The sequence below is a fragment of the Epargyreus clarus genome, unplaced genomic scaffold (genome assembly GCF_041222505.1).
Source record: "Epargyreus clarus isolate Ecla_fem2 unplaced genomic scaffold, WU_Ecla_fem_2.2 ptg000005l, whole genome shotgun sequence".
NCBI classification, from domain to species: Eukaryota; Metazoa; Arthropoda; class Insecta; order Lepidoptera; family Hesperiidae; genus Epargyreus; species Epargyreus clarus.
The window spans coordinates 7,920,183-7,981,130 of NW_027332213.1; the positions used below are offsets into that span (position 1 = coordinate 7,920,183).

The window sequence follows — 60,948 nt, forward strand, 5'->3', positions numbered from 1 at the left end:
CTGAGATAATAATTGGTTGAAATCCACGTAACTTTCCTCTCGTTTACATTCAGAATATGAACAACAGATCGCAAGTAAACAAAACGTGAAATGTTATACAAATTAAATAAAGGTTTGCTCTGGTTACCTGGCACTGTTTTTTTGTTTTTATTCTCCCGATTGCGAATTTTTATTTTGCGTATTGTTATTGTGTTTCGACGACGAGTTGCTAAATAATAAAATGTGTAACGAAATATTTCGAGATCTGTACAGTAGATACTTACAATTTGAAGAACTATAGTACTATTTTTATTTTATTTAAATAGTGGTATGAATTCAACAAGAATTCTTCACAATATTTATGAAAAAAATGTGCATTATTTTCGGTAAACCCGTTTATTTGACACCCATATCATGATGGTGCATAAGACATAATTGGTCTGCCATCTTGGGGTGACGGCCATATTGGATTTAGAATGACGTCACATATTTAATCATATATTGTCATACGAACCAAATGTGTATGCAAATTTCGGCTCAATAGTTAAATCAGTTGCAAGATTAAATCCTAATAATACGAACTAACTGAATAAGTTAAATAAATATTACGATCATTTTATTTAAAAGATTGGTACATATATACATCTTTATCAACAAGAAAATAAGATTAAAACTATCTTTATTAAACTAATTTTTTAGACTGATTTCTTTATTTTACGTAAATTATTATTCAGTGACCCAGACACTATTTTGTGAACCAAGTACATTATAAACGTGTTCTTACTTTATATCTCCGTACTTCCCATAGGCAACAGGTGAATCGTAAATTTGTAGCCCCGGAGGAATCTCAATCAGATACAGGAAAGAGTTGATACGATAGGGGTCGTAATATAACTTGATGTTTACCGGGAAAATATATTGCAGGTGGATTTTATTTATATTTCATCATAACAAAGACATCAAATAAAAAAGAAATAAAATATCATAGGTAATGACGTTTTATTTCTTCCCATCATAAGCTGAGGATTAGATTATTATATTAGTATAGGTATAAGGTAGGGGTTATAAGTATAGGTACAAAGCTTAAAACATTAATATTCTTAATATTTACATATTCATATTTACTAACCTAATTGTTCTTTTTAATTTCCGAGATTAGAGTCTCAGGCACGTACCCACCTATGATTTTTCAAACTTAAGTGCACATATGAAATTAATTATCACTGTATCGGTGAAAAAAAATATTGCGAGGAACTCTTAACACTTACGATTAAAAATAAGTTATTAAAAGTGTGTGAAGTGCACCATTTCGCATTTGGAAAGCGGGCTGGACTACGGTCTAATACTTCTTGGAGAAGAGACCCGTGCCCAAACTAATGGGCTGAAGAATATACTCTGCGATACATACCTACTTGACTTGGCAACATTTCTGCAATTCCACCTTTTCATTTTATTCTGGTTATTTGACAGCACTAACAATGCCATAGGTTATCGCAATGTTTGAATATTTTAATTTCACACATGTCGACATTACAACGAAATCATTTTAATTACAAAATTACGCGCATTTTTTTAATAATATATATAGGAGTAGCATACGAGCATACAGTCCACCTGATGGTAAGTGGCTACTGCCGCCCATGGACATCTGTAATCAACCCCAGATAGGATAAGATATTCCTACCTGAGGTCCGCCACAGATGCGCCGCTACCCCTGAGGACTAAGCTGGAACGCCTCGGAAAAGTATGTCTCCCTTACCACACCCTTTCAAACGGGACACAGCAGCGTCTAACACTGCTATTATTAGGCAGAAATAGGTGTGGCGGTGGTGCCGCCGGAGTCGAACCACAAAGGGTTCTTCCACATTCTAATTCAAAAGCCATTACATGTATTCGTACCAACTAAGACACATTCAACAAACTTGTACTATAGATAACAGGCACGATAAATTACTCCTACAATGGTCTATTCATTAAACAAATTAAATGAAGTTGACTAATACTCGTTAGTTGTGGTGACATCAAAACACACTCGATTTGGCAAACGAGAGCGCTCTAAGGGCCGTAGCAGACATGCTACTTTTAGCATCGACGATTTTATCTGCTCTTCGAAAGCTAGATGCAACACACGTGTTAATGCCGGCTGTAGCTACTTTTGAATACTTGATGCAGCTACTGTACGCAAAAAAAAGAAAACGCCATGCAGCATTAATGCTGTCGATTGCGTTACCGCGACCAAACGTAGCAAATCTCCAAAACGTATAGTATCGGCGCAATCGTCAAAACGCAAATAGCCATATAAAATAGCATGTCTGCTAGGACCGTAATTTATGTACAAGCGCTGTTCAAGCGGTAACGTGGATGAATAAAAAAACGCCATGCAGTATTAATATTGTAGATTGCGTTACCGCGACCAAACGCAGCAAATCTCCAAAACGTACAGTATCGAATCAATCGCCAAAACGCAAATAGCCGTATAAAGTAGCGTGTCTATTAGGACCGTAATTTATGTACAAGCGCTGTTCAAGCGGTAACGTGGATGAATAAAAAAACGCCATGCAGTATTAATATTGTAGATTGCGTTACCGCGACCAAACGCAGCAAATCTCCAAAACGTACAGTATCGAATCAATCGCCAAAACGCAAATAGCCGTATAAAGTAGCGTGTCTATTAGGACCGTAATTTATGTACAAGCGCTGTTCAAGCGGTGACGTGGATGAATGTTAAAGTGCGGTAATTTGGCTGTGATTCCGCATTTTAAGGTACCTACTCGAATCCACTTAATTATCGACGCAAATAGGTTTTCACCACATACATGTCAAGAGATTTAGTACAAACCTCATTATTAACGTATTATCCCACTGCTGGGATCTTCTGTCAAAATTAGCTCGGTTTACGGTATGGTCAATTGTGGTTGATATCACATACCTTTGCCAAAACTATACACTCTAATTCATTCATTGACATGCAATTCTAAAAAGAAATTATTATAAAAACAAAAACCAGGCTGTTTAAAAATATAGCCTATGGTCACATTTGCAATTTAGTCGAATCCAACGACACCTCACATATTAAATTTTAAAGAATGATATATAAATACTTGCCCTCCACAATCTAAATATATATAAATTAAAGGTGACTGACTGACATAGTGATCTATCAACGCACAGCCCAAACCACTGGACGGATCGGGCTGAAATTTGGCATGCAGGTAGATGTTATGACGTAGGTATCCGCTAAAGGATTTTGATCAATTCTACCACCAAGGGGATAAAATAGGGGATGCAAATATTACTTCGTAACGCGAGCGAAGCCGCGGACAAAAGCTCGTCGGGTATAAAGACTTATTTTTCTTTACTTTAGAACTTTCAAAGTGCGTAATATGTTTCGTAATTTATGCTTAAAAAATAATATTTCAACGTTGTATGGGGCATATATTATCTGCTGAGCTAAATAATTATGTTTCAAAAAGATAAATGCTATTCAGTGAAATAAGACCGAGCGTCATTTTATACAAGGCTTAAATATAGCTAATTTTGCTATTTTTACTGAAAAATTAATGTACCTCAGCTTATAAATCAAAATAAAAGGTAAAAATATTTTATATGTAAGCGTACACGTAGTTCAAATGTTAAAACTTGTGCTGTATATTTGTGACCGACTTTGGGTGGGACTCCAGTCCTATTTGGGATAGATTACAGATAACCATGAGCGGTAGTTACAGATAAAATTGACTGAAATCATTTGTGCCACCAAAAAATAAGTACATAAATAAACAGCTCTCAAATAGTTAACAATACCAGGATTAGTAATATAAAATTAGAATTAAAATTACTTCGTAGCAGTCCGCTCATCAGAAAATTATCAGTGTAAGTTAACTTTACGACGTTTGATCTTTAAGTTACTCCTAAAAACTAACAAGTCCTAATATAAATAATACGATGTTTATTAAAACCAATAAAATGTGTGTATTGCTATACTAGCCGGGATATACAGACTACAGAGGACTCTACCTAGAATATATTTATATTAGCAAGGTACTCTTAATCATCAAAGTATATCGAGAATAGTAAAAAATAGTTTAAAAAATCCAAAATGCTAGCATATATTTTGCGCAGTAGGGTAAATACTGCATGTTTCGTAAAAGCAATAGGCCTTAAAAACGAATCGTGGCGTTTACTAAAAGATTAAAAGCGAGACATTCATTAGCAGCAATCAGTCAAGCAGCTAAGCACGGTTGCTACTTATCTAAATAAGATCGGTGACATGCGTGATGGATACTGAGACCCTCGTCCGGCGAGATTATACTTCCACTTCAAATTAAATAGCGCCCTTGTAACGCAATCTGCTCGGTCTAGTTTATTAAATTAAAGGTCAAGGTGTACGGTTTAAATTAAAACAAAGCTTCAGTTATAGAGACAATATAGGGTAACAGCACAAGTTTTGTTTCATATCCACTAATATAATCAATATTGGTTACAAAATACAAGTAAGTATTACGGTAAGTTTTTTTTAATACATAATACAAATAATAATTACAATACCTCTCGTAGTAATAGGAAGTCATCAAATTAGAGGAAGTCTGCATTTGTGAGATCAGTGTAATAGTCATATAATACAAATAAAATAAAAAGACCCAAAAAAAGATTACAATAAGGTAACAACAATGATTTGGTTCCACAACGACTTTAATCCAAAATGACGATGATGTTTTTGTATGTGTTTCTTGCTTACACATTATAAATAAAGAGCGAAAAGCAAATGAAAATTACACCTTTTTATTCTACAACCTTTATTTAACAAAATTATATCTTATGCAAATAAAGTCCTCTACATTCCCTTTTCAAGGCTCAGAATATTGCAATTGCATACGAGAATCGTTTCAATTTCGTGAAATGTCGTGTAAAATATCAAGGTAAAGGTAAATATTAAGATTAAGATTAAGATTAAAGGTGACGGTGTCGCGACACCGCGTCACGGAAATTCGCAACAACATTGCTTTAATGACCCGCAATTCACGGGTCGTTCAGTAATAGTCGCATTTACCCTACTTATTACATGCTTTATTTAACCTACCTTGTTAGGTCATATGTAAGGATCAAATTTAGCAACTGAATAGTAACCAGTAAACCCCAACTGATTGAGTTGAGATTTTGTATACGCTTTTGGTTTAGATATTGTCATCTATCATCAACATTCATTTATTCTAAGTCCAAGATGGTGGAAGCTTCAAGATGGGGAACCAATTATTTTTATGTGCTCATACCTTATTGGTAATATTTTAACTTGCCTACGTAAATACGAAATTAAATATTTATTTTTCGTCTGTTTACGAAGCAATTTTGGAAACTGTCAAACTGATTAAGACGCGGGTTTCATACAAGTATAGAGTACTTTACAGGGACTTTACCTTACAAAAACGACATTTTAATTTAAATATTTACGTACATATAAAATATTCACTGCGGTTCTTTTACATATATTGAAAACCCTACATAACCTAGCCACTTGAGCTATCTTACTTATTAATTAACCGTTACTACCGATTCTAAATATAACGTGAAACTGTTAGCGAATATATCATTAATTTGTAAATTATGAGAAGGGCATGTGAAACTAATAACACACTCGTGAAAGCATAATTTATTTTAGAAAGCTAATAACAAAGCCAGTCCCTCCCTGTTAAATTATAAAACAAATTGCCTTCATGAAGACTATTTATAAACGTACAATAACGTAGATTATAATCACATTTGTTGTTTGTTTGGTTAGCAAAGGTAGTTTGTAAAAAATATGTGTTACAAAGAGATAAAAAATATGTTTGTTAATTTTATTAGTCACCCAAATTCTAGACTATTATTGTGTGAATAATATCCATGAACAGGCTGTAGTTATATTGGCAAAGGTAAAGTAAAAAAAATCTAATAAAATAAAAAATATGTAATAAACTTACTACGACTATAGTCATAATAATTTCAGTAAATTGAAGTAACAAACACGAATACTATATTTTATTTTACACATATTATGACTTTTTTTGTAGTTTAATACTTGTCATGAGTTTTAATATTATTTTCATCCTGACAATCTTCACACACATTCATAATAATTATGTATATATTCGGTCCCCTACAATAAGTCAGCTAGCGCCGCCACCCCTGAGGACTAAGCAGGAACGCTTCGGAAAAGTATGTCTCCCTTACCACACCTTTCAAACCAGAAAACAACAGCGCTCAACACTGCTGTTATGAGGCAGAAATAGGTGTGACGGTGGCGCCGCCGGAGTCGAACCACAAAGGGTTCTACCACCATCACACCACCGAACATTCCATCTATAGAACCATGCTAGTTCCACCAACCTTACTTCAACGGTTTGTAGACAACTTTAGAATTAAACTTATATCTATTATGATATGAATGCCTATTATTTTCTAGATGGCGTTGTAAGGTAAAAGCTCATGCGCTAAATACGTATAAAGCCGCCGTGGATTCAATTAGCGCGGAGGTGCGCGGCGTCGTGCCCGAGCTGCGGCTTGCAGCTCCGTACCACTTAGTTCCCTAGCTCATTGTTAACGGAACATCTCATGAGCGATAGCGGGTTTAATCCTATCATTTTTATATCTTCCATGTCTACTACTAATATGTAGCCAGCCATAAAGTAGTATCGTAGGATTTATACGATGTTAACTTGGACTAGGTACATAGTAATTTTATTATAAGCTTATTTCCGAGAAATGCATGCATTGCTATGCATGGAGGAGTCTCTAAAGTAATTCCAAAACTTTTTTTTTTCTAGTAATTAACAAGATTTAAGAAGGCAATTAAGAATAACCTTTAGCTCATAATAAGTAAATTAAACTAGAGACAATATTGAGATTATTAATAACGTGGTATTGTTATTAGTATTATTATGCTTTAATTTTAATACAACTTTTAAAGGGTTAACTTTACGAGTGACGAGATTGCTTTGGGTAATTCAATATCAGTATTCCCTAATAAATCTGACACAGATAATCTCACGCTATAACAACGCTACCAAATTATCTAAATTTACATTGAAATTTAGTCGTCCATTCGCAAAACTAAAATAGGCGTGGAAAATTTTAGATTGGCCTATTTCCACAAGTTTTGTACACTAATTAAAGCGATCGAAATATCAAAATATGCTGTATTGTTCTTTGAGTAATTAGACTCTAGATTCTTTCGTTTATCGTGGGTGTTTTAGTGTTGAATCAAAATTTTCGCATGGAGGTAACACACGAGCGACAGTTTATGTCGACGATCTTTGAACTGACGACATTAGACGACTTTTTAAGCTGCTACATTATTAAACTTAAAATTGTCTTCAGTGGAAGTAACACCTATTTTGTACGTGAATAAAAATTGATTCTATTTCATAGATTTATAATTTAAAAATCTTAAAAATATTTAAGCGTATTTTAATAAATGCCGTTATTACTATTGTGATGCCGACGACGAACCTGTACGAAATATGTTACAGTGACTTTTTTATTAAAATGTCTCGTCTCCTAAGTTGTCTTACATTTTGTCACAAAGAAATTCATACGCATAATACTCGTAGACATTTTTATCTCTGAGGAGCAGGGTCGTACTAAATAAAGGTTTTTATACCGTCCAAAGTATAATAGACCGCTACTGAAACTGAAATAGTTAAGGTATAAAGAAGGACAGAATAATTTAAATACACGGAATAATAATAATAATAATATAAATATTTATTTCTGTCAGTAATTATTAATCTTAACCAATTTGATATTTGTTATTTTTTCTAGGCGATAATAATTGTCAAATGTAGATTCGAATCCCAGACACACGCCTCTGATTTTTCAAAATTATGTGCCTGTTAGGTAAATTGCATACTAATAATTTATAACTTATGCTCGTTACTTAAGTCGGTAAAATGAAGCTAAATTTTGGACTCGTAAAGAACTGATATCTTGAAGCAGGGGCCTAAGTTACGATGCTAAGATAAAACTTGGAAATTCTCGATCAACTTAAAGTTACTTCCTAACTGTCTCAATTATTACTCGTCCCTACTTCGCAATAAACTAATATTTTTATTATACACATTTTATCACGAAGTTCCGAAAAAGTTAAACTTTCTACTGATTAATATTTTAAGTTATGCATCGACGTCTACTCTGATGAGCATAAAAAATGTACGGAATCATGACGTAGTACCCACCAAGTGGCTCATCCCTATTTTTGATAAGTTTAATATTAGAAGGGAATAAAATTAGAATATATAGCATCTATATACTTTTTTTGTTTGTTTGTCACTCGAAATAGGTTTAGGATGAGCGAAGAGATAACTATTGTAGGTACTATATTAGTGTCATTTGATTTGTCTATCTGTCATTGTAAAAATAATAATTCCAAAGTATGAAAATATATAAGAGGGAAAATATGTATATAATCTCATATATAATATCTAATCAGTGCATAAATCCGCTTCAGCTTGTCTTTTAACACGTTACCCGTCACCAAATTACCTGACTGACACGCCACGAGCTTCCATTCTGTTAATAGTTGGCACTTACCACTAGAATTATATTTGACTACATATTCGTTCTAAAAAGCATAATTACCTTTGATGGAACTTTACAATATTCGTAATGAATATGACATTCATATCGATTTGATTAAACTCCAAGGACGATCCACTTCGAATGATATTGACGCTACCAGTTGGCACACAAAAATTGTTTCTAAAATTGAATTTAGTAAATAAACATGATATTCAAGCTTATTATGTGTAACCTTATTTTTAGATTTAATAATTTCATTTATCAATATATTATATATCATGCCGAAGCTTCTATGTTACCTAATAATGGCAATGTGACGCTAAGGCAATGAATTAATTTATAGTGTTGTAATGAACATTATCCGTAATAACTTATTATCTAACGCGCTTGTGTTTTTTGTTTGTGTACTTAATGTGACAATGGACAGTTATCACTTAGATTTTTTTTATATTTTGTTGTTGAATATAATACGTGGCCGCACGCATGCACACATGCAAGTAAGTATAATAATAATTATAAACGCTTTCAACACTCACAGCCCCACACTAAGATTCCCTGTGTCGTGGGTGCCATGGACAAATACATAGACAAATACACAAACACCCAGACCCAGAAACAGAAATCTAAATTAATCATTTAGACGTCTGTCTGGCCGGGGATGGAACCCGGACCCTTTGCGCGTCAGACCGGTATGGTGGCTCTCCGCCACGCGGGTCGTCAAGTATATATTTAGTGCAACTGGACCACATAAAAAATTTAAACACCTGTATTTGCTTCCATCACATTAAAATACCAGCTTAAACAAGGAGCAGGTATTTTCCGTTCCTATTCGGTATGTGGAAGTTTATCCTTTCACAAACGTTCCACGCTGCAATGTATAGTCACAACTCGTAAAGCGAAATACGAAACTCGCAACGTTTCAACGTTTCTAAATTGGAACACGTTTACGCTTTTGATTAACCTGGTCATGGTGATAGCGATCTTGAAACGACCTAGGAGTTCCCATTTATCACTCGGTCAAGTGTTTTTAGCCTAACTAATTTAACGGATTGAATTAGAATGCCCTGGAATTTGGTTAATATTTTGAGATTTCTGATAAAGTTTTGGTGTTGCTTAATAATAAAGCGCACGAATGCAACCACGCGTTCATGTTTTGAAGGTGGTAGAACCCTTTGTGGTTCGACTCCGGCGGCACCACCGCCATACCTATTTCTGCCTTAGAACAGCAGTGTTAAGCGCTGTTGTGTTCTGGTTTGAAGAGTGTGGTAAGGGAGACATACTTTTCCGACGCGTTCCAGGTTAGTCCTCATGGGTAGCGGCGCATCTGTGGACGACCTCCGGTACGAATATCTTATCACATCTGGAGTCGAATACAGATGTCCATGGGCGGCAGTAGCCACTTACCATCAGGTGGACTGCATGCTCGTCTGCTACACCATATTATAAAAAAATAAATGTACACATGCTCTTACATTCGCGTGCACACACGTGCCTACTCAAGTACACATATAAATGTATTTATGTACCTAATATAAAATGTATATCATTAAAATATTAAAAACATGAGCTTAACCTCAAAATTCGCCAGGAATTTCTCAAACAGTGTGAAGTGTAGCGATTTTATCTGAATAAACTTAGTTTCTCTTATAATAATGTCACATCAAGTTTTTAAAATCTATTTCAATAAATGCTTATATGCTGTATCATAACTGCATATTATACCAAGACATGAAGTTTTAGAAGTAGGAGAACAGACAACTAAATTATCATCGATATTTCCACCTGGCCGGTATATGAACCAAGAATAACTCATACAGTTCCTAACTCGTTCTAATTTAATACTCATATATGTAGGTCGTAGTGAATAAATAACAAATTTCAGTTTGAACTTTACATTTGGAAATAATTCGCTTTGTTATAAGTGACTAATTATAGAAACACATTAACCCAAACACAGGGTAGATAACTAAACTCATTATTTACATTTCCTGGCCGGGATATGAACCTGGCACCCGCAAGACGAACCCCCAGACCAATTTGTGCGATTGCGCCACGCGTCGTCTATTACACTAAAATTGTGTTTCCATGCAAGTTTGTTACTTTGAGGGCGCACAGGTGGCGCTAACAGGCGTCGTTGGGCGGAAATTGCCGTCGGTCTCGTGGGGCGCGAACTTGGTGCCCGCACCGCATCAGCTCCACGGTAATTGTTGAAAACTATTAACAACATCCGTTGGCACGAATGGATAGAAAACATTCACTTTGTATTTTTACTCCAAAGAATAATGTTTTTTGAACATGTGCATATGCATGTCTCATTCTTTGGCAAAGTCGGCAGCCCAAATAGCTCGATAGCCCAAATAATTATGAGCTGTCATTTGATTTTTGTTTTTGTAATAATTGATAGTTCAAGATCGGTTCTACTGCAGTTCTTATAGGAGTATTCAAGGATTTTGCACTAATGAGTTTGTTTTAGTATGAATTATTATATTAATAAATTTATTGTTCGTGAACCGTTCTCATTTTACTCGTCGGAGTAAACGAGCAAGCCTTACTAGGAAATAATCCACTACGTCTTAATGATAAATCCACAGTGACCACGATTACGTGGTAATCTCAATATTACCAATATTATGATGCAAAGATAAAGGTACTAATTAGTATCAAAAAGTATTAAATTTCCGCCCAGGTACTTTGACGATGTACTTTAGAGCAGAATTTGTAGCCACTGTTTTATCAACGCTGTAAGGAATTGTTTCTCCTGTAATATAGTAATGTAGAGTAGTATCATCGAGTGTAGATGTAGAAGGTATATTTTAATTTAGAAACAGTCACAATCAAAATTTATAATTACCGAGCGCAAATAAATCGATAAACTATTTCAATGAAATCAACGTCGACAGTTTCTTTAATGTTTTTAAAGTAAATTTTAATACTACGTGCATTGTGCATGGTCAATACTTTAAATATGAAAATCGTAAATCGGAAATATTAAAGCAAAACCTCTTAACACGAATGAACGATAATGAAGTGTCCAGATAATATTTTCGATGCGGAATTACAGATGCAGCGGGAAAATTCGTTCAAGTATCCTTTTGTGTAAAATATTATTTGGACAGTAAATGTTGGTGCTTTAAGGCACAAATGACAGGACAATTTTGTGAAAATCTTTTGTGATACATTTTCCGACGCTACCCACTGATAAACATATAATATGAATCGGAGGGTTAATTGTTATATATACATAACGATACGAATTACATATTTTTATTTAATAAAATTTTAAATAAAGTTGAATGAAGCATGTTCGTATACAGCACGTATTATTGCGATTACGTTCGGAATGCATTTCAAGTAATTATGACAACTAAATACTTTTAAGCCCGCTCCACATTCTCGCGAGAATCTCGCGAGAATGCGAGAAAAGCACGAGGAACGAGAATGTGGAGCCTATACGAAGCAGGATTTTCTCGCGTTCTCGCGAGATTCTCACGAGAATGTGGAGTGGGGTTTTAACGAAAAAATATTTTAAGAATTACTTCGAGATTTATATAAATGGATTTATGGTTCATATAAAACACATTTATCTACACCATGCAATTCAAAAAAGAGCTGTCAACTTAGAAGTTAACGGTAACAACAATAGAAATCCATTACAAAAACAAAGCGTTTACAATTTGACAGTAACACGAACTGAATAGGACCCTCACAGCCTTGGTGTGTTTAAATGATCTTTAGTCAAGAAAGCAAGGCTAACGCAGCATTAGCGAACAATGGACCTTGAAACTAAACCGCCTAGATCCTCTTTATCTTCAGTGTAGGGATGGGATTTGAGATCGATTAATCGGAGAATCGATTTTTGGACAAACAAGCATAGCAATTGAATATGGATCAATAACTTATTACTTACTATAAATCGATCTTAACGACCCACCACGCTGTCACCATAGCGGTCTGACACGCAGAGGGTTCCAGGTTTGATCCCTACCCAGACTGATATCTAAATGGCTTTAGACTTCTCTTTTTAGTTTTAGTTCCTGTGTGACCTTTGTAGGCACCATGGAAACGTACATAAAAGAATGTCTGTCTGTTTTCATGGCACCCACGCCACAAGAAAGCTTGAAGCCAAACCAGCAACCAGCCTCTCCAGCAAACCGATGTCACGTACCCAAAATAATTGATATTTTCTGTTGTAATTACGTACAAACTTATTTCTTTCTTGTTGATCTCTTATCATTTTCTCCAGATCGATTTTTAAGAAATCGATTTTCTAGTCTACAATGATTTTGTGAACAGACGATTCAAATCGACTAACATCGACCTTTTCGTGAAGATTCGCGTCCCTACTTGCGATTGTAAACAAAGTCCGCAACTAAAAGCTTTCACTCGTATATTTACATTGTGGTGTTTCGGTTGTACGCAACTACCGGTATCGTTTCATGAATTATGGAGCTTTTAATTGTATCGGCTTTCTGCGGTATGCGAATAGATAATGTTTATTGGTTTTTGTTATATATTGCTGTAACCCGCTTTTTATTATTCAATTTTCGGACAGAATTAAGCGCGGCTTTTTCAATTAACTTATTACGTGTTGGTAGTATTAAGTTATAGCTCATTTATAACTAATTAATATGCTTAATAACATTGAACTTATTATAAAATAGCTGTAATCCATTATAATGCATTCAATTTATTTTTGACAAAAATATTTCCACAGAAAATAATTAAAAAAAAATCTTTTATAAATTGAAAATGTCAATTGTATCATAAAAACTTAATTCGAAATTATAATGAAGCGCCAGTGAAGTAGCACAAGTATTGTTCAAAAGCATTTTCCATACAAAAGTGTACTTAATAACAAAAACGTCACGTCGCGGCTGTAATTCGCATCGAATATTGTTATCTGCATAAACCTTTCTGTGGATGTTTTAAAAATAGGTCTGCAAAAAGTTTTCAGAAATATAAAATACCTTTTATTTATTTTTTGGTTACGAGGGGGAAACCTTCAAAAAGTACCCGACGACGTCGGAGCAACGCCGGGTTATGTGGGATTTTTACCGCACTAAAACTCCCGCGGTGGCCGTCCTCAGCGCTTAGTGGAGAACTCCGGTATTTCCGATGGAACACAACCGGAGTCCTCCGAGCGCGATGCCTCTATCGGGCTCTGCCCTGGGGGGAGCAGTTTACGCTCCTCTCGCACACGACGGTGTTTACGACGACGATGGTGTTTACGACGGTATGTGGCCACACATAACGCCGTCCTTCCCGGGGTTACATGCTGGACGGTTCGAGCTCCCACTCTTGCCGCCACAGACAGGGGATACCGTAGCCTTATTCTAGTCCCGGGACTACAAGGACAACACTTATAAAATACCTTATAGTTATGTTAGTTACATACTATCATCCCATACCTTCATAACGACTTGTGTTGCTATGTGTTCTGATTTTTTTTGGTTGTATGCTCGTTACGGTTTGCAGCTGAGTCGAAAAAGTATTGAGCAAAAATCTGTTTCGAAGAACTGAATGATTTGTAGATCTAGATCACGCAAGCTTACGATGATACCTAGGCTAGATTGAAAGACGGGAAAACTGTTGGAGTTCACCTATGAAGTTTTCTCTGCCACACCTTTTTCTATTTTATAACAAAACTAGCTAGCCCGGCCAACGTTGTGTTGCCATATAAATAAAAATATGTTAAGGGTACAACCCTTATTACTGAGGGGTATGAAAAATAGTAGAGTAGCCGATTCTCAGACCTACTGAATATGCATATAATTTTTGGAGTATGGTAACTAACATTGTGACACGAGAATTTTATATGATTTGAGGGGTGAGGCAAGGAAGATATGACGCGTTTTAGCTTAGTCATGGTAGGAACGCATTTCGAACCGATCTCAGGTAATACTCATTCATATCATGTATGTGTGTATATGGGTGACAATTGCCATACTGTTTACTCGTTTCTATAATGTTAAAAAACATATATCACCACACAAAAATCCAGTAACCCCTAAATGGGTCATAACTTTGCAAAATAATTTAAGATAAGTAAAACGAAACAATATAAAATAATCCTTGCAATTAGCGTAAGTGCAGGTTTGGAAAGTTGGAAAGTAAACGTTAGTTGCAAACAATGGCCCAGGTTGCCGCGTCTTCCCGAAATTAGGACGGCGTTCGGAAGACAACTGTAATCCTGTTACTCCAGACGAGTTAATCAAATAAGTACGTGAACAGGCAGAAGTAGTATCGGAGGCAATATATACTCACGTCTACTAATAAATACTGTCAATAAATGTGTACACTTTGTAAGATATCTTTAATCAAGATTAATAGATTTCTTTCTGACTGATGTGTGATCAAAGTGATCTAAGTTTTTTTTTCATAAGTATTCAAAAAGTTTTAAGACTAGTAACCTCCGATTGGTAGCAGCGTGAACTATTATATTAGTAGGTGACCATTTAGTCATCAGAGGGGCGATTCAACTGTCATCAGCTCTAGGTTGGAATATAGCGATGCTGTTATTTATTCATTACATGTTCATGAGCAACAACGATCACTTACCATTTAATTAAGTGGACAGTATAGTAGCTAATTCGATATAAAAAAATCTGCTTATTTTCAGATAAAGTCCGCCAATGATAATATAATGATTTAAAAATGATTGAGATGACTTATTGTATTTATATTAACTTTTATTTTCATGATAGGTGTAGCGTAGAGAATATATCGCCTTCTTCTTCTCTCCAAATCAGTAAATAAATAAAATAACAAGGCACGAATGAAGATAAGTACCCAAGTATCAATCAGATTTAGAAAAGCAAACATTACTTATTTACAAACAATTGTGCAAGTTATCCACTTCTTCCAAAACTAGGACGACGTTTAGAAACAGCTGTAATTCTGTTACTCGAGACGAACTAATCGAATAAATACGTGATGCAGGAAGCGGGGTATGGAAAACGATGTACGATATAGTTACAAGTAGCTTATAATGCACCGAATATTAGTGAATAAATGTATAATCCGCGTAAAACTGCTAGTCCGCTCTGTAGAAATGAATCGCGTCGCCATAGCAACTTGTCAACTTGTAGCAATTATGATCGCTCGCAACAACTTCAGAGCGGACTAGCAGTTTGGTGCCGACTATACATTACCACAACATTTTAGTACTCAACTTTACAACTTTACAAACAAGTGGAAAGATAAGTAAGTCGACATTGGGGTATATGAGGCATTAAAACTTAGTTCTTAGCGCACACCGATGTTTTGAAGATGGTAGAATCATTTATGGTTCTACTCTAAATGCACCACCGCCATACTTATTTCTGGCTTATAACAGCAGCGTTAAGCATTACTGTGTTCTAATTTAAGGGAGGTCGTGACTTATTCGTGGCGTTTTAACTTAATTCTCAAAAGTAGCAACGCATCTGTAACCGACTTTCATTTTATCTGGGGTTGAATACAAATATGTAAGTATTCATTAGAACGTTGGATATTACGCAGCATTATTTGACTGCCGTTGTTTCTGACAGGATCCACTGCGCTAATGCTTGTTTTGACATGCAACTATTTTGCAACTATGCAACATACAATTATTTTAGAGAGCTGCTTCACGTAAAAAGCTTTTTCAGATAAGACTCCTGCCCTCATAGAGGATATTTATTTATTTATTTGTGTAACAAAGAAACATAATAAAAAGAAATATAGTACAGAGGACTACTTATTCCAAACTGAAATTTGCATATAGGTCTAATATAACTACAAGTCAGTTACATTGCACGTGATCATGAGTGTAATAATACGTAAGTGTTACTAATGCTGACGTCATAAAAATAATCCTTTTAACGGTAACTGAAACGAATAACCCCATGTAATCCGTGTGTTGCCGAAATCAGGATGGCGTTTAGAAGACAGTTGTAATCCTGTTACTCTCGAGACAAGTTAATCGAATAAGTACGTGACGCAGAAAGCTAAGTATCGAGACGTTACACAAATATAGCAGTACCTACTAATAAACTACTAAATGAACATGATAGCTGTTATTATTTTGATTTTCTTTTGAAGGCGGTAGAACCGTAGAAAATCATGTTTCGATTTCAGAGATTTTCTACGAAACCTTTATATTTCTAACTTGTAACAGCAGTAGTAAATTCCGCTGCTTTCAGATTCAAATGGATAAGGGAGGGACACTTACCCAAGGTTGGGTTATGCGGCATACTAGGAACCGATCTCTAGGACTACATCCTACCTAATCCTACCTTGAGTTAATTTCAGATATCCAGGGGGGACAATGACAACATGCTTGATTGCCACTTCTGTATTATATAATACCACAATGGCTATATAAATATATAAATAAGTCTACTAGGCTGACCTAAAACAGTACCTACTTAGATCATTTTCGTTTTAAGCCAGCGATAATTTTATAGTAATTAAGTTATTAATATATTTAATTTTTATGTGTGATATGTGTGATAATATGTAGATGAAAATCCTTAAACCTGTTTTGAACTAAATCATATTCTGTCCGTAAACGTTGTGTCGAATGCGACGAAGCGTATTATGGACAATTCTCTCTATGTGCGAGATGTGTCTCGTTTATCATTGCTATAGAAGTTTCCCTGCACGGCCAGCAGTTAGCCTCACCTGTGCCGTACAAGTTATACTATCCTATTTACATTTCCATAACAATAGTAACAGGGATCTTAACAATAATACATTAAAAGTGACAACGTGGTGACGGAAATTGTATTTGAGTTAGAATCCCACATTTTTTAAATTACGTGGATTATAAATTAATTATCAAATGTATCAGGAAGAGGAACATTGTGAAGAAATCTTAAGGTGTGGTGTAGTGAGTGTGGTGTACATAAGAGGTCTTTAAGGTATGTGAGGTCTAGCAAATTGTGCTTGACCAGCGACTATGACCTTGATGGTCTTTGGCCTAACCTTTCCTATTCTTCGAGGATATTTGTACCAATACTGGGATAGTAATAAGTGTTTGAAGTTACTGGTAGATAAAGTTTTTGTTTTAACAATAATATCATATGTTTAAAATCAACTTCAAAGTATTTATTCTTAATGTTAACTTACGTCATCATAACGTTACGTTGTGTTAAAATAGTGAGATAGATAAATATCAACAGATTTTCAATCATTAACGACATTTAAGTTATGAATTCCATCCTGCTGAATAATCTCTTTATTATAACATAGCATAGGATCATTGAATAAATATAAAACGGTGAAATACGCTAGGAGAGAGATTTTATTCAATAACACAGAAGACTGGATTAACTGGGCTTGATAACGCTTCGCTTGAGCCGAACTCATCTACGGAGCTATTGCTTTTTTGAGCTCCGAATTTCATACTGGCGGACTTATCTCAGCGAATAGTTCACAATTCCCTCAAGTATGACCTTTTGTTTTAGATATTTTCTGAGACAAAATATATTGTCTGTATTTTAGAATCTGTTAAAAAATAATGTTATATCTGTCCCGTTTTTCTGTGAAAATTTAATACAGATAAAATATTTCTAGTGAAGGAGTTATTTGAAGATAACTTTCTACTCATTTTGGTTATGAGTGTGCAAGCTTGTACCACGGTTAAAGTCATTTAATAACTTAAAAAATGTGTACACGAACCATGTATAAGAAGTTTTTGGTTATGTATTTTTTTTTTGTTTGGTTTTGTTATTGAGTTTTAAGTCATGTTCTCATAACGCTTTCTGTATTACGAAATCTAATCACTTTTACACTACAAACAACGAGTCTAACTATAATTTCAAAGACAAACCCCATTACAATGTATAGCTGCCGACTTTGTATGGTATATAAATTACTCTTGTGTGACATGTATTTTTGTGTGTAAATAGCTAAAAAGCTCACCTTTAGGTAACTTCAAAATATAAATCTACATTTCACAGATAGAAAATATTGCAATGATTTCATACATCTGTTAGTTTCAGAATTGAAATTAGTTCCGAGCTCTCTCTAACATTTGATATATCCAATGTAGAACTTCCACGAAATATTTATTTAGTACACAGGGGAAGGTCAAATGAGTAAACGCGATAGAGTCGGTGTATGTTGCAGCTCCGTGAACTATGTTTGTTCTTTAAATTACTGAAGCTACTGTTGTTCCCGCTACACTGATGATTAAGTTACGTTCTCTATTACATTATGTTAAAACGTATTGAGATATGTTCATGTTTATTACTGTAATACAATTTATACTAGGTTTCATCTATATAGATACTTGGTAAATTTTACTGCTTGAAACACAAAACTTAGAATGTGTTATAAATAATGTAGTGGTTCATTGATTTTTTTTTAATTACAAACTTTCAAGCACAGGGTCTGAAGTTCTGATACCAAGAACACAATTCAGGTTTTTAAGTAATGTCCATAACATAAATCAGTATCATTTGCTTTAACAGAGCAGCAAAACATCGTGAAGAAACCTATACTTCTAAGACGTCTTTAAATTTGCTCTTAAAAGTGAATTCTAATTGCCATGCATTTGACCATCATGGTGGACTTTGGCGTAATACTTTAATAAATAATAAATAACGACGCTATGGCCGACAACTCAGTATTCGATATTTTATAGGTGTATCCAATGTGACCCTGTAGTTCCGGGACTAGAATAGGGCTACGGTAACCCCTGCCTGTCGTAAGCAGCAAGTGGGAGCTCAAGCCGTCCAGTAAGCGATCCCGGGAAGGAAGGCGGTATGTGTGGTCGCATACCGTCGTGAACACCAGATGGTGCGGGAAGAGCGAAAACTGCTCCCCCAGGGCAGAGCCCGATCGGGGCATCGCGCTTGGAGGACTCCGGTTGTGTTCCGTCGGAGATCCCGGAGTTCTCCAACAAGCGTTGAGGACGGCCACCAGGGGGTTTTAGTGCGGTAAAAATCCCACATAACTCAGCGTCGCTCCCACGTTGTCGGGTATCTTTTGAAGGTTCCCCCTCGTTAAGAAAAAAAAAAGAAAAAAGGTGTATCCAGTGTATTCACCAGTCGTATTCAATTATACGGATATTTCAACTAATTCATAAATTGAAAAGAAAGTTACATTTCACATATGTTTGGGTTTATATTTTCCCAATAAATATATTTTTCTCTCTGAAACAATTAGTGAAGTATAAAAAAGTCCAAAAATTCTATTCATGTTTTATTTGAGTATTTATAGATTACAAACGTGTTGTTATTTTGGATACTAAATACAAACAATGTAAGTTTTGAACTTACAAAGTAAAGGAACGGTATCAGGTGTTTATAGCATCACGGGCATAAAATTCAGATATCCACTTCACGGAACGATACCTATATCGCACCCAAGAGTTTTACTACCTTGTTTTATTTTCACTGCAGAACCAAATAATAGCACCGGCAATTGTCTATCTATTCCCTAAATTCCGTTTCAGAATTTAATGTAATACATTTTTGCATTTTCTTTCAATGGGTCTAAGCTTCGAATCCTGAACTCAGCCTTTCAAAGGCATGTGAATATTAGAAATCTATTGTTTGATTTTATATAAGTACATGTATGTATGTATGTACTATGTATCTATGTACTAGTACATATACACAAGAATTTCCATTTACGGATTTCAAATAAACTATTTTATTGTATATATGTCTATACAATAAAACTAGATAATTGGTCACTGTCGTCCATCGAAATTTGTAACTCCAGAATGGATGCGAGACTTGTGTATGATGGACCACATATGCATACTTCCCTTAAAGACTAAGTTGGAACGCCTCATGTAAAGGATGGTATGAAACCACAAAGAGAGCCATAACCCACATTTCTTCATTTTTAGCTAGAACTCTTTCACAGGTGTTACACTAAAAGGGAATAACCACAATTGCGAGCGTGCGAGGGAAATATTTAAGGTGGAATTGAAATACTGCTTCTTTCATACGGAAATAGGAGGTACTTATTCCATGGTAACAATGTAAAGGAAAGAAAAGAATACAGTATTCACTAAATAACACAATTTTGAATAAGGATAATCTTATAAGTTTCAGTCATCATCTTCATCATCATTACACGTAGCAGTGATAGCCTATAGGTAGAAACTCGTTTTCTAAAAATATAGGCTGTGATATAACATTTTCATCTATACTAATATTATAAAGAGGAAAACTTTGATTGTTTGTTTGGTTGTAATGAATAGGCTCAAAAACTACTGGACCGATTTTAAAAATTCTTTCACCATTCGAAAGCTACATTATCCACGAGTAACATAGGCTATATTTTATATGAAATATATTTGATAAATAGGTTTTGAGGCGGTACAACGTTTGCCCGGTCAGCTAGTTGTATTATAAAAACATAGATTGTCATGTAACATTTACAGATTAATAAAGAGAATACATAAAACGACGTCGTGCTTAGTTAGTAATCCATTTCCATAAACATGTACGATACTAAGTTCATTAACTCGATAGAATCCACTGCAGACAATTAAATGGCAAATTGATTAGGAACAACTGCCGATATTTCATTCAACCCTTACCGTATCTGATAAACAAATATTAGACATGCAACGTTTGTGTTTAATTTGCATAAAATATACATAAAAGTAACATTTCATTCGATGCAGTAGTTTTACAGGGAATATTAATAAGGTGCCGACAGAATATACCACAAATGTATTGTAACGTCCCCAAACGGTGCTAGAAGTGTTAGTTGACAATTCATCGAGACAGCTGCAGTACCCGTTCCTATAATTTTAGATCTCCTAAGGTCCTATTATTCTGTCACCGGAATATTATCATGGTCTCGTCTACTCAGTACCAGGCTTACTAAGTTTCAGACTAGGTGTAACATGTACTTCAATATAATTGTAATTCGAATACCAAGTATCTTTTGTAGCAACCGCATCGACCTATCAAAGTAATCTCTTTAGAAAGATTTAATAGCATTTAAATATCGGGCTTCTACGATGTTATGACGTTGCAGTAAGTTGTAATTATAAATCCGAGATACAAGCCTAGTGTTAGAACCACGAACGGCCGGGGCGCTAGATTTTTCATAACACGTGTCACAACGAATTCCAATGAGTAAATATGTATGTACATATCCAATATATGTAATCGTCTCAGAAAACTTTATTTTTGCAACATTGTTAACAAAGAACACGCAAAAATTTATTGGATTTTTAATTTGTGCATTCATTTTACGAGAAAACGAATGACGAGTAATGACCACTTAAAATCAGTGTAAAGTTTATCTTTCTGTTAACAGTATATTAACACCTTTGTAAAACAATTTAACAAAGATAGCCATGTTGACATTAAAAACAAAATTTAGGATGCAAATCCCAAAACGGATATGTATCAAATATTTGCAAATATAATTAACAGCTAATTAGACGGTATTTCCTGCAGTAGGCCGGGATCGGACATAAATCAAGAGCTTTCGCATAATACCTGTCCGTCATGCATTATGGCATCCTGAAACATTGAACTAGACTGAAATTTGCATGCTTTGTGTTGTTAATTTTAATTTAATTTTGTAAACAAACATGATAAACGTAAAAGCATTTGTTAATTAATTTTAGAGAACTTACCTTACTTGATTACAATAGATCTATGTGTGGACTGTTGTGTTCATTCTATGTTAGTATTGTACATGTTTATTTATTTTATTATCCTATTTATTATTTATACACACACAATACAGGTATAAGAAAAAAACGAACACATATAAAGAAATAGTATGTCGTCATATTTGAAATCAAACTAGCCAAGAGTAAAACTCAATTCAAAATATTTCCTCTTCTAAAAGTTTTCTATGAATATTTCGTAATTGATCAAATTGCCTCCATCCTCATCCATATAATAATTGGGTATTTCTCTAGCACAGCTTCACTCTATCAGAGCGGATATACGTTTAACATTTATCCGCAACTACACTAAAGGTTCCATAACGAACTGAAATAGCCAAATAAGAAGGTCTTAATGCGCCAGTTAGCGAGCACCCTCCGTGAATGGCGGGTCATTAGCGCTATGTTGTTGGGAATTACAGTGACACTCGCATCGGGACGCCGTCACGTTTAATCTAAATTTTCCTCACACGGATACTTTCTACGGTACATTTCACGTAATTGAAACGACTGGCATATGGAGCAGGGAAGGAGGTACAGTCACCTCCAATAGTATATGAACATATTAAGGTTTCAAAAATAACTATACACCCAAGCGTTCGTAATGCGGAACACAACTAGCACCATAATTAGATGAACGTCGTAAAGTTTCAAAAGTAGATGAACACTAAGGTGTCAAAAGTAGCTTAACAATGACATATCATATAGAGACGTTAGATATTTTTATATATATCAGTGTTCAGCTACTTTTGATGCGTTGGTGTTCATCTAATTTTAACGCTTTATGATGTTAATCTAATAATGATTCTAGGGGTGTTCAGCTTATAATGAACGATTTGTTGTATAGGTTGAATTGAAACCTTAATCTATTTACCTACTTTTGAAGCTGACTGTACAACAACTGTACCTTTTAGTCCTTGTACCATTTATCTTCTTAACTTTATTCGCAAATGTCTACGATTGCACTCCGATCATTTGGAAATGACATTGAAATGATTTAAATGATGCCTTATCCATAATTTGTTCTTTTTGTGCCGTTAATCTAAAATTATTGAAGAAATTTAAGAAGGTACCTGAGTCACTAGAAAACTTTTTCAATATAATTTGCGCCGCCTTCAAAAGTAATTTAAAAGCTGTACAATAATTTTGAAGTCGATTGTATTGGACGGTATAGGTAAAACTTTTGTTGTATCCATTAATAAAATTAATATATTTTTAGATTTTTTTTAACATAGAGCGCTACATAATCGCATCATACAGCCTTCATCTATTCACCAGCCAGTAAAGATTATACATATAGGCCTTCCCTAATTATAGCTACTATGATCACTGACCAGTGACCAGTCTAATGCACTTGCACTTCAACTTAACACAAAAGGAAGGTGGTTGAAGGTGGTAGAACCCTTTGTGGTTCGACTCCGGCGGCACCACCGCCACACCTATTTCTGCCTAATAACAGCAGTGTTAAGCACTGCTGTGTTCCGTTTTGAAGGATGTGGTAAGGGAGACATACTTTTCCGAGGCGTTCCAGCTTAGTCCTCAGAGGTAGCGGCGCATCTGTGGCCGACCTCAGGTAGGAATATCTATTTCTATCTGGGGTTGATTACAGATGTCCATGGGCGGCAGTAGCCACTTACCATCAGGTGGACTGCATGCTCGTCTGCTACTCCTATATTATAAAAAAGGAATACATACATACATACTAGATACTACATACTAGTGCAATAGAAATCAATTTAAAGATATTCTATCAAATCGTCAAAAGGGATTATTATGCGAAGTAGCACCATATTACTATTACCACAAGAATATTCAACTCACCGTTGTTTAACAACGTTCATACATGAATTAAAGAGCTCTCGTAAACTAAAACGAGTACAGTCTAAATGTTATCGTAAAACTATTTGTAAATTGTTTACTTTTACAGCAAAGTCTCATTAAATTACTTCATATTAAATGCCAATATGAGAGTACATAATTGTATACTGTAATAGTAAAATGATGAGTGGTATATTCATTTTTCGGCGACTTACGATGATAAAGATCCTAGAGCTTGGATACATAATACAAGTAGATGCATCGTCCTCTTTTTTTCTTAACGAGGGGGAAATCTTCAAAAGGTACCCAACGGGTTTTAGTGCGGTAAAAATCCCACATAACCCCACGTGGTTATGTGGGATTTTTACCGCACTAAAACCCCCCCGGTGGCCGTCCTCAACGCTTGTTGAAGAACTCCGGGATCTCCGACGGAACGCAACCGGAGTCCTCCAAGCGCGATGCCCCGATCGGGCTCAGCCCTGGGAGAGCAGTTTTCGCACCTCCCACACCACCTGGTGTTCACGCCGGTATGCGACCACACATACCGCCGTCCTTACCGGGGTTGCTTACTGGACGGTTCGAGCTCCCACTCTTGCCGCCCGGAACCCCGGAAGCCCCCTTTTAGTCGCCTCTTACGACAGACAGGGGATACCGTAGCCCTATTCTAGTCCCGGAACTACAGGGACAAGATGCATCGTCTTGTCAGCTGGTTTCAGTATAGTAGAAATTTCATATAGCCACAACACGATTATCCCATCTGTCCATCAGAAGGTCGATTATCTATAAAATAAATACTGAAAATTAAAAATTGTAACTACGGATAAAAAAGTTCTCATAAATTTCATTTGGTACAAAATTTTACATACAATTGAAATTAATTTTCTTTTACACACGGCAGTATGAATATTTGAAATACACGATACTGTAGGTCGGTTGGACCAAACTAGCGTTAATTTGAGGGGACCGAATGAAAGGGGAGCTTTGGGTTGGGTATATTTGATTCTGGTAGAACACCGGAGCACTGTTAATTACTTGGACTCTAGAAACTCACTTTGTAGATATTAAGTACTGAAACCATAACATTTAAGCTTTTTAATTAAATTTGTTTCACTATAATTAAAAATCACTTTTATTTTGCTATCGTGATGAAGGGTGAAATAAAAAAATGTAGTAGTATTAATAAAAGAAATTGTGAATTACTATAAAATGATAATAAACTATTATATAAAAAAAATTCAGCCTTATTTTAGACACCGAAAAATCTACTTCGTCGAAACAAATAATATAAATTAACATTTGTTTATCAGAAAATCTCGTCACATTTTTAGTTACAACGGAAATAATATTTCAATTTTAAAGATTCAAACATTTTAATTCGAACTTCAAAGCATAATAAAATAAGCGCTTGCATCTAACTAAGATAATAAGCTCCTGACACAATGAACGTCCTTAAAAGTAATTCAAGTTGAGCTCCTTAATTAAAGCTATAAATGGCGTTCCACTTAAAATATCCCGAAAGAATTATGAAGAGAACGATGCCATCACGTCGCCGGATTCGACAGTGGAATCTCGTCGGCAGGTGTAATTAGCCGTCGTAATGAATGTCGCGGCACGTGCGCCGCGCGGTCCATTGCGTTGTTCACGGGCTGATAACAATGGTGTCATGGGATAGTAACACGCTGCTTGCTTTACCTACCTAACTACTATGTTTTACCTAACTACTTTCTTTCTGTTTTATATTATTTGAAAATAGGCATTCGTTGTATTTCAATTTTTTTTTATTACACTTTATTGACCAATAAAAACAAGTGGTACAATAGGCGGACTTAATGCTAAGTAGCATTTTCTACCAGTCAACCTTAAGGATGTGCAGAAAATATAAAGGCGGCGCACAATACATTTAATATTTAAGATAATTAAAAGAAGAAAAAAATATATGTAGAAAAAAGAAAACAAAAGAATAGAAGGATCGAAAAAGAAAGTCAAACATGAGAATATAAAGAAAAGAGAGTGAAAAAAGGACATATAAATAGATATATAGCAAATAAATAGATAACTAGGATAAGCAACGAACAAATATTAAATGCAATTACCTTTTTAATATTAGATTTTTTAAAGAAATGAGCTATAGCTTTCTTTTTAAAAGTGTATTTGGAGCACACTTTTCTTACCTCCTCAGGAAGAGCGTTCCAAAGCCGTGCAATTTAACTAAATAACACATAACTTGTGTAACTTATGTTTACGTTATATATTGTGTTATTTACAAATGAAACAGGATTAGACACGCTTACGACCACTCATTATAAACCCTTGAAGGAAAAGTTTTATTATACATCTCATGAATGACAAAGGGAACCAAAATTACAAATCAGGAAAATTTATCTCAAAGTAGGTACTGACTGAGAGCATTTACATGTAATATACCAATTTGAAATTTGGTTTTGAGCATTACAAAGCTCGATAATATAGGCAGACTCAGTTAAGTAGGTACTTTACCATTAGTCAGTACCAACTTAAATGTTATAAAGAGTGTTTAACTAAGAAAGACTTAAGTATAACTATATTACATTGATTGTTTTTAGGCTACGCAAATTTGAATAGTGTTAATTTTCGACATGTCATAACAAAGAAATTGAATATGTACCATCAGTATTGTTTTGTGAGTTAACGTAAAGATCTGGTAAACATTGTCGTTTGTAAAACAATTGTTCTAGAATGTAATTTGATTAAGACATTTTTGTTGAAACAAATAAATAATTATTCTTATTTTAGTAAACAAATTGTTATTTCGTTTCCATCTAAGACAAAATTTGCGACACAATCAACGAAGGACAATACCTACTGTTTTAGACAAACCTAAGCAAACATTTTGTAAACGATTTTTAACGTCAATGGCTACAAAAATGTTCAGCATAATATTGTTAAAATTATTGTATTTGCAAATATGAATAAAAATACCAAAATTCATGTTGCAGAAATGTAAATACATAGCGCGGTATAGTGCGGTTTCAGCACCATGTGTAAATGACAGAAAGGCATTCGTTATCAATTTATCGACTTTATAAAAATAATTTGCGCGTGCCATCGTTAAAACAATTTTCAGCAATAGTTGTGATGACAAGAATATATGGTTTATCGGTTTATTATATCGAGTTCAATGAAAAATTTGTGATGTATACTGTACCCTTACCATGAGTTTTCAAAACAACCCACATTTTACGTTACGTTTACTCAATCCATTATTCTGTTCCGTTTGCTTCAGTAGAATGAGTTGTCCATTAAGTAAACGTAACATTAAGTAAGTGCTCAAGTGACGATGAACTCTTTGTCTCCCTCATATGTTCGCAAAAAAGAGAGACAAAACATGAAGCGCGATTTTGTCAATTTAGACATTTAATGTTACCTTACTGACACTATAGTTCTGATACAATCCGCTGGGGGCGCTGATTGGAAATTGTATGGGTAAATACGTAAACAAATACCAAAACAGTCATATTTGTCCAAACGTAAAAACTCCTGGTAAGGGTACTGTATAGCAGCCGTCACTGTGCGGTTCATGTGGCAAGTGTGACTGGCAGGGAGGTATTTGTTGCCAATTTATAGAGTTAATGGGGAAATCATTGTTGCCTAATTAAATATATCGAAATATCGTGGGGATATAAAATGTTTAGTGCCAGCATTGCGTTGGTATAAAATATTATTTGAACCAATGTTTATCTGCCTACTGTGTTCAGATTTTAGGAATGGCACTGAAGATTTACGTGAGGTGTTACAATGCTTGCTCATAGGGATATGAATGTGGGTACAGAAAATCAATGGATTTTTTTTATAATATAGGAGTAGCAGACCCCCCTGCGCTGCTACCCCTGAGGACTTAGCTGGAACGTCTCGGAAAAGTATGTCTCCCTTACCACACCCTTCAAAACGGAATACAGCAGCGCCTAACACTGCTGTTATTGGGCAGAAATATATATATATATATGTGGCGGTGTTGCCGCCGGAGTCGAACCACAAAGGGTTCTACCACCTTCCAACTTCCATGTCCATGACCACATTGAGAACATTCCAACTGGATACACACTAATTTGTATATGTATATTCAGGTCATATATTAGGTATAACATAATCAGCATCATATTATATAACCTCCATATCCGCCATAAGATCTTAACACCGCATGTACTAGGCATTGACATTTCGTTAAATATCTTTGAAAAAAATTAAAACAAAACTCTTTATATTTTTACACAAACAGACTTAAACCCGACTTGGTTTAATACAACATACCTTAATGACGAAGCTACGTTTCTTACAGTACAAACAACGGGTAGGTATAATTATCTTGTCATTAATTAAACTTGATATCTTGAAAACGTAGTGTAGTTGTAGTTAGTAATCTTCTTTTATGATAAATAAAGAAACTAGTGAAATACTGGATGAGTAGAAGAATAATATTGTTTTATTTTTTTTATAATATAAGAAGTAGCAAGCGATTATGCAGTTGCTTGTAAGTGGCAACTGTCGCCCATTGACGTCCGTAATCAACTCTAGATAAGAATAGAGTCCTACCAGGAGTCGGCTACAGATAAGCTACTACCCTAACGACTAAGTTGGAACGCCTTGAATCGAATGTCTGCCTTATCATACACTTCTAACCGGAACACAACATTGCTTAACATTGCAGTAGTATGTGTGACGGTAGTGTCTTCGGTTTTGAAACATAATAGGTTCTATTATTTTAAGTTTTAGGTGGTAAAACCAATAATTTAAATGTAAAAAGAGACTGAAACGATTCCATACATTTCTGGGTCTGAATGTTAAATTTGGCCCATCATGTTCATTCTCCTCTCTGGCTTTCTCTGCAAGGTTATAATTTTCATCACTGAAATATAATAAAGGCAACGGTACTTTAGTCGAAAATAGGAAAGATTTAACCGCTTTTTTTGTACCGAGTACCGACTGTTTACCTACTGATAAACCAATTAATAAATTATTTACACTAATTGTTTGTTTGTCCATATGATTACTATGTCTATTACCACTAATTGAAAATATAGTGGTGTTATTTGTACCGTGTGGCATGAAGAAATAATTACATTTTCAGGCCAGCTGCTTAATAAAGCCATTATACTAAGAACCGGCACAGTGTTCAGTTGTTTATTAAATCAGCGAAATTTAATATCACATGGCTATTGTGGTAGAAACGAAGGATTTAAAAGTTTTAACAATACGGGAAATTGGTTTTAGAAAATGTCGGAAAATGGAAAATTATCGTACTACAGTCTTGAACCCCACCTTTTTCAGTTACGTCTCGGAGGGTATTATGAGATTGATCCCGGATCTCCGATATTACATAAAATATTGCACACTATTTATATGCGCGTTGCATTGATTTTGATCATAATCTACACGATCCAGCAAGCTATGCACGTACATGAGGTACATTCTTCATTTTTTTTTGCCCCGAACCTATTTTGTCTATGTCAAAGGCTTAATTTGGTTCAATTATACCTATGACTTATATATATTTTATTCTTATTAACCAAATAAAGTATCCAAAACATTAACCAAATAGGCGGACTTAGTGCTCGTACACAAAACTGCGATGCGACGTCGCATCGTAAAAATCTGCGAGCTCCCTCGACGCATCGCAAGAACTTGCGAATTAATTCGCATCGCACATTCCTGCGATGTTTCGTCACACTTGTTGACGCCATTTTTAGTTCGTTCTGAGACAGCGTGTGGGGAAGACGTACAGACCTGTATTTGTTGGGTGGGAAGACGTATACTTTAATGTAAAAAAATTACAAAGTACGTGGTTGACTTTTTTATATTACTGATTGAGGAGCGCCCTGCTCTTTGGGAAACTAAATATAAAATAAATTATATATTATAAATGGATGAACCCAAAATTTTCTTTGTTACTCTTTCCTGTATCTCTTAAGCAATAACAAAAGTGCACCCTTCTTTTTACGATCCATGTCACGACCTAATTTTCAAAATACCGTACCGTACTTTTGACGGTTGTCGAAAGAATGGTCACCCTGGAAGACGCTACGCCGCACGATATCGCATCGCAGTAATTCGTGTCGCAATTTTCTGCGTTGCGAATTCCCATCGCGTCGCATCGCAGTTTTGTGTATGAGCCCTTAATGCTAAATAGCAAAATAGTCACGTAAAATAATTATGAGAAAATTATAAAATTTGGTATTCACCCCGCTTAAGAATTTGTCCGGGCAAAGACGCTATCCACAAAACTTGAAAAATACTTATCCAACCCGATAAACGTAGAAAATAACCGCAGTAGGTATATGATATATTAGGAGGGTAAGTGTGTCTGTACCTATGGTTCTTTATATATCTCTAGAAAAATAGTATATTTTAATAATCTGCATTACAATGAAATAATAAATGACGTATCAGAAGCTTAAATCAGAAGTGTATGGTCATAATTTGGCAACTACCCACTATCCAACAGTCATACTACCCTCAACTACATTGATTAAAATTATTGCTAATATTCATTGCTAATATCGAATAGATTCGATTGTAATTGTACTGTATATAACAATTTAACGAGTTAAAATTAGTAATAATTCTAAAATCTAAACGATTGATACGAAGAACATAGAGTAGTCGCCAATAAAACTAGGGTTAAATCCCTACTAACTGTAGAGAAAACCACTATATTTTATAGTATCAATAAACGTATATAGTCTAGACTAAAGGGTAGGTACCTACGTTTGGTTTAGATGTAAATTGCAACAATAAATTGAAGAATTATACAATGCAAACATGGTAGTGGTTTGAATAGGAATAAAATAAAATAAATGAACTTGTGGCGGTATAATTAAACGTGTATAAAAGAAAAATGAAAACTTAAATTCTTAATTGAAAACGATGAAGATTAAAATATAGCAACCTAAATTATAACTAGTAAAATGTTTAGTGTAGATTTGGCTATGCGATTTTTAGGTGTTGCAGGAAAAATCTAGGTATTTCTTGACTATCAAATATTACTTGAAGATGATCACTTTTTCAATAAGGCAAAGCAATTGTAAGGATACCGCAGCACCTATTTCTACCTTATAACAGCAGCGTTAAGCGCTGCCGTGTTCTAGTTTGAAGGGTGTGGTAAGGGAGACAGACTTTTCCGAGGTGTTCCAGCTTAGTCCTCAGGGGTAACGGCGCATCTGTGGCCGACCTCAGGTAGGTATATCTAATATTATCTGGGGCTGATTACAGATGTCCATGGGCGGCAGTAGCCACTTACCAACAGGTGGACTACTCGTATGCTACTCCTATACTTAAAAAAAAAGGATTATGTCAAATTTTAAAGTTTCTGTTTCTCCATAAACTTTTGATATGGACACTATTTGATTAATATCTTGACTAATGTAAGTACAATTATTATGTAATGAAGTCCAATAAATCTGGAATTTAAGGTACGACAAGACATTGATAAGGTTATGGGAACTGTGTTCCTGTTCCTTACCCACACTGACTCTATATTCAAGCAAATTGTTTTATGGATCCGAGCGGATAAGTTTGAAGAACTTCTGGATACTATGAAAGGTATTATTTTTTCGAAATATGTTTTTCCATTGAATTTCTTTAAGTGGTTCGATCCTAAACACAAAAAACGAAGATAGCTCTTTTATAAAATTTTAATACATTTTAGTTAATGTTATTATATTGATTTTTTTATTTACCTGGTATTGGTTACAGGTCCATTATTCAACCAAGGGTTACCAGAACACCGTGTGTACCTATTACGGACCGCTCGCCACGCAAAACTCCTCGTACGAGCGAACAACGGTTTGGCCCTAATAACATGTTTTCTCTGGGTGCTGTACCCACTAATATTACACTTACAGGGAAAGCACGTCGAATTTGCAATATGGCTGCCTTTTGACGTTGATGTGAACCCACAGTAAGTGATATTGCTTTGGTCTGGCTTGATGCTATTGCTCTTTCGGGCCAAACCGACAAATATTACGTCCTACTTTTGTTAATAAGTACGTATTTATGTGGATAGGCTTCGTTTTGCTTTGCCTGCATTATATATCGTTTATTTAACAGAAAGTTTTAAAAAAAGTCTTTAACGTAGAAGTTATCAGCCAACGCTAAAATTGTAAAGTCATCGATTGTAGTTGTGTTTTCATTTTGTGTCACATTTTATGTAACAAACATATTTAGTCGTATAGTATTACCATCGTTCTATCGATTTGATATTTTTGTTTTTAGGGGTTTAATTTTACTGCATGCAAGTATGGTAATACTGCAAACATCTGATAAAAAAACAAATATTATAATGAAGTTCTCCTATTTGTTGTCTTCTTGAATCATTTTGTAATTCCTTCTTACAGGTTTCATATTATTGTTATTTATTATTTTATAGATTTTATCTAGCAGCTATTTATGTTTGGATAATGACTTCGTGGCTTGCTATATGTAACACTACGATTGACGTCATGGTGGCTTTTTTACTGGCGCAGTGTCAGACACAATTGTTCATTCTCAGGTGAAAATTGCTTTTTAAAATTTAATTAATATAACTTTTGAAACTTCTCTCTTCTTAATTAAAACTTTTAAGACTTTTCAGATGATAAAAGCTCTCTTGTGTAACGTTATTAGGCAGTCAAAAAACAAAGTATTATAGTTAGCACAGATTTGTATTCTAGCAGTTTGATTGTTGTAGAAAATATTGTAGGTTTTAATATTTCCGTAATTTAAAACTGAATAACCTTCCTTGAGAGATCTTTATCTTCACAGAGATGATCTGGAAAAATTGGTACAAAGAAGCAAAGAAGAAGCCATATATTCAAAAAAATCATACGAAGACATAGTTCACAGGCGATACACAAGAATTATGTTGCATCACGTGGAAATTGTACAGTAAGCATGAAACTCTTTATTTTTTTATTTTGGACAATTTCATTATTTTTCTTTTAAAACAAGGTATCTAAGATGGTAGGACCCGTTGTGGTGCGACTCCGGCGGCACAACCGCTGCATCTATTTCTGCCTCATAACAGCAGCAACTGTATTCTGGTTTGAAGGGTATGGTAAGGGACACATACTTTTCTGAGGCGTTCGAGCTTTATCCTAAGGGGTAGTGGCGCATCTGTGGTCGACTTCAGCTAGGAATATCTAATCCTAGCTGGGGTTCATTCCAGATATCTTCACTTACCAACATGTGGACTGCGTGCTCGTCTGCTACTCCTTTATTGTAAATAAATAAATATTCTAATTATTTTCCCAACGTTAAGGTGTTATAGCCCTCGGAAAACTGCTAGTCCGCTCTAAATATAGAAATTTATTTATTTTATTTATTTATTTATTTATTTATTTATAACATAACATAACATGTAATTTACAGGCTTAACCTAAAACATTACATGTGCTCAAGAATACTTTACATACATTCATAAATCCTGTAAGGTTGTCATGAAATATGTCAACATCAGGCATCTGTAAAAGCAGGCGATTGATTAAAGCAGGCGCAGCGCAGTGTGGTGCAGCTGCTGTGCGGCGCGTGCGCAACAAACGTTCTGCCAACAGACGGCCAGGCCTTCTGCCTCCATACCCTCCACGCATATACTGCATCGGAACCTCTATACCACATTTGGCAAGTGCAAGGGGATTATCAATTTTATTATTAAGTAACAGATAGAAATGCACCATTAAAAATAGCTTTCGCCGTAACTCTAATGTATCTAGCCCTATCATACCTGTTACAAAAAGGGATGGGTATAGATAAGGGTAGAACCCAAATTTACGACTGTAGATAAATCTGGCAAGTTTCCTTTGGACTCTTTCCATCATGAGAGAATATTTCTTCTCACAAGGATCGAAAACGACTGCGTTATATTCGAGTCTGGAACGAACGAAGGTATTGTATAGAATGAGCGCTACATTTGCATCAGTGAAGTTTGTAGCCGTTCTCAAAACAAAACCTAATGTTTTGTGTGCCTTAAGACATAAGTCTTTTATATGTTGCCTGAAATTTAGTTGCGAATCGAGTGTTAAACCAAGATCACGTATAACGTTTACGCGTTCGAGAGGTTTGTTTTCAAGGTGGTAGGAGTGTATATACGGTAAACGCGATCTGGAAAAAGTTATAATTTTACATTTTTCGCTGTTTAACGATAATCGATTGTCAGAACTCCATTGCAAAATACAATTTATGTCACTTTGTAGAGCTTCACAATCCTGACTATCAACAATAGGGTAATATAATTTCAGATCGTCAGCGAACATAAGACATTTTGCAAATCTAACAACCCTCGGCAAATCGTTGATCATTATTAAAAATAGACTAGGGCCAAGTGTACTTCCTTGATTGACTCCTGAACGTGTATAATAGAGATAAGATTTATGTGAAAGTAGGTGGACATACTGAGTTCGATTGTCTAAGTAAGAAGCTAAAAATGCAAGCAATTTGGGAGTAAAACCAAATAGACTGAGCTTCATCAAAAGTATATCATTATCTACTCGATCGAATGCCTTTTTAAAATCAAAATAAGCCGCGTCAATTTGGCGACCCGCGTCCATGGTGTCTATGACGTCACTGACAAAATTAATGTGATTGGTAACTGTTGAGCGGCTAGGCCTGAAACCGTGCTGGCTATCATGAAGATGGATACTAATTTGTTGCATTATACGAGCATTGAGAATAGATTCAAACAATTTGCCGAAAGCTGATAGAACTGCAATCGGCCTATAATTAAATATTTCAGCACTATCACCATTTTTGTGAACTGGTGTTACCCTAGAAGTTTTCCAATATGCAGGATAGGTTGATGTTAATAGGGATAGATTAAATATATGCAACAAGGGATACATAAATACTTGTATACAATCCTTTACTACGAATGGAGGAATACCGTCTGGTCCTGTAGAAGATTGGTCTCTCAAGCGTTTCCCTGCCTTTATTATTTCGGCCGAAGTAACAGAATCAACAGAAACGTACGGCGTATTTATGGAGGTCCTAACATTATGAGCATCTTGGTACACGTCGCAGTCAAGGCATGGCTTATCATTCAGAAATACGGAACTAAAATACTCAGCAAAAGCATTGACTGCGTCTTGTCCAGAAAAATATTTGCCATCTTTTTTAAATAAGCTACACTTATGCTGACTCTGGCGTTGAGTTTTAACATGTTTCCAAAATATATTTGGGTTTTTACTAATACTATGTTCTACAAATTTTATATAATGTGCATACGCATTATCGATCATTAACTTGACTTTAGCTCTGTAGTATTTAAATAGTTCCAAATTAAAAACCTTACCTTCCATCTTATATCTTTTATGATGAAAATATTTATATTGAATGTTGCGTATAATATCAGGCGTAAACCAGGATGGATAAATGTATCGTCCGGTTTGCCCAGTACGCTTTTTGATCGGTACGCAGGCGTTAAAGGAATTGTCAATCAAGGTGTAGAAAGCTCTTACGGCTGCATTGACATTATTGCACTCGATTACACTAGACCAGTTAATAGTATGCAATGAAGCGTAAAGTGCCACAAAGTCAGCTTTACGGAAATTCCACTGGGGTTTTGTATATGCGTGAGTGTTGTGGTACGATGAGTATATGCGCGTGGGGCGTCGAGAACATTTAGATAGTGGCAAGCGGATCTCAATTTCGAGTGGTGGGTGATATGGGTCGGGTGGCACTAAGGGTTCAACATCATCAGTAACTCTTACGCTATCACTGCGCAACCCACTCAAAACCAGATCCAGCATACCATTATTCTTATTATAAACATTATTATGCTGAATAAAATTACAAAAGTTTAAAAACAAAGAAAACTTATTTTTTATACTTTGGGTACAAGAGTTAAGATTGAAATCACCCACTACCAGAATTTGTAATGATGAGAATTTAGTTATAATATTTTCCAAAATTGTAAAAATATTCATGTACTGTTCATCCTTATAGCTAGGTGGTATATACACTACACAACATATGAATTTAATATTTTTAAAACTAATAACAGCGCACACTAACTCTTTGTCCTGCGTTAGTCCATCAATATCATAAACTCGTCTAACATGATATAAATAATGAATAGTGTCGCCAAAGCAAATTGTATGACTACACCTGCTCGCAACAACTTCAGAGCGGACTTGCAGTTTGGCGATATCTATACAATATTATATCATGCTAACATTTTTAAAAGGTTTGCTAAAAAGGTGCAGAATATATTCGGCGGCGCAGTTGCATACCAATTTTTAGCGAGTGGCTGGATAATCTGCACTTCTGTCTACAGAATGGTTCAGGTGATTATATTATTAAGGACTTACCTATCTTTAGGCAGTTAGTGAGCTAAAACAAAATTGTACTTACTATTTTTTTGTTGCTTTTCGATTATAATACATTATTCTTTAATATATTATAGTTATTAAATATACATACATATATCAACGTATATGTCTCATCAAAAACTATCAAATCTTCAAAGAAATTCTTCATCGCTCTTTCCCGCCTTAATGATTTTTTAATTTTTTTTTTTACTACGAACATAGCAGTTGAACTTATGGCCAGAATGATCTTAAGAGTCTTCATCATCATCACCGTCATCTTAAGTGTTTTTAAATAGATTATTACATTTTTTAAGTTTGTCCTACCTTATAATTAATAATGTGATTTTTGGATTCAGATTGATCCTCTGTCAGTGCAGTTTTTGTCAATGATCATGTACGTTATTTGTATGTTAATGGAACTTTATATGTACTGCTATTATGGAAGCCAAGTAACTCATGAGGTGAGTACCTACATTTAATGTAAGATACCTAATATGTAATTATCTACTAAAAAGACGTAGTAATAATAATAGCATAGTAAAAAGGAGGAAGGGGACCAATAAGTTCAAATTTTAGAATTGTATAGTCCGCGTAAAACAGCTAGTCCTCTGTGAATAAAGAAATGAATCGCGTCGCCATAGCAAATTGTATGACTACACCTGCTCGCAACAACTTCAGAGCGGACTAGCAGTTTGGCGCGAACTATACCAACTTGTAGCTATTTCTTTTCCGCATGTTGTTCTATCTGTGGAAAGACAGATGTTAACTATTCCCTAACGTAGGTATTAGTTATACAAAATTTTACTTAAAATAATTTGTTGTATATCTTTCAGAGCCTAATGCTTACGCAATCAGCGTATGCCATGAACTGGCTGGAGACTTCGTTGAAGCATCGTCGAGATCTCATTATATTTATGGAAATAATTAAACATCCCATTGAACCCCTAGCTGGAAATGTAATACCTTTATCAAATAGCACCTTTGTCTCGGTACGTATATTTAGAAAAAAGTATATTTAGAAAGATAATATTATCGTATGAATTCTGACTAGTTAATAATAACCTGTGTCCTATAAACTAAACAGTGTAGGTAGTACGGAAGACTAATGTTTCGAAAAATTTTAAACCGTGTTTTTTTAGAACCATATAAAATTCCGAAAATAATGGAAAATATTAAGTATTATTTTCTATTAGTAATAAGTATCTATATCTCGTAGTTGTACTGTGATTCAGACCTTCTAAAATATGTATTAAAGTAGCTAGCTAAGCTATTAGTATGTATTTATTGAACTACTAGCCTTATCTTTATCTTATATTTAACTTATCTTTATATTATAGTGTGAAAAACGTGACATTTTTTTTAATTTTCAGATCGTGAAGAATTCGTATTCATTCTACGCACTTTTGAAAAATACTAACCTTTGAATAAAAAAAATCAAGAAGATTTAATTTATTCAACGTCGCTCCCTAGTACTTTTCACATCTAATCCACCAGTATTTTATTGTCCTTGCAAGAAGGAAAAGAATAATTTATTATCACTTAGCTATATTATATACTTTTTAGGGTCTAATTTAAGCAAGTAGATATTTTTACCCTTTGCCATCCTTTGCAAATACATAGGTACTAAATTTATAACTTTAACTTTAATTTATAAATCAAGAATAGGTACTACACCTCCCTATAAAATTTATCATTAAGACTCATATTAAACGTGTATACGCTTTGGGTGTATTTTGCACGTATGATAATTAGATAGCGCGTGTACGTATGGTACAAACAATATTTTAAATATCTTGTTACTAATGAAAACTTTTGAAAGTTTTTTGTAAAATCAATACATTTAACTCATTTCAATATAATTAAACTAAGTAGGAAAACTTATCCACTTCGAAATCGATGAAAACTATAGTAATCCTGAAATCACTGCAGAAATATTATTATTTTCAAACTGTCTACGTAGGCATTTCATTATTTTTTGTTTTGTATTAAATAATAATTATATCCTATCATGCTTTGTAAGAAATAATATTATATTATAATACAACTACTTCGCTATCTACATATTGTTGTTATTATTTTTAATTTCTTTTTACACTAAAATAATATCAATCGACAAAATGTCAAATTCAAAGAGCGCGCTCAATCTTGACGTACACCGCTCACAGATAAAAGAATCCTTGACTGAATCCAGGGGGGGGGGGCACACTTTCATACGGAATGACTTTTTGTGCAGATACTAGTGCCACGTTGTCCCTGTAGTTCCGGGACTAGAATAGGGCTACGGTATCTCCTGCCTGTCGTAAGAGGCGACTAAAAGGGGGCTTCCGGGGTTGCGGGCGGCAAGAGTGGGAGCTCGAACCGCCCGGCCAGCGGCCCCGGGAAGGACGACGGTATGTGTGGTCGCATACCGTCGTATACGCCAGATGGTGTGGTGAGCGTCAAGCTCACGTGGGCGGAGCCCGACGGGGCAACGCGCTAAGAGGACTCCGGTTGCGTTCCTTTGGAGATCCCGGAGCCCTCAACGCAGCGCAGAGGACGGCCACCGGGGGGTTTTAGTGCGGTAAAAATCCCACATAACTCGGCGTCGCTCCCACGTTGTCGGGTACCTTTTGAAGGTTTTCCCCCTCGACAAAAAAAAAAAAAAAAAAAAAAAAGAAGATACTAGTGCCACGTACCGACTCGGCCCGGAAGCTTCAAATTAAAATGGCGACGGAGTGACAGTTAACTGTCAAAATGATGTGTCTGTTGTCAAATGTCCGCAACTTCGTTAATCGTTTCTAATTTGAAAAGTTGTTTTTGCACTTCAGAGAGACACCGTTGCAACAACTGTACCTGTATATTTGATACCTCCTTGATTCAAAGATTCACATTGTCACATTTTTTTTATCTTTCTGAATTTTTTTAAGTATGTAAATGTAGTTTTGCTCTTGTATCAAAATTGAGAAAGAAAAAAGTATAATGTAAGTCTTTGGAACACAGTAATTTGTCGTTCGTGTCTTTTAAACATACCTACAACTTATAATTTACCTGATTTTTAATACACAATACACATAATGAATAATTAATATATAATCTATATATATGTATGTAAAACCCATGAGTAGTTCTGGGGCAGGCCACTAGGAGCGCTTTAGGGGGGACAAAAAATACGTAGAGTTGCCTCTCTATATATACCATGTCTTGTATATAATAATACTCTATGACTGAGTCACTTATTGACACACTATAAACATAAGTCCTTGCTCCTTGAATCTATGATAAAATAAAGCGATTCGGTTGTCTGTGGTTTTATTGATGATTGCTTATCTGTAAAATAAGCATATGTAATGTAGCCAACTTTAGAGATTCTCTACACATTTAGGCAGAAATAGTTTATCCATATGTTTTTAAAGTAAGTGTTTAAAAAAATACATGATAATTAGTCAGTTAGTCGCGCGAATTATAAGACAATTGTATTATTGATAAAGTTTTCCAATAGCTAAGAACTACATAAAAGTATTTAATTAAAACGTCCGCATGTCTCGCCATATTGAATGCTGATTTGAAAAGATCAAGACATCTTATAAGAACTTCTAACATTTATAGAACAATTTTTTGTATACAATAAATCAAAATATGTTTAAAAATATCGTAAATAGCAGCTTCTAATGTGTATACATGAACACATTTTTTGTTTAAATATTGTGGAGTTTGAAAATATTAAATACATGTAGAATATTTAAGATTATTTGGTTAAGTGGACAAATGAAATATGTATATTTCAATTTTTATTATGTTCAAACAAGGTTAATAAATTTCTAACTAAATAACATGAAAATAATTATAACTAAAATATATACAAATTATTTCTAATTTACAATACATACAATCAAGTGTAAAAAAGAGAAAATCACAAGCAAAATAAACCATCTAAAATTGCCTTGTGTGTAAAAAACGTTTAAATTTTTTTAAACAAGATTTATGGTAAAAAGTTATTAAAAGTTGGCAATAATGGATAATACGCCCATAGACAAATCACTGCGTAGACATAGACTGACATCAAATCCAGGACGAAAATATCTGACAGGATCTGTTAGCTGTGGCTACTGTCAGAGACTGTCACTGTATTCGTGTTGTCTGTTGTCTATCTGGACTAACTGTCTGTGCTGTATTTTACTATATATATTTTTAAAGAAGTCTAATTAATACGCCTTGTGTATTTGCATTATAAATTTGATGAAAATTTAATTTGCAATACAGATAAGTTTTTAAATTATGAAAATGTTAGGATACGTGATTGCCCTTTTAATAACAAATACGTTTTACTGTAGCGTAGGACTTCCCGTACCTAAGAAGGACGGTCCCCTTGCAAACTCTTTACAGTTACTTGCTAATCATTGTGAAAATACATTTTTGTCGACCCAAATTAAAAACAAACTCGATGACTGTAATATCACGTTGTCAGCTCAAGGAAAATCATTAGAGTCGGAATTAGAATGTTTCATATTCTACGATATAAACAGCCAGCTATGTGCAGCGTTCGGGGGTTCCAAAGTTGACCTGAGCCAGAAATACGCTGCAACGATAGAAAATTTCCAGAAAATTGAAATGACATGCAATGTGTCGAAGAATTGGAAATTTACGAAACTCGCCGACTACCCGATGTACAATATGTCTGAAACGGTGTTTAAAAACCCCGTAACGTGCATAAAAGCTTGTGGAGTGGACGATATATCGAGCGTAGATACTAATTTCTACTGCAAATACTACCAATGGGGATCAGAGTTGCTGCAGCTTCAAGGTAACCAAGAGACCATTCCGTTGTCGGGCAGTGTGGTGAGTAACAGTGGGTTAGTCCCTGCCGTGGTTGAAACTTCATCAAAAACAGACGACAAAGCGACACTGCCAATATCCACTAATAAAGTTGATGCACAAAACATACAAAGCAAGAGTGAGCAACCTGTAGACGACCAGGTTAAGGTCGAACCATCTATTCCAGAACCTATCCCTATTCATTTAGGCAAACCTGCTCTCCCAGCGAATACTGGACAGATGGTCAACGAAAATGCGAACATCAAATTACCTGATGTCCACAAAGGACCCTCAGCTGGGCTCTTAGATGAATCCTCTCCTAAGAATGTGGTAGAAAAGCCTGAATTGATAGTTCCTCCTTTAAAAGAAGATGATAACAGCCAACTTCTTAATTCCAATGATATCAATAAAACTGACTTGCAGAATCAATCTAACCTAAACGATCAAAATATTCCTGATGAAGAGGACTTTGGTGAGAATTACCTTCTTTATTTCATATGTTTTATTTATTTGTGTTTAATTAAATTACACCTGTTTTTATTTGGATTTGTATCGAATCTTACAGTTTTTTGCATTAGGCAGCCCTACTATAGATGCTACTAGACCTACAATAACATTGTACAATACTTTTTATTGTATTATAACATTGAAAGGTGCTTTGTCAAATGAACAATTATATTGCACAATAATACAAACTGAATAATATTTTCACATTCAGCAGTTTTTACATGTTCAGTTAGAGAATAGTATTGGTCCCGTGCGCGCCGTGCAACTGAAAAATATTGCACAACGCTGACCCTATAAAATGCAATGGGAAAATATGGTGCAATGTTGTACAATTCACAATATTGCACAATATAATTAACTTTTTAGGTGGCCTCTTAGGATAGATCAATGTCAATATCATGATGGTTTTAAGCACCTTTGTAGTTTCTTCACCGTAGTAGTTCTTTAGTCTACCTGAAGGTAATTGGCCAATATCCGTGGACATCTGTAATGTAATGAAACCCAGATATGTGATGACCCCAGATGCCTCATATAAGAGTAACATCCTTATTACATTATTCAAACCATACCATTAATGCAGTTTTATAGTTTTTTGAACTGAAATCACAAAGAGTTATAACTCTAGCAGGTGGTAGATTAAATTCAAAGTTGTCACCACCATTTGTCCATATTATGTACTACTTTATGTTAGTATTGATCATGCAGGACGCACCTAAACATGACATAGCTTCATGTTTTATAGCGTTGAAAGTATTAAAAGAATTGATTTTAAACAATTTTTATTTCATCTCATTTTAGATCCTCAAGATGATGCTCTTCCGGATACTTCTGGCAGCGAAGGAAATGGTTTAGAGTCAGATCCTAAGAACCCCAATGAAGAAAAACCCAAAACTCCTTCGAAGAATGGAGCATCTATTGTCTCAGCAGTTGATCGAGTAGAAATGTCACATAGAGGTAATTTATTTATGATGTTTACAATAAAGTTCATCATTTGACATTTATCTCGAAAGTAAAGATCCATGCTATTAAATTATTAATTAAGATTGGAAACAACAATGTGAAGGAACCTATATGACTATAGCTTGTTCAAATGAATACTTTATCTCAAAGGCGTGGAAAGTCTTCTCACCTAAACTTTCCCTGTATATTATAGCTTAAAAGATCTTATTCTTAGAAGATACTTGTAGTAAAATGATGGTAAGTGGTGCCCAGATACCAGGCTTAAAATAGTTTTTAATAGAGTAAACTTTTTATATGTGAAAATCGTACACTGATATGACAATACAGAATCAGTACCTTTCATTCATTACTGACCATGCTAATTCCATTCAGTATATAGGCAGTTGTAAATAATGTATGAAATAAGTATTAAAACTTGTATACTGACCTTAAGTGTAAAATATTTAATGTTTTAATTACATAACCTTTCAAATAGAATATTGCTGTCTGTTAGGTACAGTTGTCATTAATTATGATTATGTGATTAACTTCTACATGTTATCTTAACAATTAATTAAGATAATAGTTTTTTTTTACATTCATGATATTATGATATGTTATTATGATTCTTTTAATTTTACACTTATTGACTAAGACAGATATTTTAAAGTAGAACTTTATTATTAACCTTCAATGTTACATTTATTACAATTATTTAATTTTTATTATTACGTTCATAACTTGAAACAAAGGATGTATTCAATTTGTTCTTGACTTAATACTTGGATTGTTGAAACAGCTATGTACACAGTAGTTGTTTTCAACTGTCTTTGAGGCAGATTACTAGGAATATTATTTAAGTTTTAAAAATGAACTGATGTTTATTTTGGTAATATCATAAATATTATGTGAATGTGTGTAATGCATTGGTGGCCTAATGACATACATTTTGGTTTCCCAAGCTAGTTCTGTTATCTACACCCTGGTTTTTTCAAGTATTATAAATCGATGACTACTGGTTCGAATGGTGAATAAAAACATCAGGGTTTTGTTTTCTTAATAATTGCAGTTTATAATTAAATCTAGCAATAAAGCAGACAGATTACCTCATGGAAAGTAGTCACTTTCACTTATGGAAATTTGCAACGGTAGAGGCATCACCTGCTTTGAAACAGAGACTATTTTGCACCAATTTTGAAGAGCCCTATGTCATAGCCTAACTGATGATTACTTTAAAAAAATGAATTTCGAGAAATACTCCTAGCACTGGTATTTTGTTACATGTATGGTATTTTGTATTTCCAGAATTCTTCTCCAACACAATGCAAGATGGTTTTGCTGAAGATGATGACCACTTCTTCTCATTCTTCCTAACTGCCATAATTCTTGCAATAGTCCTTTACGTTTTGTACCACAACAAGAGCAAATTCAGGAAAGTGGTGAGTAACACAGTATTGCATAGTGATTATGATATAAGTAATAAATCTCGTGGCTTGCATAGATCTACAGAGAAACCTAGAGTAAATTGGCAAATTTATGCATGCTTCCGTGTTTTATAGTCATATTTTGTTGTCATTCTCAGTCATCATAGGAAAGCACCAGTTAAAAACTTTTTGGAGGTCTTATAATTATTTTTAAAACATCTAACATGGGTTGGACACTATCCTGTTCTGTTTCGTTTTATACACATTGGAGGACGGAGGTGCATGGTGAAGTATACTCTAGACCTTGTGGAAAAGAGTACCCAGCAAAGGTACATAACTGGGTGCAGATACAGTTGCATGAATTGAAAAACTAGCATTAGTGATAGGTCTTACTGCTGCGGAATCTATTCCCACTCTGCTTGTTATTAAGCGACTTGTATTGGGTCTTTCCTGATGACGTCATAGGTTTATTGCAAAGATATGTATACCAAGGATACTCTAATTGCAATCACCCTGGCTATATATAAATACAGACGATACAATTTCGTCATAATTCTACATTTTTATGTTTCATTTGCATATAAAATATTTTTAATGTTTATCATGACTTAATAGTTAATAATTTTTTATCACTGTAATTATTCTACAACAAAAAGTAACATTCTCCCTGCTGGTATGTATAGGTAATTATGATACTAAAAAAACATAACTTTTGAATTATTGACACATAGTAATGTATACTACATTCTTGTCTTTTTCATATTTTTTATATACAATATTATAGTTTAAAAAACTAAATACCACGCTAAACCTCGCACAAGGGAAATCGTTAACTCTGACTATCTGGATGAGGAGAATGGGACAATATTATTAAAATCGTGTATTGTCATTGGTTGTGGATACCTACTTGGTAAAAAAATTGAATTAACCTGACCCTTTAAAGTGGGTAAATATCGACTTCAAACATCCCCTTACCTTTTTTTTTTTTTTTTGACGAGGGGAAAACCTTCAAAAGGTACCTGGTGCCGTGGGAGCGGCACAGGGTTATGTGGGATTCTTACCGCACTAAAACCCCCCCGGTGGCCGTCCTCAGCGTTACAAACAGGACTCCGGGATCTCCTACGGAACGCAACCAGAGTCCTCTGAACGCATTGCCCCTTCGGGCTCCGCCCGGATGAGCTTCAGAGCTCGCCACATCGTCTGGTGTTTACGACGCTATGCGACCACACATACCGCCGTCCTTCCAGGGGTCGCTTGCTAGACGGTTCGATCTCCCACTCTCGCCGCCCGCAACCCCGGAGCCCCCAATTAGTCGCCTCTTACGACAGGCAGGGGATACCGTAGCCCTCTTCTGGTCCCGGAGCTACAGGGACAAAACATCCCCTTACCTACCCACATACATACAGGTCAAGCTAATAAAATTGTGGTAAAAAAAGTGCTTGATTTTATTAATAATCAAAATATTAATGTGATTTACAGTTCCTGGGTCTTCTGGTAGAGGGACGGCAGTCTGGCAGGCGTCGTAACAGTCGAGGCCACGAATACCGTCGTCTTGACACCCTGGAACAAGCAATGAGCACAAACTCCGCTGCGCCACCAAGCAAAATTATATACTGAAGTCCACACTAAATTATTCCTAAGTACATAAATTAAGTCGCCTGAAGTCTGTATCTGATTGTAATATTCTTCTTGGACATAATTTCAACACAGTGACAATTTAAACTGTGGCAATGTACAGAATATTGGATGTGTAGTTGTACAAAGAAAACTTATATTAAATGATAAGTGGTAAGAATTTCCTTTGTGCAAACTAGTCAGTCATATAATAATTTCTTTTCTTCATACTATTCTGTCTTTATTTATTAACTTTTTATATAATTTTGTCATATTCATAATAATCACACAAACTATTTATAATAAATTTCATCCACTTTTTTTCTTAAATTGCGTCAAAGTATGTATAGTTTGCCAATTTATTTTAACAGTCGGCGATAAGTACAATGTTAGCTATAATTAATTATTATTAACGACAAATAATTATTATGTTTCATCTGTGATTGAAACTAAATTTAAAATTAAGTTACTTATAATTTAGTTGTAAAATTTCTTCCATAATATTTAAAATGGGTATATTATCCAGTTGTAACGGCATCTTATGTGTAAAAGTTGTATTACTATATCCTAGCGTGCTTAACTAAAAAAAATACATGTCTTATCTGATCTTGGATCTCAATTAAAAATATTTTTTATTGTAATTTATTTTGCGGCGAAACATATTATGTTCCGATTTAAATTTTGAAACTTCTTGACTCTTGAGTTCAATTATTGTATGAATACAGTATTTTATTAGGAATAAAGGACTTGTAGACTCCTCGTTAGTATTTTTTATAACATTGGAGCAGCAAAGGAGCTTCGCTCTACCTAATGGTTAGGGGTTACAGCTATAAATGGACATGTATGTGTGGATAGAATTACTTCTATCTGGAGCCAATTTCAGAGTTGTTACTCCTGAGGGCTAATATGGTCTCCCATAAATATAAGGCAGCCATATTTTAAATAATAAAAAAAAATATACTGTTACTCTCATGTATCTAGAAGATCTAAAATTTTTCGGATCGGGTATTAAACATAGTTCATTTTGCAAAATTATTACCTGTTTCGTATATAAAATGAATGTATTTTGATGATCTAATTTAGAAATAGTGAGTCACGATAGCTCTTTTTCTACGTATGAACTAGCAATTATTTTCTTGTCATTAGCAATATACCACTTCAAGTGCACCTTTTAAACTTAAGTTTGTCTTTAATGTTACAATTTTGTAGAAAATATGGGTCGTTCCACTAAATGCTCTCTTAACATTGTCGCCGTATACATGTTTATATGTCGTGTCAAAAGATGGAAGTTAAAAGTTAGACTTATTGACACACCTATTTCTGCCTTATAACAGCAGTTTTAAGCGCTGCTGTGTTCTGGTTTGAAGGGTGTGGTAAGCGAGACATACTTTTCCGAGGCGTGCCAGCTTAGTCCTCAGTCGTAGCGGGGCATCTGTGGCCGACCTCAGGTAGGAATATCTAATAATAATATCTAGGGTTGATTACAGACGTCCACGTGCGGCAGTGACCACTTATCATCGGGTGGACTGCATGCTCGTCCGCTACTCCTATATTATAAAAAAAAAATCAGGTAATGAACTGCTGTAATAAGACAGAACACGGAACATAGCAAACTTAAGCAATCCTTGTGCTCATCTGAATGTATTGTTTTCTACTTTCATTATTGTTTAGAAGATACGTCGCCTAATTTTGATGAGCTAGTGGAACGCGAAGTATTTTATGTAGCATGTATTTATGTCCCATTTAGCAATGCGCCGTTGTCGTGTAGTAGGTATCCTTTCGTATGCAACGTTTTATACTTATAATTCAATTTTTCTACTATAGAAGATGGAATCACCGTGTATTAGATACTTGATATAAATTGTTTCTTTTGTGTTTTCGATCTTTAATAAAATTGAATCGACAGAAAACTCTTTCATTTGTTAATATTTGTTATATTATATTTAAAATATATTTTTTAACATTATTAAATTTTGCAGCCAAAATATGTTTATAGTTTCCTTGAGGTTTTATATAAAGATGACTGGTTGCTGCGCCATCTCTTGTTATTTACTGGAACTTTTAGCATGTTTATAGAATCGTAATGTTTTTGCACACCGATCATACAGTGTGTGCAAAAATTTTAGTGGGCAGTCTGCATACTAGATGGCAAAAGAGATACGATAAAAGGAATCTTACCCTTCCTGTAAGTTTTAATCGGTATTGTATTTTTTATACTTAATAAATTATTCAGTCAATAGCAGTATTTATTCGTGATATACAGACATTAAGTATTTATTATAAATTATAATACCCCTACGTTCCTAAAAATATGTAAGGAACTATTGCATGTGCTATCTATAAGCATGTGAGTTGAAACTCTGCCTCGCGATCGAGGTTTAGGTATGGTTTAAATCCCAGACGCACCTCTGATTTTTTAAAATTATGTGCATAGGTATTTGCCATTATTTATCATTTGCTTTAACGCTGAAAAATATATCGAGAGGAAACTTGAACTGTGCTTAACAATGGGACGATAATGGCTTGACTTTGAAGGCAACTTCGATATGTTTCCTAATTAGGTACCTTTTTTGGTTATGCATAGAGATGTACCGAGTCAGGTCGACTCCAGTCAGTACTCGAGTACTTACAGAAACTCGCATACTCGCGTATCAGTGATATTCGAATACTGATAGTACTCAAGTCCAGTGTTATGTACCTTATATAGGCAAATGAGTGAATACAGCAGAAATTGTGCAAGTAACAACTAGTTTTGTTTAGTGAGTGCCTTTTTTTTTGTTCTTCCTGCTATTGGACCGAGTGTTACAAAGTACTCGAATACTTCATTCTGACTCGAGTACATTGTGAATACTCTGGACTCGAGTGATGACTCGATTCTTTTTTATATGAGTACCTACTAAAGTACTTGAAAAAATGGCTGACTTGGCACATTATATAGGTACATAGAGCTATGCACCTGTAATGGAAATACGGACTACCTATTTACGATCTGTTCTTGAAATATATTCCAATGTATGAACGAAATCTTAAAATGGAGTGAAGCTTAAATTTTTTCAAACTTGGCAGGTATATACGCCGTATCTTATTTAGTTATCTTTTGAGATCAAATTTTCCTCTCCAGTGCTTTCGATTCTTGCTGAGACGATGTAAAGCGCTATAAGAAAATATAAGCAGTGAAGTGAAAATTTATGAATCTCAATGGACTGTAATCATTTTGACGTTCCCTTAAAGTGTGTCTTGAGTTGAGTAGGTAATCACGTACCTAATTATTTAGTTAGAAAATAAGTTAATAATCATTTTAAGCTTAGTAACTCAAGTAGGTCAATTACAAGGTTTATTTTGAAGGTGGTAGAACCCTTTGTGGTTCGACTCCGGCGGCACCACCGCCACACCTATTTCTACCTAATAACAGCACTGTTAGGCGCTTCTGTGTTCCGGTTTTAAGGGTGTGGTAAGGGAGACAGACTTTTCCGAGGCGTTCCAGCTTAGTCTTCAGGGGTAGCGGCGCATCTGTGGCCGACCTTAGGTAGGAATATCTATTCCTATCTGGGGTTGATTACAGATGTCCATGGGCAGCAGTAGCCACTTACCATCAGGTGGACTGCATGCTCGTCTGCTACTCCTTTATTATAAAAAAAATACAAGCTTTTTAACTTTCATATTTACTAAAAATAATTGATATAATATTGAGGGTACTTTTAAATCTTTTTTTAATTACTAATTGGGATTTGCCATAGCATTAATACGATAGAAAGTAGAAACTCAAAGTTGTCGAAGGTCTTCTATGCTATTTCAATTATTTAATTTCTTGATTAAATTGAAAGTTTCAGTATTATCTTTAATTTGTATCTATAGGTAGGTACTTTGATAAAGTCCTTAATCCTGAGACTCACGTCAAACGATTGATGCTCGCCATTTCGTAAGTACCATAGTAAGTACTTTTTTTTTTGTTCACGAGTTGGAAACCTTCAAAAGGTACCCGATGCCGTGGGAGCGACACAGGGTTATGTGGGACTCTTACCGCACTGAAACCCCGCCGGTGGGCGTCCTCAGCGCTGCGTAGAGGACTTCGTGATCTCCAAAGGCACGCAACCGGAGTCCTCTTAGCGCATTGCCCCGTCGGGCTCCGCCCAGGTGAGCTTATCGCTCACCGCACCGTCTGCGGGGCCGTTGTCCCGGGTGATTGGAGCTCCCACTCTTGCCACCCAAGACCCCAGAAGCCCCCTTTTAATCGCCTCTTACGACAGGCAGGGGGTAACCGTAGCCCTATTCTTGTCCCGGAACTACTGGGATAACCATAGTAAGTACCTAATACAATGTAGCCCAAGTAATTTACTAGCTATTACTACTGTGTTAATGTTCATTTAGTTGGTTAGGTTCGGTAACTCCTAAAGCGGAAATTAACGGTGTAGAGAGGATATGTTTCGTAATAACCAATATTGTTGCTCACCACATCTTCGATTTACTATGGTTTATTACTAGCATTGCACGTGTTAGAAATTAATTTCTACTTACATGAAGGTAGTAGAACCCTTTGTGGTTCGACTCCGGCGGCACCACCTCCACACCTATTTCTGCCTAATAACAGCAGTGTTAGGCGCTGCTGTGTTCCGTTTTGAAGGGTTTGGTAAGGGAGACATACTTTTCCGAGGCGTTCCAGCTTATATAGCAGCAGATAGCGGCGCATCTGTGGCCGACCTCAGGTAGAAATATCTAATCTTATCTGGGGTTGATTACAGATGTCCATGGGCGGCAGTAGCCACTTACCATCAGTTGGACTGCAAGCTCGTCTGCTACTCCTATCTTATAAATAAATAAAAAAAAAACATTACCGCTTAGTAACAGCGTACTTATAAGATATAGAAACAATCTTATAAATGTCCATAATGTCATTGCTTTTTGGTCGAGTGTGTGCAGCCACTTTTGACCAGGATGGATTCAATACTTCCCATCCTGGCAAAAAATCCGTGTACCTCCATAAGGGAACCTTTCCACCCAGGATGTTAGAGGTAGCGGCGTGAAAGGAAATGGAATCTACGAAGCTGAGCTTAGCTTAGCTAAGCAAGTACCTATGTGCAAAAAAATGCTACGACCACACCGGTTGCGATCTTTAGCTCGCATCCGTAACTTTAATTCTTAATTCGCATCCCTCCATAAAAAAGTAATAAGATCGGAGCTAAGCTAGGCAATGAAAAAAATCCTATTAGTGGATTTGACACACAATACCTGTAGGTATTGTGTAAATCCAGTTGGGTGTACCCAAAGCTAAGCCTTAGCTGCGTAGGTGGAATGGCACCCTTGAGGGTGAATGGCTGAATAAACACTGTTATTTACTTTGTCATACCTGTCTAATCCTTCAAATACAGATTCCAGACAATGAGTAGGTTGTATTGTTGTTGAGTGCGTTGACTCAAAGGCTTTCATAGACAACTCTTTCAGATTTAATGCTGTCGGTAAATTATATTATTTTGTTTTTTATTATAATACTCGTAATGTTGGCTAGCTGCAACCCTTTTTATGCCCACGGCGCTCTTAACGATCTAAGTTGACTTGGAACATACCTAGAACATGACTCTGCTAAAATGCTGTTTAGTAAAGAAGATAACAATGTATGAATGAGATGGTATTTCCCGGGTTGAAACACACAGACTATCTCTCTAGGAATATCCAAGTATGGTTGCCCTTGCTCAGCATCAGGTTATAGATGTTCAGAGGCAGGACTGATTACCGACCATCACGCATGTTCCTTTTCCACTTTAGTATTATACGAAATGCAATGAGTAGTACTTTTTGTATTTAATAATTGATTGATTTTGAAATCGTTGTAAATACTTTTAAATTAAGGAAATTCAAATTCAGCAGTTTCAAAGTTGGAATAGATTTCAGAATGTTATCTATTTCGTTGTATTAGGTATTTATATTATGCAGGATTGGAATTTACATAAGCCTTATTGATACTCAAATATACTTAAAAATGGGCTTAGAAAATCCCATTTATTTTTAAAATTGCAAACGAAAAATTCGTACCGACTTACATCAATATGCGAAAATGCTCTCATGGAAAATATCTTTGGTTTTATTTACAACCAAATCAAACTACCCAGTATACATAAACCTGCGTGGAACCTTCTCTAGGGTTAAATGAAAACGGGTAGCAATTATTCACATTAAGAGCCTTCGAAGCTGAGAGGCAACACGCAGTAAGTATGGTTTATAGAAATTTATATACCCTCGTGGCTATTAGCCCCGCTAACGTTAGGGTTACACCATAATGACATTATATCGAATAGGTTATTAGCACGGGTTATTAGTACCGTACTCCTTAATGATACTTAGATATTGAACTCATTAGTGTACAGTGGATATATTATTATTTGAAGGTGGTAGAGCCCTTTGTGGTTCGACTCCGGCGGCGGCAGTGTTAAACGCTGCTGTGTTCTGGTTTCAAGGTTGTGGTAAGGGAGACATACAAAATCAAAATTATTAAGTTACGATATCTATCTATGTATGAACAAGTGTCTGGCAGTATGGCTATTACCTATTTAGGTAGAGTTGAGTTAAATTGAGGCAATCTACAAAAATGTAAAAGAGTAAGTACTTTAATAACATTAGTTGCAGTAAATCCCCGACGCTGAACTCTTAGTTAAGTCAAGATTTACTAAAATTTGTGTATTTCAGCTCCGTTTACGTTAATACTTCCAAGTAATTAAAACTTTCCGTTTCGACTTTAATAGCGGAGTACGGATTTTATATTAACATTTTACTTATCATTTCTCACGGATTCAATTTTGACTCGTGGACGAACGTTTGTAAGAGAAATAAACAAGTTGTTTACCATACAAATTGCGCGATAGGTAGGTGCATGGCGTATCTACGTCTAGGTCATTCTCATAATCTAAACTTAAATGGAGACATAAAACTAAAGACGAAGTTTACGTTTAGGTACACTACAGTAGTAAGGAAAATAGTTATACCTAGGCAATGATATAATATTGTGGCATCCTACCAATAGGTGTATATGGGCGGCGACACCTTTTATAATATATAATATTAATTATTATCATGTTAATTTTGATTGTCAATGTGGAATTAATATTTAGATTAAAATATGGACGACTTCCGGTAGTACTTCAAAACACTTTGTTAGTCATACCAAATAAATTATATGAATTATAATAATATTAAAATATTTATTCTCGTATTTTTAAAACAATATTTTAAATATAATGTTATTTTATTAATAGTTAAATTTATTGTGAATCACGTCACTTGTTATAACAAAACAAGTGATGTGAGAGGGTAGTTCTTACGCTGTTTGTCACTCGAGTAGTATTTAAGTCCACGCGCTGGTAGAGCGTGATTCATTCGCATTTAGTCAGTCGTGTAAGCCATTACTCTGCCCGAACTGTAAATAAAAGTGATATTAAAGTCTCATATTAAATTAATCTCATATTAAAGTCGTTTTGTTCAGTTTATTAATATAGTGCGGTAGTGGGATATCGCCGACAGCAGCGGTTGGATGGACCTACGTGTCCACATGGTCATGATGGAGATCAATGGTGACGTTTATTGGTTCGGGGCAATGGCGCGCACATTTGGCGCGCGTGTTTGGTGACTTTCCTGGGATTGCTTTGAACGAAGCCTTAGGAAGCCATGCCGTTGGTAAAGCGTTTGACAGCCGTTGGATGCTTTATGGCGGGACTGAACGTATGAAGCAGTGTAATTTTGGGGTGGACCCTGGTGTAGTATGACAGTTTATTTCATACGGGCGACACGTTGTCATTTTGATACTTATGATCACTTGGATGGTCTATTGTTTCAATTTATTTCTATCTTGTAATTTTATAATGTTCACCTAATGTTTGAGTGTTCACAGGATAAGAATTTACTATGGCTGCTTATTAGTGGTATTGCGACAACGCTGGACTTGTGTTGACCGCGAACGTACCGGAAGGTGGCAAATGTTACGGGTCGCTATAAGGCCGGATACTTTTAGACTGGTTAAACCAAGATACTTTTTGACTGGTAAAACTAAGGCGGTGAGTTGGTAGGAGCCTTTTCGGTAAGTGACTTTATACTTTAAAAATTGAGTTACTTGACGGTTTGTTAATAATTTGGCTACAAGAATATGACCACTGTTGGGAAAGAATTTACTTACAAATTACGAATTTTAAGATTTTTGCGAGTACTCATTATTTCTTGTGAAAAATTTTTTTTTAAGTTTGTCGTATTAATGCAATTTTAATAGTCTACACGTTGTTCAATGGTGTCTCTCTGGTGTGTAAAGGCTCAATAGATGTGTTTATGATATGGGTTCAGCGAAGATACGATACCATAGCGTTCAGTGGCGCTCATGTTTGAATTTAACGGTGTGTTGTATTGACCAAGATGAAAGTGATTTAGGTTAGAACATTTCAATTTTGAGTTTTAATGTCCTTGATGAACTTCCAGACTTCTGTCATTTTGTTTTTATATATACAAATAGGGTATATAACGGGGTAATTGGTGCTAAGCTGACTAAATTTATTTAAAGTAGTTACAATAATGACTTGAGAACTTGAGTAAGCACTTTGATCGGACTGTACCAGAGGTTGTCGTGTAGCCGTATTATGCGGTGGGCAGGCAGCTATGGCGGAGGTCTAGTTTCAGTAGAAACTATGTGTATTCATGTAAGTGGATTTGCGTTAATAAAAAGTAACAAGAGGTTACTGGGTTATCCATCAATCACATGTAGTGGTTAAATGTCTCTAATTATTTGATGTATTTGGTCTAAGTAATTTTAGTAATTAGAAGGAATTGGTCAGCTAAGCTCTTAGTTTATAAAAAAAAAAAAAAAATAATAATAATAATAATAGTTCGTTGGAATTTATTTTACGCGTTTGAGTTTAATGTTAAGGGACTAATTCTTTTGTTTAAATGGTGTTGTAGAAAATGTGGAATCTTATACAGACAATGCGACCGATCGATTTTGTGTAAAATTTTGTTTAATTAGAAAAGTGATAGTACTTAATGTAAAAGAGGTCGAAATTGAGTACGGTTGTATTGTGCGTTGAGAGATTCATGTGATTTGAAATAAACTATTCATCATTAGTCTTTTAGTTTTAGCGTGGCGAATAACCTTAACACGAGTTAGTCAGGATTGGCCGAGCGGAAATTCTAATATTCGCCGTTTGTTTTTCTGTCTTACAGGAACAGCACACGAGGACGTTTGACTTATCACGATGGCCATGCCGCGGATGGCCAGTGGAGGGTTGGTTTGAGTGCGCTAAGTATGAGATGGCACTAGCTGGAGAGACATAGGGGCGGTTTGTCGATACCTGCTACAAGTAAGTGGTCGGGGTGCGCGTGGTCCTTGGGTGCCACAACGCCACAATTTGGACCGCTGAACCTTCATTTCAATTTTTGTAACAAATTATTTTCTTTAAAAAAAAAAAAAAAGAAAAAGATGCAAATTTGCACACGTGGAGCCGTATGGGCACTGGGTAAATGAGAACTTTGAAACAATTTGTAACTACGCTTTATTTATTTCCTTTCCGCATTTCCTTTCCCATAACGCTGGCCGATCACCATGCGTTTCCTTTTCCCGGTCTTGGAGGCTAGATCCCAGGATGGGTGATGCCTATGTTTCCACATTTCCTTTCCCATAACGCTGGCTGATCACCATGCGTTTCCTTTTCCCGGTCTTGGAGGCTAGATCCCAGGATGGGTGATGCCTGATTTGTGTGTTGGCTAGATCCCAGGATGGGTGATGCCCGATGTGTGTTATTGTGTTGTATTGTGTTGTTGTTGTCTTGTCCGCATTTCCTTTCCCTGACGCTGGCTGGCCACCATGCGTTTCCTTTTCCCGGTCTTGGGGGCTAGATCCCGGGATGGGTTATTGTCAGCTTGATCCCAATATGGGTGATGTTATGGTTGGTTTGATTTGGATCCTGGGGCTTACTGGTACCATATTGCAATACCTTATCTTATCTCTAATTTAAGTTTACAAATATTTATGTTCAAAGAAATGTTTTATTGTTATTTTTTAGTTTAAAATGTTTTTATCATTTTGTTTTCTCTCTGTATATGTTCAAAGAAATGTTTTATTTTTGTTTTTAGTTTAAAATGTTTTTATTTTTTTTATGTTCAAGGAAATGTTATATTTTTGTTTTACATGTAAAATGTTTTATTGTTATTGAATCTCTTTTTTTAAGTTCACAAAAGAAATTTATTATTTTTATTTCATTTGTAATAAGCGCCGAGAGCGCGCTTGAATCAGTATGACCGTATGGGCGGCGAGGCATTTGATAACTATGTTATATTTATTTTGGGTTTATTTTTGTAACACCAGAATTGCGCAGAGAGCGCGCTGAGTCAGTATGGCCGTATGGGCGGCGACACCTTTTATAATATATAATATTAATTATTATCATGTTAATTTTGATTGTCAATGTGGAATTAATATTTAGATTAAAATATGGACGACTTCCGGTAGTACTTCAAAACACTTTGTTAGTCATACCAAATAAATTATATGAATTATAATAATATTAAAATATTTATTCTCGTATTTTTAAAACAATATTTTAAATATAATGTTATTTTATTAATAGTTAAATTTATTGTGAATCACGTCACTTGTTATAACAAAACAAGTGATGTGAGAGGGTAGTTCTTACGCTGTTTGTCACTCGAGTAGTATTTAAGTCCACGCGCTGGTAGAGCGTGATTCATTCGCATTTAGTCAGTCGTGTAAGCCATTACTCTGCCCGAACTGTAAATAAAAGTGATATTAAAGTCTCATATTAAATTAATCTCATATTAAAGTCGTTTTGTTCAGTTTATTAATATAGTGCGGTAGTGGGATATCGCCGACATGTACAATAAGATCTATTGTACTACCCCCGATTTGTTTAATGTGTGATTGCCAACCGTCGGCTTACCGTTGACTCGAGTCAGTCTTACTCCGGCAGCGGCGAGAGATGGACGTGTCGTGAACACACGTACCACATCTAAGTTGTTTCATTGAAGTCTCAACCCTTATGGTACAATCTCAAGACGTAACAAATATAATGTATTAAATATCTAGGAACGTATGCTCTTCTTTCATGTTAACAAATGACACTTAAATCTACAAAAACCTGTATTTATAAATATTTATTGGGGTTTTACAGCGCGTCAGAGTCTACTAGAACATTGAAGATGTGGCGCTTATCTACAAAGATAAAATGAAAATCGTATGTGAACAATAGATACATATCTACCTACATGCTGACATTGCTCTCCGATTAAACAAAGGATAAGAATTGAAATGATATTTTCTTGTCTTCTCGCTTTAATCGTCTTATGTCGATATAACCTGAAGAAAATAGTCTGCATCTGCTGACTCTTAGAGTTTAGGATTAGGCGAAGAGGATTTAAGGCTGTTTTGAACATCTTACATGTAGAAATCTAATCTTATCTGAGGTTGATCAGGGATGTTGATCTCGTCTGCTACTCCTATATTATAGCATATAGGTTTCCTCACGAAGTTTTCCTTCACCCTATAAGCATATCATAATTATTTTTAATAGCAACACTACGAAAAGTCAGATTTGAATCCCGGACCATCGACATGGCAGGCCAAAGATCATTCCACTAGGCTAGCACCACTCAATACATAAATGGCTGCAAAGATTTATATAAATCTTAGAATACTGAAGTAAAGGACTCAAAATAAACATTACCGGAAAATATGAGGTCATTGAAATCAATTCGATTATCGTTGGACCGTAATAAATTCTCCTTAAGAAGTGTTATACCTACTGGATTAAGGGCTTTCTGGTGATCGATAAAGTGAGGAAGATAACTTTTCATGCTTAAACTCCTAACTCCATTTGAGGTATTGACTGAGGCTAGGTCAATGGGATCAATTTGTCCCTGTAGTTCCGGGACTAGAATAGGGCTTTGAAGGTTTGTGACCCTTTGTGGTTCGACTCCGGCGGCACCGCCGCCACACCTATTTCTACCTAATAACAGCAATGTTAGGAGCTGCTGTGTTCCGGTTTGAAGGGTGTGGTAAGGGAGACAGACTTTTCCGAGGCGTTCCAGCTTAGTCCTCAGGGGTAGCGGCGCATCTGTGGCCGACCTCAGGTAGGAATATCTTATCTTATCTGGGGTTGATTACATATGTCCATGGGCGGCAGTAGCCACTTACAATCAGGTGGACTGCATGCTCGTCTGCTACTCTTTCATTATAAAAAAAGGGCAACGGTATCCCTTGCCTGTCGTAAGAAGTGACTAAAAGGGGGCTTCCAGGGTTGCGTGCGGCAAGAGTGGAAGCTCGAACCGTACAGTAAGCGATCCCGGGAAGGACTGCGGTCGCATACCGTCGTAAACACTACATGGTGTGGGAGGAGCTAAAACTGCTCCCCCCAGGGCAGAGCCCGATCGGGGCATCGCGCTTGGAGGACTCCGGTTGTCCGTCGGAGATCCACGAGGTCCTCAACAAGGGTTGAGGACACCGGGGAGGGCCGGAAAATCCCACTTAACCCGGCGTCGCTCCCGCGTCGTCGAGTACCTTTTGAAGGTTTCGCCCTCTAAAAAAGCTCGATGGGAACAATATTTATAAGAGTATACCGTGTGCTTTATTCGAATTCGAATCGAACAGAAATCGATTGTATAACTTAATAAAAACAAGAGACACAATTAAACGCATAACAAAAATTCTTCGTAGCATCGTAGCACGATATGTTAATACGTCATTCAGTGCGACCCGCGATAGACACGCAGTATATTAGAAGTAAGCAGTTATTTTGAAATCACACATAATTATTATACTTATTGTACTCCTCCTTATTCGTGTTTATGCATATCAAAATGATATGCTTTGGATCTTGACAACTGCTAAGCGTCCATAGTAGTTAGGTATTGAATCACACCCTACAACTACACTACAACAACAACTACGTTATATAACTACTACAATGTAGTTAACGATATTTATTGTGAAAGACATAAACAAATATTTTTCTACACTACCTACTAACTTGCATGTTTTTGATGTACAGTCAGCTCCAAAAGTAGATAAATAGATTTAGGTTTAGAATACCTATACACCCAAGCGTTTATAAATAGCTAACAGCTAGCACCAGAATTAGATAAACGTCGTAATGTTTCAAAATTAGATGAACACTTCAGTGTCAAAAATGGCTGAACAGTGACATATCATGTTAGTGAGTTATTTGCACATAATTTGCATCGTTTTCAGCTATTTTTGACGCTTTAATTAATATAATTTTGACGCTTTATGATGTTAATGTAATTATGATACTCGGGAAGTTCAGCTTCTTATGAACGTTTGAGTATTTTTGGTATTTGGATCGTCACATCTACTACTGAAGCTGACTGTACTTAATATTCTTGTGTAGGTTATTAATTGATGACTATTTTATGAAAACGTTCGATATCGGTGGCATAATAAGTATGTTGTTGCTTTAACCTTGAAGGTAAACATCGTGAACCCTACTTAAGCCCAAGTTCTCCATAATATTCTTTTTGGAATTGAATCCTTTTTTAAGAACCTAAACCAGAAAAAGGTGGATTTACCCTTACCGCCCATTATTAATATTCAATCCATCGAATTGTTTCCTACCAAAGAACGAAATTTGACAGTCAAGTATGAAGAAATTGCCAAACGATCTTTAGTAGGTAAAACTTTGGATAGATTGATAATTAATAACGGCGAAAATCTGAATATAACAGCGCTAACAAAGAACTAGCACACGATTAATCTTTGTCTCATTAGGTACGTCTAGTCTGGATAAAATAAATAAGTAGTAAGTATAAGCTTAGTAAAAGCACCAACTTGAAACGAAATTTGTAGCTGATGTTTTGCAGATATTACTTCAAATAACATTCGTAATACAGTAATACTTATGTTATAATCATATGTAAATAATCTTTGAATGTGATAGAATCTTGTGTAGTGGTAGTCAGTCGCCTGTGGCAGAATTCTTAACACACTATGTATGTTTTAATAACAGTATTAAGCGTTGGTATATAATTATTTAAAACTTACATTATAAAAAAAGGGCAATGGTATCCCTTGTCTGTCGTAAGAAGTGGCTAAAAGGGGGCTTCCAGGGTTGCGTGCGGCAAGAGTGGAAGCTCGAACCGTACAGTAAGCGATCCCGGGAAGGACTGCGGTCGCATTCCGTCGTAAACACTACATGGTGTGGAAGGAGCAAAAACTGCTCCCCCCAGGGCATCGCACTTGGAGGACTCCGGTTGTCCGTCGGAGATCCACGAGGTCCTCAATAAGGGTTGAGGACGGCCACCGAGGAGGGGTTTAGTGCGGTAAAAATCCCACATAACCCGGCGTCGCTCCCGCGTCGTCGGGTACCATTTGAAGGTTTCCCCATCTAAAAAAGGTCGATGGGAACAATATTTCAAAGAGTATACAGCGTGCTTTATTCGAATTCGAATCGAACAGAAATCGATTGTATAACTTAATAAAAACAAGAGACACAATTATACGCATGATAAAAATTCTTCGTAGCATCGTAGCACGATATGTTAATACGCCATTCAGTGCGACCCGCGATAGACACGCAGTATATTAGAAGTAAGCAGTTATTTTGAAATCACACATAATTATTATACTTATTGTACTCCTCCTTAGTCGTGTTTATGCATATCAAAATGATATGCTTTGGATCTTGACAACTGCTAAGCGTCCATAGTAGTTAGGTATTGGATCACACCCTACAACGGTTATATAACTACTACAACGTTGTTAACGATATTTATTGTGAAAGACATAAACAAATTCTATACTACCTATTAACTTGCATGTTTTTGATGTACAGTCAACTCCAAAAGTAGATGAATAGATTTAGGTTTACAATACCTATACAGCCAAGCGTTCATAAATAGCTAACGGCTAGCACCATAATTAGATGAATGTCGTAAAGTTTCAAAATTAGATGAACACTTCAGTGTCAAAAATGGCTGAACAGTGACATATCATGTTAGTAAGTCATTTGAACGGTGTTCAGCTATTTTTGACGCTTTAATTAATATAATTTTCACGCTTTATGATGTTAATCTAATTATGATACTCGGGAAATTCAGCTTCTTATGAACGTTTGATTATTTTTGGAATTTGGATCGTCACATCTACTACTGAAGCTGACTGTACCTAATATTCTTGTATAGGTTATTAATTGATGACTATTTTATGAAAACGTTCGATATTCATGGCATAACAAATTTCTTGTTGCTTTAACTTCGTGAAATGTTAAGTTCAATTTCTTCATAATATTCTTTTTGGATTTTGAATCCTTTTTTGAGAGCCAAAACCATAAATAGGTGGATTTACCGCCCGTTATTAATATGCAATCCATCGAACTGTTTCCTACCACAGATCGACCTTTCA

At 35.4% G+C, this 60,948-nt stretch overlaps 2 protein-coding genes across 2 annotated transcripts; both read left to right on the top strand.

The window, feature by feature from the left end:
- Positions 1–29,212: 29,212 nt before the first annotated feature.
- LOC140758023 (odorant receptor 94a-like) lies at positions 29,213–37,846 on the top strand. The gene is made up of 9 exons (XM_073093969.1): positions 29,213–29,401; positions 31,408–31,537; positions 31,691–31,895; positions 32,364–32,486; positions 32,738–32,860; positions 36,153–36,252; positions 36,633–36,737; positions 37,110–37,265; positions 37,647–37,846. The coding sequence occupies exons 1-9, from the start codon at positions 29,213–29,215 to the stop codon at positions 37,698–37,700; spliced, it is 1,185 nt and encodes a 394-aa protein (XP_072950070.1). The 3' UTR covers positions 37,701–37,846.
- Positions 37,847–40,365: 2,519 nt separating this feature from the next.
- On the top strand, positions 40,366–47,461 carry LOC140758024 (uncharacterized). The gene is made up of 4 exons (XM_073093970.1): positions 40,366–41,539; positions 42,373–42,528; positions 43,819–43,952; positions 45,417–47,461. Exons 1-4 carry the CDS (start codon positions 40,531–40,533, stop codon positions 45,552–45,554), a joined length of 1,437 nt encoding a protein of 478 aa, XP_072950071.1. The 5' UTR covers positions 40,366–40,530; the 3' UTR covers positions 45,555–47,461.
- Positions 47,462–60,948: the final 13,487 nt, after the last annotated feature.

Coding starts and splice junctions, on each gene's coding strand:
- LOC140758024 (XM_073093970.1), top strand. CDS start 40,531: ATGAAAATGTTAGGATACGTGATTGCCCTTTTAATAACAAATACGTTT. Junction 42,529..43,818: donor AGTAGAAATGTCACATAGAG/GTAATTTATTTA, acceptor TTGTATTTCCAG/AATTCTTCTCCAACACAATG. Junction 43,953..45,416: donor AGAGCAAATTCAGGAAAGTG/GTGAGTAACACA, acceptor TGTGATTTACAG/TTCCTGGGTCTTCTGGTAGA.
- LOC140758023 (XM_073093969.1), top strand. CDS start 29,213: ATGTCGGAAAATGGAAAATTATCGTACTACAGTCTTGAACCCCACCTT. Junction 32,487..32,737: donor ACACAATTGTTCATTCTCAG/GTGAAAATTGCT, acceptor TTATCTTCACAG/AGATGATCTGGAAAAATTGG. Junction 37,266..37,646: donor CAAATAGCACCTTTGTCTCG/GTACGTATATTT, acceptor TTTAATTTTCAG/ATCGTGAAGAATTCGTATTC.